Consider the following 72,089-nt stretch of genomic DNA (forward strand, 5'->3'; position numbering starts at 1 on the left):
TATTTATGTGGCCCACTTGCTATTTATGTTTCCCACTTGCTATTTATGTTTCCCGCTTGCTGTTTATGTTTCCCGCTTGCTATTTATGTGTCCCACTTGCTATTTATGCATCCCGTTTTGCTATTTATGTGTCCCACTTGCTATTTATGTGTCCCACTTGCTATTTATATTTCCCACTTGCTATTTATGTTTCCCACTTGCTATTTATGTTTTCCACTTGCTATTTATGTGTCCCACTTGCTATTTATGTTTCCCACTTGCTATTTATGTTTTCCACTTGCTATTTATGTTTCCAACTTGAAATTTATGTTTCCCACTTGCTTATTATGTTTCCCACTTGCTATTTATGTGTCCTGCTTGCTATTTATGTGTCCCACTTGCTATTTATGTGTCCCACTTGCTATTTATGTGTCCCGCTTGCTATTTATGTGTCCCACTTGCTATTTATGTGTCCCGCTTGCTATTTATGTGTCCCGCTTGCTATTTATGTGTCCCACTTGCTATTTATGTTTCCCACTTGCTATTTATGTTTCCCAATTGCTATTTATGTTTCCCGCTTGCTATGTATGGGTCCCGCTTGCTATTTATGTTTCCCACTTGCTATTTATGTGTCCCACTTGCAACTTTATGTTTCCCGCTTGCTATTTATGTTTCCCACTTGCTATTTATGTTTCCCGCTTGCTATTTATGTTTCCCGCTTGCTATTTATGTGTCCCACTAGCTATTTATGTATCCCGTTTTGCTATTTATGTGTCCCGCTTGCTATTTATGTGTCCCACTTGCTATTTATGTTTCCCACTTGCTATTTATGTTTCCCACTTGCTATTTATGTTTTCCACTTGCTATTTATGTGTCCCACTTGCTATTTATGTTTCCCACTTGCTATTTATGTTTTCCACTTGCTATTTATGTGTCCCACTTGCTGTTCATGTGTCCCACTTGCTATTTATGTTTCCCACTTGCTATTTATGTGTCCCACTTGCTATTTATGTGTCCCACTTGCTATTTATGTTTCCCACTTGCTATTTATGTGTCCCACTTGCTATTTATGTTTCCCACTTGCTATTTATGTTTCCCACTTGCTATCTATGTTTCCTGCTTGCTATTTATGTGTCCCGCTTGCTATTTATGTGTCCCACTTGCCATTTATGTGTCCCACTTGCTATTTATGTTTTCCACTTGCTATTTATGTGTCCCACTTGCTATTTATGTGTCCCACTTGCTATTTATGTGTCCTGCTTGCGATTTATGAGTCCCACTTGCTATTTAGGTGTCCCACTTGCTATTTATGTGTCCCGCTTGCTATTTATGTGTCCCACTTGCTATTTATGTGTCCCACTTGCTATTTATGTGTCCCGCTTGCTATTTATGTGTCCCACTTGCTATTTATGTGTCCCGCTTGCTATTTATGTGTCCCACTTGCTATTTATATTTCCCGCTTACTATTTAAGTGTCCCACTTGCTATTTATGTGTCCCACTTGCTATTCATTGTGTCCTGCTTGCTATTTATGTGTCCCACTTGCTATTTATGTATCTCAATTGCTATTTATGTATCGCGTTTTGCTATTTAGGTGTCCCACTTGCTATTTATGTCTCCCGTTTTGCTATTTATGTCCCCGCTTGCGATTTATGTGTCCCACTTGCTATTTATGTTTCCCACTTGCTATTTATGTTTTCCACTTGTTATTTATGTGTCCCACTTGCTATTTATGTTTCCCGCTTGCTATTTATGTGGCCCACTTGCTATTTATGTTTCCCGCTTGCTGTTTATGTTTCCCGCTTGCTATTTATGTGTCCCACTTGCTATTTATGCATCCCGTTTTGCTATTTATGTGTCCCACTTGCTATTTATGTGTCCCACTTGCTATTTATATTTCCCACTTGCTATTTATGTTTTCCACTTGCTATTTATGTGTCCCACTTGCTATTTATGTTTCCCACTTGCTATTTATGTGTCCCGCTTGCTATTTATGTGTCCCACTTGCCATTTATGTGTCCCACTTGCTATTTATGTTTTCCACTTGCTATTTATGTGTCCCACTTGCTATTTATGTGTCCCACTTGCTATTTATGTGTCCTGCTTGCGATTTATGTGTCCCACTTGCTATTTAGGTGTCCCACTTGCTATTTATGTGTCCCGCTTGCTATTTATGTGTCCCACTTGCTATTTATGTGTCCCACTTGCTATTTATGTGTCCCGCTTGCTATTTATGTGTCCCACTTGCTATTTATGTGTCCCGCTTGCTATTTATGTGTCCCGCTTGCTATTTATGTGTCCCACTTGCTATTTATGTTTCCCACTTGCTATTTATGTTTTCCACTTGCTATTTATGTGTCCCACTTGCTATTTATATTTCCCGCTTACTATTTAAGTGTCCCACTTGCTATTTATGTGTCCCACTTGCTATTCATTGTGTCCTGCTTGCTATTTATGTGTCCCACTTGCTATTTATGTATCTCAATTGCTATTTATGTATCGCGTTTTGCTATTTAGGTGTCCCACTTGCTATTTATGTCTCCCGTTTTGCTATTTATGTCCCCGCTTGCGATTTATGTGTCCCACTTGCTATTTATGTTTCCCACTTGCTATTTATGTTTTCCACTTGTTATTTATGTGTCCCACTTGCTATTTATGTTTCCCGCTTGCTATTTATGTGTCCCACTTGCTATTTATGTTTCCCGCTTGCTGTTTATGTTTCCCGCTTGCTATTTATGTGTCCCACTTGCTATTTATGCATCCCGTTTTGCTATTTATGTGTCCCACTTGCTATTTATGTGTCCCACTTGCTATCTATATTTCCCACTTGCTATTTATGTTTTCCACTTGCTATTTATGTGTCCCACTTGCTATTTATGTTTCCCACTTGCTATTTATGTTTTCCACTTGCTATTTATGTTTCCAACTTGATATTTATGTTTCCCACTTGCTTATTATGTTTCCCACTTGCTATTTATGTGTCCTGCTTGCTATTTATGTGTCCCACTTGCTATTTATGTTTCCCACTTGCAACTTATGTGTCCCGCTTGCTATTTATGTGTCCCGCTTGCGATTTATGTTTCCCACTTCTTATTTATGTGTCCCACTTGCTATTTATGTGTCCCACTTGCTATTTATGTGTCCCGCTTGCTATTTATGTGTCCCACTTGCTATTTATGTGTCCCGCTTGCTATTTATGTGTCCCACTTGCTATTTATGTTTCCCACTTGCTATTTATGTTTTCCACTTGCTATTTATGTGTCCCACTTGCTATTTATATTTCCCGCTTACTATTTAAGTGTCCCACTTGCTATTTATGTGTCCCACTTGCTATTCATTGTGTCCTGCTTGCTATTTATGTGTCCCACTTGCTATTTATGTATCTCACTTGCTATTTATGTATCGCGTTTTGCTATTTAGGTGTCCCACTTGCTATTTATGTCTCCCGTTTTGCTATTTATGTCCCCGCTTGCGATTTATGTGTCCCACTTGCTATTAATGTTTCCCACTTGCTATTTATGTTTTCCACTTGCTATTTATGTGTCCCACTTGCTATTTATGTTTCCCGCTTGCTATTTATGTGTCCCAATTGCTATTTATGTGTCCCACTTGCTATTTATGTGTCCCACTTGCTATTTATATTTCCCACTTGCTATTTATGTTTCCCACTTGCTATTTATGTTTTCCACTTGCTATTTATGTTTCCCACTTGCTATTTATGTTTCCCACTTGCTATTTATGTTTTCCACTTGCTATTTTTGTTTCCAACTTGATATTTATGTTTCCCACTTGCTTATTATGTTTCCCACTTGCTATTTATGTTTCCCACTTGCTATTTATGTGCCCCACTTGCTATTTATGTTTCCCACTTGCTATTTATGTTTCCCACTTGCTATTTATGTGTCCCACTTGCTATTTATGTTTCCCACTTGCTATTTATGTTTCCCACTTGCTATCTATGTTTCCTGCTTGCTATTTATGTGTCCCGCTTGCTATTTATGTGTTCCACTTGCTATTTATGTGTCCCGCTTGCTATTTATGTGTCCCACTTGCTATTTATGTGTCCCACTTGCTGTTTATGTGTCCCACTTGCTATTTATGTGTCCCACTTGCTATTTATGTTTCCCACTTGCTATTTATGTTTTCCACTTGCTATTTATGTGTCCCACTTGCTATTTATGTTTCCGGCTTACTATTTAAGTGTCCCACTGGCTATTTATGTGTCCCACTTGCTATTTATGTGTCCTGCTTGATATTTATGTGTCCCACTTGCTATTTATGTATCTCACTTGCTATTTATGGATCGCGTTTTGCTATTTAGGTGTCCCACTTGCTATTTATGTGTCCCGTTTTGATATTTATGTCCCCGCTTGCGATTTATGTGTCCCACTTGCTATTTATGTTTCCCACTTGCTATTTATGTTTTCCACTTGCTATTTATGTGTCCCACTTGCTATTTATGTTTCCCGCTTGCTATTTATGTGTCCCACTTGCTATTTATGTTTCCCACTTGCTATTTATGTTTCCCGCTTGCTGTTTATGTTTCCCGCTTGCTATTTATGTGTCCCACTTGCTCTTTATGTATCCCGTTTTGCTATTTATGTGTCCCACTTGCTATTTATGTGTCCCACTTGCTATTTATATTTCCCACTTGCTATTTATGTGTCCCACTTGCTATTTATGTGTCCCACTTGCTATTTATGTTTCCCACTTGCTATTTATGTTTTCCACTTGCTATTTATGTGTCCCACTTGCTATTTATGTGTCCCACTTGCTATTTATGTGTCCCACTTGCTATTTATGTTTTCCACTTGCTATTTATGTGTCCCACTTGCTATTTATGTGTCCCGCTTGCTATTTATGTGTCCCACTTGCTATTTATGTTTCCCACATGTTATTTATGTTTTCCACTTGCTATTTATGTGTCCCACTTGCTATGTATGTGTCCTGCTTGCTATTTATGTGTCCCGCTTGCTATTTATGTGTCCCACTTGCTATTTGTGTGTCCCACTTGCTATTTATGTGTCCCACTTGCTATTTATGTTTCCCGCTTGCTATTTATGTGTCCCACTTGCGGTTTATGTTTCCCACTTGCTATTTATGTTTTCCACTTGCAATGTATGTGTCCCACTTGCTATTTATGTTTCCCACTTGCTATTATGTGTCCCACTTGCTATTTATGTGTCCCACTTGCTATTTAGGTGTCCCACTTGCTATTTATGTGTCCCGCTTGCTATTTATGTGTCCCACTTGCTATCTATGTGTCCTGCTTGCAATTTATGTGTCCCACTTGCTATTTATGTTTTCCACTTGCTATTTATGTGTCCCACTTGCTATTTATGTTTCCCGCTTGCTATTTATGTGTCCCACTTGCTATTTATGTTTCCCACTTGCTATTTATGTTTCCCGCTTGCTGTTTATGTTTCCCGCTTGCTATTTATGTGTCCCACTTGCTATTTATGTATCCCGTTTTGCTATTTATGTGTCCCACTTGCTATTTATGTGTCCCACTTGCTATTTATATTTCCCACTTGCTATTTATGTGTCCCACTTGCTATTTATGTGTCCCACTTGCTATTTATGTTTCCCACTTGCTATTTATGTTTTCCACTTGCTATTTATGTGTCCCACTTGCTATTTATGTGTCCCACTTGCTATTTATGTGTCCCACTTGCTATTTATGTTTTCCACTTGCTATTTATGTGTCCCACTTGCTATTTATGTGTCCCGCTTGCTATTTATGTGTCCCACTTGCTATTTATGTTTCCCACATGTTATTTATGTTTTCCACTTGCTATTTATGTGTCCCACTTGCTATGTATGTGTCCTGCTTGCTATTTATGTGTCCCGCTTGCTATTTATGTGTCCCACTTGCTATTTATGTGTCCCACTTGCTATTTATGTGTCCCACTTGCTATTTATGTGTCCCGCTTGCTATTTATGTGTCCCACTTGCGGTTTATGTTTCCCACTTGCTATTTATGTTTTCCACTTGCAATGTATGTGTCCCACTTGCTATTTATGTTTCCCACTTGCTATTATGTGTCCCACTTGCTATTTATGTGTCCCACTTGCTATTTATGTGTCCCGCTTGCTATTTATGTGTCCCACTTGCTATCTATGTGTCCTGCTTGCAATTTATGTGTCCCACTTGCTATTTATGTGTCCTGCTTGCTATTTATGTTTCCCACTTGCTATTTATGTGTCCCACTTGCTATTTATGTGTCCCACTTGCTATTTATGTTTCCCACTTGCTATTTATGTTTCCCACTTGCTATTTATGTTTTCCACTTGCTATTTATGTGTCCCACTTGCTATTTATGTGTCCCGCTTGCTATTTATGTGTCCCACTTGCTATTTATGTTTCCCACATGTTATTTATGTTTTCCACTTGCTATTTATGTGTCCCACTTGCTATTTATGTGTCCTGCTTGCTATTTATGTGTCCCACTTGCTATTTATGTGTCCCACTTGCTATTTATGTGTCCCACTTGCTATTTATGTGTCCCACTTGCTATTTATGTGTCCCACTTGCTATTTATGTGTCCTGCTTGCTATTTATGTGTCCCACTTGCTATTTAGGTGTCCCACCTGCTATTTATGTGTCCTGCTTGCTATTTATGTGTCCCACTTGCTATTTATGTGTCCCACTTGCTATTTATGTGTCCCACTTGCTATTTATGTTTTCCACTTGCTATTTATGTGTCCCACTTGCTATTTATATTTCCCACTTGCTATTTATGTGTCCCGCTTGCTATTTATGTGTCCCACTTGCTATTTAGGTGTCCCACTTGCTATTTATGTGTCCCGCTTGCTATTTATGTGTCCCACTTGCTATTTATGTGTCCCACTTGCTATTTATGTTTTCCACTTGCTATTTATGTGTCCTGCTTGCTATTTATGTGTCCCACTTGCTATTTATGTGTCCTGCTTGCTATTTATGTGTCCCACTTGCTATTTATGTGTCCCACTTGCTATTTATGTTTCCCACTTGCTATTTATGTTTTCCACTTGCAATGTATGTGTCCCACTTGCTATTTGTGTTTCCCACTTGCTATTATGTGTCCCACTTGCTATTTATGTGTCCCACTTGCTATTTAGGTGTCCCACTTGCTATTTATGTGTCCCGCTTGCTACTTATGTGTCCCACTTGCTATTTATGTGTCCCACTTGCTATTTATGTTTTCCACTTGCTATTTATGTGTCCCCCTTGCTATTTATGTGTCCCACTTGCTATTTATGTGTCCCACTTGCTATTTATGTTTTCCACTTGCTATTTATGTGTCCCACTTGCTATTTAGGTGTCCCACTTGCTATTTATGCGTCCCGCTTGCTATTTATGTGTCCCACTTGCTATTTATGTGTCCCACTTGCTATTTATGTTTTCCACTTGCTATTTATGTGTCCTGCTTGCTATTTATGTGTCCCACTTGCTATTTAGGTGTCCCACTTGCTATTTATGTGTCCCGCTTGCTATTTATGTGTCCCACTTGCTATTTATGTGTCCCACTTGCTATTTATGTTTTCCACTTGCTATTTATGTGTCCTGCTTGCTATTTATGTGTCCCACTTGCTATTTATGTGTCCTGCTTGCTATTTATGTGTCCCACTTGCTATTTATGTGTCCCACTTGCTATTTATGTTTCCCACTTGCTATTTATGTTTTCCACTTGCAATGTATGTGTCCCACTTGCTATTTATGTTTCCCACTTGCTATTATGTGTCCCACTTGCTATTTATGTGTCCCACTTGCTATTTAGGTGTCCCACTTGCTATTTATGTGTCCCGCTTGCTATTTATGTGTCCCACTTGCTATTTATGTGTCCCACTTGCTATTTATGTGTCCCGCTTGCTATTTATGTGTCCCACTTGCTATTTATGTGTCCCACTTGCTATTTATGTGTCCTGCTTGCTATTTATGTGTCCCACTTGCTATTTATGTGTCCCACTTGCTATTTATGTGTCCCGCTTGCTATTTATGTGTCCCACTTGCTATTTATGTGTCCCACTTGCTATTTATGTTTTCCACTTGCTATTTATGTGTCCTGCTTGCTATTTATGTGTCCCACTTGCTATTTATGTGTCATGCTTGCTATTTATGTGTCCCACTTGCTATTTATGTGTCCCACTTGCTATTTATGTGTCCCACTTGCTATTTATGTTTCCCACTTTCTATTTATGTTTCCCGCTTGCTATTTATGTGTCCCACTTGCTACATCCTACATTTGAAAATGGAAAAGATGGAAACATTTATAGGCTGAATAGCCTGTCACTATTAGGGGGTTAGATAGGGTAGACAGTATGAACCTTTTCCCGCGTATGGAGTCGGGTATTAGAAGGGGGCATAGCTTTAAATTAAGGGGGGGTAGATATAGGACTGATGTTAGGGGTAGGTTCTTCACTCAGCGAGTCGTTAGTTCATGGAATGCCCTGCCAGTAACAGTGGTGGACTCTCCCTCTTTATGGGCATTTAAGAGGGCATTGGATAGGTATATGGAGGATAGTGGGTTAGTGTAGTTTAGGTGGGCTTGGATCGGCGCAACATCGAGGGCCCAAGGGCCTGTACTGCGCTGTATTCTTCTATGTTCTATGTTCTATCTTCCCGGGTGCGTCAGAGGCTGGGAGCTGATCTTATAGAGGTTTTTCAATCATGAGGGGCATGAATAGGGTAAATACACAAGTTCCTTCCGCTCAGGTGGGGCAGTGCAGAAATAAAGGGTATGGATCTGGTGTGTGAGGGTGAAAATTCGAAAGGCAGTGAGGGGCAACGGCTTCACGCCGAGGGTGGTGAGTGGCTGGAATATGTTGCCAGATGAGTTGTTAGGCGGCTGGTACAATTCCAGTACTTTTAAGGAATCTGGACGTGTATTTGAATAGCAAGGGTTTAGAGAGACATGGGTCAAGTGCTTGCAATCGCGGCAGGATCGGTTTAGGAGATCTGTTGGACATGGACGTGTTGGACTGAAGTCTGTGCTTTCCTTGCTGTCCATATCTAATGGCTCTATGATATTGCTGAGCACTTTGCTAACAGGGTGAGAGGGTTATATGATAACTCCAATGTTGATGCATGAGAGTTGAGCCAGCGAATTCATTCCCCTGGACGTCGTGTGAAAAGTATTGATAGAGATCCAGCAAAATAAAATGAACACATCTTTGATTTGATTTGAAACCTGAACTCTGTTTCTCGTCCGAGACTGTGCCCGCTCTGCTTCATACTGCATACATTTCATGTTTTGCATTTGGATTCTCCTTAACTCTGTTTGCCAAATCTCTCTCATGCCCCCTTTTTGCCCTCCTGATTTCCTTCTTAAGTGTACTCCTATTGCCTTTGTTCTCTTCCAAGGATTCATTCGATCTATCTTGTCTGTACCTGACATATGCTACCTTCGCTTTGTTGACCAAATCCACAATTTCTTTGCTCATCCAGCATTCCCTTCACCTACCAATCTTTCCTCCCAACCTGACAGGAATATGCTGTCTCTGGACTCTCGTTATCTCATTTCTGAAGGCTTCCCATTTTCCAGCCATTCTTTCACCTGTGAATATCTGCCCCAATCAGCTTTTGAAAGTGTGTGCGCAATATCATCATAATTAGCCTTCCTCTAGTTTAGAACTTCAACTTTTAGATCTGGTCTACCCTTTTCCACCACTATTTTAAAACTAATGATATTATGATTACTGGCCCCAAAGTGCTCCCCCACTGACAGCCAAGTCGCTTGCCCTGCCTTATTTCCCAACATCCGGTCAAGTTTTAAACCTTCTGTAATATGTGCATCCACATAGTTAATCGGAAAGTTTTCGAATACATACTTAATACTTTCCTCTCCATTTAAACCCTTAACAGTTTGGCAGTCCCAGTCAATGGTTGGAAATCCCCTACCATAACCATCCTATTATTCTTACAGATAACTGATAACTCCTAACAAATCTTTTTCCAAACTTACTTCTGTCTATCAGGGTCTCTGTGGTACTCAGTGCCATTATCTATATGTCAGCCTTACTTCACCAGTCTAATTTCCCATTCTGTCTATCTCCCTGACTCCTGTATGTATTTAGGAAGTTCCTGTCTCTATAGATCTCACAGTTGCTGAGTGTCTCGTCCATCGCGTCATTGAAGATGGTTTGTTATCCAGGGGGACAAACGTTAATGGAGGCCTGGAGCTTTCAATAAATCCTGCAGTGAGGTAAGATCACTCACTGTGAACAGAGCAGAGATCAATAGGAGGGCTCCAATCATCAGCTAACAAAGTGTGGCGTAGATACATTTCTGGAGGTGGAGCACAGTACGGACACACTCCAAGCTTAATCATCATCCCTAATTTAATGTATGTTGTAGTAAGACAGCAAAAGGAGAACACAGTCATCAATCCAGTCCTGTACTGTCGAGTGGGCATCAGTACAACACAGGTGAAAGCAGCTCTACCAAGAGACGGTGGCAATGCTTCCTGGGATCCTTGTCTTCTGTGTTCCCTCTCTGAAACAGTATCTGTGGCACATTTTGTCGACCAGTGTCTTCAATCATTCTAACTCCTATAACACTTACCAACGTTGTAACTTTCTCGTCTCGCTTATTTCTCCACATATTTGAAACGTACTCCAACCCAGACGATCATCCCTATCTCTGTAACATGTGATTGTCTCCATAGCATGCCTTATCTCGGTATCGTTCTCTTCCAGTAACTGGAGACGTGTAGCACAGAAACAGACTCTGCAATCCATCTCGTCAATGCGAACCAGGTTTCCTAAACGCATTTGCCTGCGTTTGGCCCATATCTCTTCAAACCTTCTCCACTCCATGTACCTGCTCAAGTGTCTCCCCCATGTTTTAATTGTACTTGTTTCTAACATTTCCTCTGGCAGTTAGTTCCATACATAGAAAATAGAGAATCGAATATTCAACCCTTCGGTCCTCGATGTTGCGTGAACCTGTCAAAATAATCTGAAGAACAATCTACCCGACACTATTCCATTTTAATCCATATGTCTGTCCAATGACCATTTAAATGTCCTGAAAACTGGCGTGTCGAGCACTGTTGCAGGCAGGGCATTCCACAACCCTACTACTCTCTGAGTAAATGAACTACCTCTGACATCTGTCTTATTTCTATCACGACCGAATTTAAAGCTATGTCCCATCGTGCGAGCCATCACCATCCGAGGAAAAACGCTCTCATCATCCACCCTATCTAAACCTCTGATCATCTCATATGTTTCACTTAAGACTCCACTCAACCTTCTTCTCTCTAATGACAACAGCTTCAAGTCCCTCAGCTTTCCTTCATATGACCTCCTCTCCATACCAGTAAACATCCCAGTAAATATCTTGTGAACCCTTTCCAAAGCATCCACATCCTTCCTATAATGTAGCAATTGGAACTATGTGCAATACTCCAACACCAGCCGCACCAGAGATTTGCGCAGATGCAGCATGACCTCATGGCTCCGAAACACAATTCCTCTATTAATAAAAGCTAAAACAACGTAGGGTGTCTTAATACCTTTATCAACCTGGATGGCAACTTTCTGTGCATGGACACCGACATCTCTCTGTCTATCTACACTACCAAGACACTTAACACTAGCTCAGTCTTCTGCATTCCTGTTACTCCTTCCAAAGTGAATCACCTCACAGTTTTCAACATTAAACTCCATTTGCCACCTGTCAGCCGAGCTCTGCAGCTTATCTATGTCCTCCTGGAACCAACAACATCCTTTGGCACTATCCACAACTCTCCCGACCTTCATGTCATTCGCACATTCACTGAACCATCCTTCTACACCTCATCCCAATTACTCGTAAAAATGACACACACCAGTGGCCCCAAATGAGATCCTTGTGGTCCAACACGAGTTAATGAACTCCAGGATGAACACTTCCATTCAGCCACAACTCTTAGTCTTCTTTCAGCTCGCCAAGTTCTGACCTGAACCGCTAAATCACCCTCAATCCCATGCCTCCATATTTTGTGCAATAGCCTACCGTAGGGAACTTTATAAAACGCCTTACTGAAATTCATGTTCATCACATCAACCGCTTTACCCTCACCCACCTGTTTCATCACCTTCTCAAACAATTCAGTAAGTTTTGTGAGGCACGATTTACCCTTCACAAAAGCGTGTTGACTATCCATGATTAACATATTCTTTTCTCAATCGTTATAAATCCTATCTCTTACAACCCTGTCCAACATTTTACGCACAACCAAAGTAAGGCTCATTGGCCTATAATTGCTAGAGTTGTCTCAACTCCCCTTCTTGAACAAGGGAGCAACATTTTCCATCCTCCAGCTTTCTGGCACTATTCCTGTAAACAATAACAAAATAAAGACCAAATTAAGGGGGGGTAGATATAGGACTGAAGTTAGGGGTAGGTTCTTCACTCAGCGAGTCGTAAGTTCATGGAATGCCCTGCCAGTAGCAGTGGTGGACTCTCCCTCTTTATGGGCATTTAAGCGGGCATTGGATAGGTATATGGAGGATAGTGGGTTAGTATAGGTTAGGTGGGCTTGGATCGGCGCAACATCGAGGGCCAAAGGGCCTGTACTGCGTTGTATTCTTCTATGTTCTATGTTCAAAACCAAAGGCTCTGCAATCTCCTCCTTGGCTTCCGAGAGAATCCTCGGATAAATCCCATCTGTGCCAGGGGTCTTATCTACTTTCACACGTTCGAGAATTGCTAACACCACCTCGTTGTGAACCCTACTCCAATCTAGTCTGGTAGCCCGTATCTCAATATTCTCCTCGATAACATTGTCGTTTTCCATCACCTATGCTGATAAAAATATTCACTTCGTGCTTAAACTATCTCCTCTGACTCCACACACACTTCCTACTACTATCCTTGATTGGACCTAATCTTACTAGAGCTGAAAATGTGTTGCTGGAACAGCGCAGCAGGTCAGGCAGCAACCAGGGAACAAGAGAATCGACGTTTCGGGCATAAGTCCTTCTGAAGATTCTCCTGTTCCCTAGATGCTGACCTGTTCCAGCAACACATTTTCAGCTCTGATCTCTAGCACCTGCAGACCTCACTTTCTCCCCTAATCTTACTAGAGCCATTCTTTTATTCCTGATAAACCTTCCGAGTTTTCCTTGATACTATCCGCCAATGGATTCTCGTGTCCACTCCTGGGATCTCCTCAGCACTCGATCTCGGTCTTTCCTAGTTAACCTGTACTTCTCAAGCACCGTAACTGAGGCATCATATCTCATCCTAACATAAACCTTCTTCTTCCTCTTGACAAGAGATTCAACTTCTTGAGTAAACCATGGTCCCTTCATTCGACAGCCTCATCCCTGCCTTACAGTCATATACTTATCAAAGACACGCAGTGGCTGTTCCTCGAATAGGCTTCGCATTTCAATTGTGCCATGCCTACAGTTTCCTCCCACATGCTATGCATCCTAAATCTTGCCAAATCACATCATAATAGCTTTTGTCCCAGCTATAACTCCTGCCCTGCGGTATATGCACGTCCGTTTCCAGCGCTAAAGTAAACATAACCAAATTGTGGGAACTGTCAGCAAAGTGCTCACCCACCTTCAAATCTAAAAACTGGCCGGGTTCATTCCCCAGTTCCAAATTCAATGTGTCCTCGACCCTTATTTACTTGTCGATATATTGTGTAAAGAATGATGAAATACAAACAGACTCGAACCGCAACGTACCCGCAACGGGACAGGCTGCAAGGTCGTTCAGTGAATAAATGGCCGTAAAATTTCAAGGGAAGGAAAGAGTCAAGTGTAGAGTGGTGCTGGAAAAGTACAGCAGTTAAGGCAGCATCTGAGGAGCAGGAAAATCGACGCTTTAGGCAAGAGCCTTTCATCAGGAATGGTGACGCCTGCTCATTGGATGCTGCCTGACCTGCTCTGCTTTCCCCGAATCACTCTAATCTTGACTCAAATCTCCAGCATCTGCAGTCCACACTTTCACCCTAGGGAAGGAAGAAGTTGCAGTGCCTCTTATATTTCCATCTGAATGGTATGTTATTGATTTCAAAACAGGGAAAGGATGGCCACTCAGTTGGACAATGTGGAGTCTGTTCCCATCAATGCTAGCGTTTTATTAGCAGTAGGTGCGTCCTCCATTGTGTGGGATACCATATCCGGAATGCAAGAGGCACGCCTGAAGACTTAGGATGTCCCACCTAAACAAGACCATATAGCTAACAGCAGCGTATCCCAACTGCATACTGGAACAGCCTCCTATCCATGATCGCAGTCATTACTGGAACTGGAAACCCAAGCAAATGAGTAGAAGAGGCCATGGGCGGCGGAGTGTACACAATGTTGCCAGGGCCAGGTTGGCAGGTTCTGCTGAGGCCATTAATGATTCATTTAACATTCCCCCAGTTGGCGCATGGAACTTCACCAAGCGGCAGTATTATGAACACAGCTATTTCAGTGCTGTCAAGCTAAAATTGAACAGCGGCCATGCGAGAAAAAATATTCACGTTCAGTGCTTTACACTTGAGACGTTTCTGTGTGTGTTTGTGTGAAAGGATTTGGAATATTGTTAATACTCAATTCGTTTCATACAATCGTGATTATTGTTTATTCATTTGTGGGACTTGGGAGTCGCTGGCTGTCCAGCATTGATAGCCCATCCCTAATTGCCCTCGAGAAGGTCGTGGTGAGCTGCCTTCTTGAATTGCTGCAGTCCACGTGCTGTGGATTGACCCACAATGCCAGTAGGGAGGGAATTTCAGGGTTTTGACCCAACGACTGTGAAGGAATGGCGATATATTTCCAAGTCAGGATGGTGAGTGGCTTGGAGGGGACTTGCAGATGGTGGTGTTCTCAAGTACCTGCTCCCCTTGTCTTTCCGGATGGAAGTGGTTCTGTGTTTGGAAGATGCTGTCTTGGAATCTTTGGTTAATTTCCGCAGTGCACCATGTAGAGTGTAATAACTGCTGCCACTGAGTGCTGGTGATGGAGGGACTGAATGTTTGTGGATGTGGTGCCAAACAGGCGGGCAGCTTTGTGTTTAGCTTGTTCAGGATTGTCAGAGTTGCACCTATCCAGGTAAGAAATTGAGGGTTTAGTTAAGAAAACCAAGGAAGCATATGTAAGGTATAGACGGGATAGATCGAGTGCATCCTAAAAAGAGTATAATGGCAGGAGGAGTATATTTAAGAGATAGCTTTCGCAAATAGAATTAAGGAGAATCCAAAAGGTTTTTACAAATACATTAAGAACAAAAGGGGAAGTCGGGAGAGAATAGGACCCCTCAGAGATCGACAAAGCGGCCTTTGTGTGGAGCTGCAGAAAATGGGGAGATGCCAAACGAGTATTTTGCATCAGTATTTACTGTGGAAAAGGATATAGAAGATATAGATTGTAGGGAAATAGATGGTGATACCTTGCAAAATGTGCATATTACAGAGAAGGAAGTGCTGGATGTCTTGAAACGCATAAAGATGCAGGGAATCCTGAGGGACAGGATGTGCATGTATTTCAAAAGGCAAGGACTTATTCGGGATTGTCAACGTGACTTGGTGCGTGGGAAATCATGTCTCACAAACCTGACTGAGCTTTTTTGAAGAAATAATAAAGAGGATTGATGAGGACAGAGCGGTGCCGGTGATCTATATGGACTTCAGTAAGACATTCAGCAAAGCTCCCCAGAGGAGACTGGTCAGCAAGGTTAGATCTTAAATACAGGGTGAACCAACCATTTGGATACAGAACTGGCTCAAAGGCAGAAGACAGAACGTGATGGTGGATGGTGTTTTTCAGACTGGAGGCCTGTGACCAGTGGAGTGCCACAAGGATTGGTGCTGGGACCTATACTTTTTGTCAGTTATATAAATGATTTGGAACCGAGCTTAAGAGTTACAGTTAGTAAGCTTGCAGATGACACCAAAATTGGAGGTGCAGTGGACAGCGAAGAAGGTTACCTCAGATTACAACAGGATCTTTACCAGTTCGACCAATGGGCTGAGAAGTGGCAGATGGAGTTGAATTCAAATAAATGCAAGGTGCTGCATTTTGGGAAAGCAAATCTTAGCAGGATTTAGGCAGTTAATGGGAAGGTCCTAGGGAGTGTTGCTGAACAAAGAGACCTTGGAGCGCAGGTTCATCTTAATTCCCTTTTGGATTTCGTGGGGACTCATAGAGTCATCGAGATGTACAGTACGGAAATAGTCCCTTGGGTCCAACTCATCCATTCCGACCATATATCCCAACCCAGTCTATTCCCATCTGCCAGCACACGGCCCATATCTCTCCAACCCTTCCTATTCATATACCTATCCAAATGTCTTTTAAATGTTGCAATTGTACTAGCCGTCACCACTTCCTCTGGCAGCTCACTCCATACATATACCACCCTCTGAGTGAAAATGTTGCCTCTTAGGTCTCTTTTATATCTTTCCCCTCCCGCCCTAAATCTATGCCCTCTCGTTCTGGACTCCCCCATCCCAGGGAAAATACATTGTCTATTTATCCTATCCAAGCCACTCATGATTTTATAAACCTCTATAAGGTCACCCTTCAGTCTCTGATGCTCCAGGGAAAATAGCCCTAGCCGTTTCAACCTCTCCCGATGGGTGAAATCCTTCAATCCTGGCAATATCCTTGTAAATGTTTTCTGAACACTTCCAAGATTCGCAACATCTTTTCTGATAGGAAGGAGACCAGAATGCGCGCAATATTCCAAAAGTGGCCTAATCAATGTCCCGTACAGCTGCACCATGATCTCCCAACTCCTGTACTCAGTACTCTGACCAATAAAGGAAAGCATACAAAACGTCTTCTTCACTATCCTATCTGCCTGCGACTCCGCTTTCAAGGAGCTATGAACCTGCACTTCAAGGTCTTTTAGTTCAGTAACACTCCCTAGGACCTTACCATAAGTCCTGCTAAAATTTGCTTTCCCGAAGTGCAGCACCTCACATTTATCTAAATTAAACTCCATCTGTCACTTCTCAGCTCATTGTCCCATCTGAAAAAGATCCCATTATAATCTGGAGTAACCTTCGCTGTCCACTTCATCTCCAATTTTGGTGTCATCTGTAAACGGACCAACTATACTTCTTATTCTCACATCCAAATCATTTACATAAATGATGAAATGTAATGGACCTAGCAACGATCTTTTTGGCACTCCACTGGTCACAGACCTCCAGTCTGAAAAACAACCCTCCACTCCCACCCTCTGTCTTCTACCTTTGAGTCAGTTCTGTATCCAAATGGTGAGTAGCCACAGTATTCCATGAAATCTAACCTTGCTGATCTTTGAGGGGCCCTATACTCTCCCTAGTTACCCTGTTGTCCTTAACGTATTTGTCAAAGCCATTTGGATTTTCCTTAACTCAGTTTGCCAAAGCCATCTCCTGTCCCCTTTTTTACCCGCCTGATTTCTCACTTAAGTACACACTAACTGCCTTTATACTCTTCTAAGTATTCACTCGATCTATCCTGTCTATAGCTGACATGTGCTTCCTTTTTTTTATTGACAACCTCTACTTCTGCTCTACTCCATGGAGGAAATGTTTTCTCTGCACCTGCTCTTATCAAAACCTTTCATAATTTTTGACCCCTCAGCCTGTTTTTCTTTTCAAGAAAGAAGTGAACGGCACAACTCCTCCAAAAAATATACACACCTATGAATTTGTGTTTCACTCTTTTAAATCTCTCTTCATCCTCTCCACTGCTTGTGTGTCCATTCTATAACGTGGCAGCAGGAACTGCAGGCAATACTTTTAATTATAGTCGAAACCAGTTTTAATAGGTATTTAGCAAGATATCCCTACTTTCAAATCTCTCCATTTATACATAAAGCTTAGAGCTTTGTTTGTGTTTTGATGGTCTTCGTTTTCCTTTTGCAATTTTTTTAGTGACTGATGTAATTGTATGAGATCTCTTTATCTGTCTCTCCCACTTAGACGTGCAAATTCGAATAAGTGACCTGCTACACTATTCCTACCAAGATACATCACGTTACATTAATCTGTATCGAACTTCGTTTGCCAATTATTTCACCACACTGTAAATTTATTAATGACATTCTGTAAATTTTTGCCGACCTCAGATCTGACTTGTTTACCACATTCCCAGCAATTTGATGTCATTGAATTGCTAAATACTTTTATTTTGTAACAATTAGAGACAGTATTTAATTTGCAGTTATACTTTATTGTGCTTTGGGGATTTTTTTGGTTAAGTACTCAGTGAAGTGCAGTAATTCACATGATAACTGTAACAACTAAATGTAAAATGACCGGTTGATAAACGTTATTACAAATACAGAAATAATTTATAGGTTCTATTAACATCAAGCTCTAGAAATTGAAAAGTCACCCATCCGCGATTTCAAACTAACTGATATTAAAACAATGATATCATTCATGTAAAATGCAGCATGATTTATGAAGGACTCCCTCCCGGTTTCTACATCTTCACGGCCACATTCAGTAATATAATAAGAGGCTTAATAAGCTGCTTGTTTTCCCTGGAGCATCTGAGGGCGAGGAGTATAACATTTTGAGTGGCGTAGAATATAGTGGATAGACAGGATTTCTTTCCTGGATTGAGGGAGTCCAGAACTAGAGGGTGTAGGTTTAGGGTGAGAGAGGAAAAAAAATGAAAAGGCCTTAATGGGCAACTTTTTAGTGCAGAGGATGTTGCATGTATGGAATGAGCTGCCAGAGGAAGTGGTGAAGGTTGGTACAACCTTCATATATTATATATCGTATCATATCACTTTTCTCCCTCCTGATTTCTCTTTTTAAAAATGTCCCTACAACTCTTATATTCTTCAAGAAATTCACTTGATCTCATTTGTCTATATCTAATATACAACTCATTTTTATTCTTAACCAGAACATGAGCATCTTTATTTCTCCATTGTTTCCTCGTGTTTCCAGCCTTACCTTCACTCTAACAGGAACGCAATGCCGCTGAAGTTTCGTTATCTCACTTATGAAAGCCTCGCACTTGTTCGCTCTCCCTTTACCTGCAAACAGTTTACTCTAATTAACTCTTGGTAGTTTTTGTTTCATACTATCAAAGTTTCCCCTAATCCACTGAGAAACGTTAATTTTTACACAAGACCTATCATTTCCATAAGTATTTTGGAACTAATTGAATTATAGTCACTGGCCCCAAACTGCTCCGCTACAAACACTTCAATCACATGCCCTGCTTTATATCATAAGACAAGATGCTCAGGTCTTGTCTGGGCTGCTGTACCTTCAGAGTATTTTCTACTTGCTTTTTTGATGAAATCAAACTCATTCCATTCGCTGTTTTGTAGTAGCCAAACATTTGTTACCAGAGGTTTGCTTTTTCAGGATGTAAGTTGCCTTTTCATCGACATCCTCGGAGTTCAATGTTTGGTGTACTTGTTGATACAACCTCTGCCTCGGTCCAATAGACGCAATTAAAGAAGAGACATGAATAACAATTTAAGGTCATTTATTGCGATGTTGGAAGAACAAGATAGAACTTCAAATTTTTACAGATGTTGCAGGGAAGGACATCAAATGGAAAGTAGCAGAAGTTCCAGTAACGACCTCCTTGTGTCAGATATATCTCAGTCTCGTGAAGGTATGACGTGCTTCTTTATTTTGTGATGAACTCAGAAGAACATATAAGAGTAAAAGTGTAAATCCAAAGGTGAGCAGAAGGAGAGGATCATCGGTGTATGTGTGCTCAAATCAGGGAATGTACCATGACATGTCGACAGAAGAACAAATAAATACCAACTTCATAAAGAGTGCTGCAGACAACAAGTACAAAGGAATTCTGTTAAACTGAAATAAAACAGTCTGTTGTCTCACATGGAATATTGCATCCAGTTTCAGGTGCTACGTTTTTGAAAAACAATGCAAAGTCATGAGAGAGGGTGCATGACTGATTCGCAACAGTGTTCCTGGGATGATCCATCTCATCGACTTTGAGAAATTAGGACTGTTCTCTGCTGAACAGGAATTTTTAATTTGATTGAACCCTTAAATCCCTGATACATTTTGGTAGATTCGCTTAGAGAGAAACTGTTCCCGCTGAAGAAGAATTCAGAGCATTCAGGCACTTTCTAAATATAATTGGCAATCGAAATATCACAAAACAAGATAAAGTGAAACTTACTTGAATGCAGCGAATGCTTTAGATAATTTCTACTCCTGTAAAATGTGCAGCGGACTCAGGATTAATTATGACATTCAAGGTGCATTCGCATTTTGCCTGGCGTGATGCTTTGAAACAGCAGTTGTGATAGATCTGTGGATAAGCACATCGACCTGGACCCAATATGCCGACCACTGCAGCGGACAGCTGGAACTGACAACCGGAAGCGGCAGATTCAAACCACTATAAATGCCGGAGGAAACATCACAGAAGCGCTTCACAGGAGGCTCCCAAGCACTGAGGATGTCACCTAGACAGGGGACGAAACGTCTGCAACACAAATTCCCAGCTCGGCGAACAGAACCACAACATATGCGACTAATGTTCGAACGTTTTAGGGAGAGCCTCTGTGTGTGCCGATTTTCTTCAAATGACCAATTCATTTCAAATTTGAGAAGGTAAATGTCTGTATTTAAGTTGATCATTTGTCCCTTGCAGAGGTATAAATTTCATGTTTAACGATGAAATGATAAATTAAAATACATGGAAAAGCTTCGTTTTGTGGATTTCTTATCAGGTCTCGAGTAGTCACAGATCGTTGGGTGTTCTAGATATCAGATTTGGCAGAGACAAATCTAAATTGATGGATTATTTGAAAAATCTACAATTGTTTTCATAAGGGATTCATACTACATATATAGCTTCCCGAACTAAAAAAACTATGATCAGTAGAGACGTCTTCAGAGTCTCTAGACCAGATCGGATCCAGACTCTGCAAACAGTTTCAATGATTGGTGCTGAATTCCGACTGTACATCTGATTTCTGCCTTGCCTGATCGAAATCGAGCTGTGATTTATAATTTTTGAGGGTTTCTGTTCAGTAATATTCCTGTATAAAACATATCACAGCCTCACTTAATGTGATTTGAGAGGTGTGGTGTGTCAAATAGATCCTAGAATTTATGCTCCATGAGTCGTATGTGTGAGAAAAACTTTAGTTGAGAGAATCCAGCCCTGGTTTGTTCATGTGTTGTGCCTGCATATGTGACTGAACGTTGACATTTTTGGCTGATGAACGTTTAGTTGGACATTTGGGGTGTCGAGTTATGCATTACTAACCCAGGCTGTCCTGACATTGGGAGTACTTTTAGTTTTAGTTTTTAAACAGATTCAACTTTCTAATTCCATTGCCTGCCTCTTATACGTTTCTGTGGAGCAATGTTCCTGATTTTTATTATCACATGACCCGTGGGTGTGACGATTTGTGCTTAAGAGGAAACGGTGTCTCATCATTCTGCCTCTGGAGAATTCTATAAGACAGACAGTGCGAAAGATGCATTTATATTAGTGGTCCACTTGGTGGCGCAGCATTAACCTTATGACTGGATGAAACACAACTGGACAGATCAAGTGAAAAGTGTTTGCTGGGAAGGGAATGGGACGTGGATCCTTGGGAAAATATATTTTTACTTATTGGACTTGAAGAAAGAATCAAGCAAACTCAAAGTTAGTGCATTTCATTCAAGATTTATTAACCATTTCAGAAGCATTTTTATCGAAAAGCTTATGTTAAAGTTAATAGAAGTGAATATATTGACTGGATGCTACATTGAGACGAGATTGCATGCACTGTGACCCGTGAATTTTATGTACATCTGTAACATTCGCCAGAAAGAGAATACAAGGGCTCAACATATAAGGGAGGCAACCATTCTGAATAAGGAACAAGTAAAAAAAAACAAGTTGAATTGGGAAGCTATAAATTATTCCAACTATAATAATCTCAAAGATATCAAAGTGAAAGTGAAAGGCCATCAATATTTATTACAGTTACACACTGACAAACTTAAGTGAACTCACTGTTCGAGTCAGCAACAGGACAGATTGTGGATTGGGAATTCAGAAGCCTTGATAAATAGATGAGGAAAATCTACGGTGTCCACAACTCATTCACTTAACCTGGAAAAGAGAGATAAAGTCATGATGCAGATGTTTATGATCAGATGCATTCAGGTTCTCAGTTGTATTCAGTGGCACACTTTGATATTTCACAAGACATCTTTGGCTCCTTGCTGTGTGAAATATTTGATTACTCTCACCTTCACCAGAGTGACGGCAGCACTGTAGAAAATACTCAGGAAGAACAGGGTGATGAATGTGGAAGCAGTTGTCCAGATGTTGCCATTATCATCCTCATAGTCTTCAATCCAAGTGCGATCTATTGAATCTATGAATATAAAGCCGAGAGAACGTATTCAGATTGTTTCTTGATCCTGACTGATCTATCTGCACCTAAGTATTGTAATTAGAGACCGTTGCATCTTCTTCAGGCAGTCAGGTGTTTCTCAGGTTTGACTCTATCTGCATGTAGTAATGCATTACTGACTCTCAGCAAGAAATTACTAATACTAACTGTACATTTTTCCTTACTGTCCGTGCCAGAAAACTTTGAATTACTTTGCCTTTTAATCTATCATTGAAGAATATTATCATTTGAGGAATACTTACTGAGAACAAATATTTTAATTTTATCGTTATACTTTAAATATGGGCTGTGATCGCAGTTTAGTTCAAAGTTTTGTCCATCACTGGATAAAGGTTCAAATATGGTTCTCATCTTCATGATATATTGGTGACCAATTGCTTGGCAAATCATGATTATAAATTTCATCCACAGTAAAAACATTGCTTCATATTTTTGTTTGTAGGATCTGCATATTTAGGATTAAGTTTTTGTCCATGTCTCTCTTAATTTATTTTTTCTACTGTTTGATGTGTATAACTTTCCTTGTGTTTGTGGGCGTGTCTCTTACTTTGCACTTGCCCATTTTGGAGTGTGTGCATGAATAAACATACTCATATTCTTCACTGCTGATGTGCTCACGTGTATTTTGTATGTAAATCTTGTTCCCTTCACAATGTGTAAGCATCATCATGCTAAAATGGCACTTCGTTGACGCCTATGTTAATCTTTTAATGTCCTTGTGCGTGTTTAGTTTTCGTTAGTGCCATCCTACCAAGAGACAGGAGGATCTGTCTATTTCAGGTCCTACCTACATTAGGTTATTTTCATTTTTGTGCTCAATAAATGTGAGCATGCAACGTCATGTTTGGTGGATGTTTATCTTTGCGTGATGATCTCTGTTTGTGTGGCAATCTATCCTAAACCACTGTCTGATGTGCTTGTTTGTGTTATTATGTGTGGATGTTTGCTGGCGCTTGTGCCATTCTCCTTGTTTAATAAACGCCCCATTACTTGCGCGTCTGCATGTGAGACTCTGAATTTATGTGTGTGTGTGACCATGTATAAGTGCTGATCAAAGTGGTTTAAAAATAAATTAAGCTGCCTCTGCAATCATATGTTTGTGATTATGAAAATTAAAAAATAATAATATTAATGTCTAACTCTGTGCTCATATGTGTCTGTGTGAGTTTACATGTGGGAGGACATTTTTCAGATGTTGTATCTGTGTGCGTACGAATGTATGTCTGTCAGCATTATGCTGCATGAATAGAAATGCAGTCATGTCCATTTGTGTATTAATTTGCGTCTATGCTTTTCGTAATTATGTGTGGATATCCTTGTTCACTTGTGCACGTGCTATTCTTTCTGTGTATGTGCGTTTTTGTGGGAGCTTAGATGAGTGTTCAAGTACCATTTGCATGTGTGGCTCTGTGTATGTAAGAGTGTGTGACAGTTCATCTGTGTGCACGTTTATGTTGTGCATAAGCATGTGCTTTTAGGTGAGAGCCTGTGTATGTGTTTTTATGTGTGTATTTGTGAGCATTTCTCTGAAACTGTTTCAGTTGTTATACTAGACTGTAATTTGAATTATTGTTCCAGTTTTTATGGATTGTCAACATTTATATCTGACTCTGATGTTGTCAGGAACATTTCTGATCGTCGTGGAGAGATAAATGCTTTAGAACATAGAACAATACTGCGCAGAACAGGCCCTTCGGCCCTCGATGTGAGCAACTCTTTTGTTACAGCGAAAGAATTTCTGTCTCTGAGACCAGAGACCTGATCTCAAATCCCCACTACTCCAGATATGCAGAATTGCATTTCTGAACATGCTGATTACAAAATATCTACAAATGTTCTGTACGTGAAGCAAAATTATGTCAGATGTTCGAATACCAGAATTTATCCCCATGTGCTCCAGAAAACTGAGACAAAACTATGGATGACAAACTGGGATAATGTAAATACCAGTTTTGGATTAAGGGGAGTCAATGTTAACAAACGATTAATAGGGTCAATCGAATTCGGCAGACAAAATGGTATTATTTTATATGGAAACATGGAATCTTCGGACAGTAAATAAGAAGCTGGCTGTTACTGTCAGCAACTGGGTTACATTTCAGAGGACTTCTGTCTTGAAAACTCTGCAGAGTGAGTAAGAGTACAGACCATTAATAATTCCCCTCTCCCCCTACCTCGGCTCAACAACAATAACCTTCCTTTCGGGTCTCTTTGGTGTGGAAATAAAGATGCATTCTGTCAACCACTGCACTGGTACAAGATCCCTCGTTCCACAGAAACAAGGATTATATTCAACTTACTCTGCACTGTTTGCGATTGGCATTTTCCAATCAAAACTAATTCCAAATGTCTCTTAAGATTGCGTTCGCAATTGTTGCATTGTGGCAGTTTAAAGCCGACATGAATTTTGTGAGAATGTGCAATCGGGGAATCAGGAAAACAAAGTTCAAAGTTCGTGGTCTTTACTTGAGAGAAATTGGGCATTTTCAGATTTCGTTTTAATGGAATTTAAGATGGTTAAGGTACTTTGCAGAATCTGGCATTGAGTGAGCTTTACTCTGCCTCCGATCCTAAGTTTACCTGAGCAGGGGACATTAACTGCACAAGACACGAGTCCTAGACCTGTTAATAATCCAACTTAACTTTACAGGTGGAATATAAGTAAAAGTGGGAAACACAATTAATTAAACGGTTGTATATTTAAATCACAATTTGAGGAAAAAGCTTTATTACTTTTGTTGAATTATTAAAAGCAACTTTGAGTTTTTTATTGACATGAATTAATAGTGTCCATCAGTGCAAGTGAAATGTTCACAAAACTTGGTTTACCGCTGGATTTATCGACTGTTCTGTTGATGATCTTCAATGGAATCGCTTCATGTCCCACCACACAGGAGTAAGAAGCACCGCTGGCCCACTCCTCTGCTGTAATGGATAACAGGCTGTACATGAAGAAGGAGGTGTTCTCGCTCTCCGCCATCACCTCGGTGTTCTTGTAGTTACTGGGATTCACTGGCTTGTCATTGTTTGTCCACTTGATGAAGATCTCTCGGGGGTAGAAGCCTCTCACTAAACAGGTGAGGGAGAGAAACCTCTGAGCGGAAACGTCTTCTGTTGGTGGCAGTAGGATAGACACTGAAGGCTCCAGTAGCTTTTCTCCTGAAGAATATTTGAAACAAATATAAATTAACTATAAAAATCCAGAATCAATATTGCAATTTCACTACATATTAAAATATGCCAGTTTTGTTTTTAAATTTGGGCTTTATACACTCTCATTTTCTAAACCAGCAGAATGATATCCATTCTGTTCATTAAGAGTAAAGAGTTTAATTCGAAAGTCGACACCATGTTTCTAAGACATCCTGTCCATTTGTCATTGCTGATGTTAAAAACACAAACCAGGTTTCTTCCCACTTCATTTGACTTATGATCATAAAAGATCAACCTTTGGTCCATTCTGTTCTCGATCAGATATTTAGCTATCCTGCTATCAGACACATCTTTCATGCTCCCAACGTTATTTGGAGCCAATCTAAGCATGCCATGTATGTAACTAGATCTAGATTACACATGGAATACTTTGTTCTTTCATCTCACCGCTCACCATTTCCCTTGCGGATGGAGTCTCTCAGAGGAGTCGGTAGATACGGATGGTTCACCACACATTCAAAACTAACGTGACTCAGCCAGGTTTGAGTAGAAATGCTCAATTTGCTGATCACGCTGTCGGGATCTTCTCCAGGCTGGTTAGCAATCTCTGATTTCAGAGTCTTCTTTTCTTGTATCCAGGTGACATTGACTCCAGAAGGAAGATTGGACACAACACAGGTTAATGTCACCGTCGCCTCCAGTAAGACCTGTTCTACTGGCGGTGGTAGGATTTTAACTGTGTAATCGTGGCACTCATTACCTCCTATGAAACAAAAATCAAATCAATGAAAAATGCCTCTTTAGAATCAAAACACCGAGCCTTCAGGCTACTCCCACATGAAGTGAAGAAACCACCTTTGACATGGCAGTTTCCAACTATTGCTAAAATGATGGTTCCTGTTGTTTATATATTTTGATTTGTGAAAACATTTGTTATTATCTATAACATACCCCGTGTAATCATTCATAAAGAACACTGGATTTGTAACAAGTGAAACCTTTGAAAAAGTAAAATCAAAGATACCATGGCGTAACACACGGAATTACCTTCCTTCCAGACTTCTTCTCTCACTTACGACCATCCATTGATACTTGTGACAAGAGTAATCTGAATATAACGACTTCATTTCTATGTTCATGAAACTTACTTGCAAATGCTGCTGGGCATTCTGGATGCCACATTATATCCCCAATTTTGGACAAACTGTAAACAATCATAATTATTGTCTTTGTTCTCATGCATTTGCAGAGGATATAAGGTGTTACGGGGCAGTGATCAGTCACAGAAATTCTATTCAATATGTTTAACGTTATTGAAAATAATTGACATTATTGGTGTGAGATCATTCTCTAAAACATACCACGAGATATTATTACACCTATCAAATTTGGAGTAGATCTAAAAACAAAACAGTGAATTTCTTAGTAGAACAAAGACTAAACAAATACGTGTCTTAAATTATTCTACCAACTTGATGGAAATTTGCACGAGTATTATTCAGACTTCCACTGCTCACTGCATGAACATTTCCATCCTCACCCTGGGCTCTATCAGCCTGACTCAAATTCCTAGATCGTTCATCCCTACTGTCGCCTTACCACTAAAATGTATTCTCCTGCCACATCCACTAATTGCAGAGAGTATCTTAAAGAGGCTTAATTAGGTCATGTTTATCCAGATTAATCAAATGTGATACAAACTTGGTCTGCGATCTGGTCCCATGAATGAAGTTGAAGAGCTCAGTACCAGATAAAATCTATGACGTACAATGCCCAAGGACAACAGGTCATTCCTGTGCTGGAAATGAAGCACTGAACACATTTTTATCTACTTTGAAAAAAGGGTCGCTGCACATTTCAATCACGTCATTTTGAGACCACAAGATAGTAAGATAAAGGTGCAGAATGAGGCAGTTCGGCCAATCGAGTCTGCCCTGCCATTCGATCATAGCTGGTATGTTCTTCTACCCCATTCTCCAGCCTTCTCCATGTACTAACCGATCTATCGCCACCTTAAATACAGTCACTGACTTGGCCTCCATAACCCTCTGCAGCAATGAATTCCACACATGCACCCCCCTCTAGCTGAAGAAATTCTTCCCCATCTCAGTGCCAAATGGTGCACCCTATGACTCCGAGGATATGCCACCATGTCCTACTCTAGCCTACTGGCCAAAACATTTACTCAACTTTCACCCAATCTCGGCCTCTCAGCATGTTCTATGTTTCAAAGAAATACTTCTCTGACCCTGCTGCCCGGCCCCCACAAGACACGGACCCCTCCCCCATCCCCAACCCCTTTATCCTTAAGCAAGTCACCAGGTATGGATTCGGCACTCTGCCGCTCCAAATGTGGTCTGCCAACAAACTACTTTAAAAAAAGACGGTTAATCCAGCTCACTGTCTATATGTCTTGAATATAGAGGGAAACATGCTTTTCTGATTTGACATAATGTTGAATTATGAGCAACGCCAATGTAACACTCAAACTGAAATACATGACACGTTTGTGAATGGGAAGCTGTACACCTTAGTGCTGTTCACTAAATTTGATAAATGTGTGTATCTGATTAACATCGGAGTTCAAAATGATTTCTAGTTCTCTCGTATGTATGTCTTACCCTGGGGTGTGGTGATGTTTTGACTTTGAGTGTTCTCTCCATGAGTGACCTGGCAGGTATACACTGCGCTGTTGAACCATTCACCATAAGGGACTGTCAGCCGACTCATCACCGAGAAGTTCCCATCCGCCTCACACACAGGAGATGTGAAGACAACAGAATCCACGGATTGGCCATTTTTCAACCATGTCACGGAGATTTCCTTCGGATGGAAATCCATGATTGAACACACGATGGTTGCAAACCTGCTGCTTGCGATTTCTTCACTGGGACTCACGGTGAGAAGAAGAGTTGGCTGGAGAAGTGGACCTTTATGGAAAACATTGCATAAATTATCTGACAAATTTGATAACAAATACATTCACTTCTATTATAACAAAGTTTATTATGGCTAATTGATACTAACCTTGATATTACAAGTATCATAATTATGCAGAGTGTTATAGAAGCTGAGATCAACACATTACAATTAGCAGGACGATGTGATAATGACAATGTAATGCTAAAACTACAGGTCACAGCAAGGAAGTCAAGAAGGCACAGAAATGATAGGCCAGTTAAATCAGAGGGTGAGGTAGTAAGGTTGGATGGTATTCATTTCAATGAAAGGAGTATGATAAACAAGGCAGATGAGGAAACGGCATAAAGGAGGAAGTGTTGATATCATGGAGACATGTTGAGAGAGGGGCAGGCGTGGCAGTTCAATATTCCAAATATAATGCCTTCAAGCGAGACAGGGAAAGATGTAGAAGGGCGGTAAAGATTGTTGATGTTCACCAGTGTGAGGGAATATGTGGGTATCGAAAACATGGTGAAGTGTTGTGATGTTTTTTTTCAGGAATTAGGATAGATGATGTGATGTGCTGCCTTGCTGGATGAAAAATAGTTATATTTCCAGGGCAAATAAAATGTATGCCAGGTAAAGGATGAAATAGTGGGTCGCTGGCAATAATTTATAATTCCTGGCCACAGGGGATATGGCAAAACTGCCAGTGTGGTATTGTTATGCAGGACGGATGAAGGGAAAAACAATGAAACCACAGGCTCGGCTCAATCTAGATTCAGTAGTAGGGAAGACATTGTAACTATGGAGAGGGGAATTAACCTTCATCTGGAAGAGTAATCAACAATTCTCAGCACGAATTTATTGTGAGGAAGTCATGTCTGACCAATTTGATGGTAGTTTTCGCAGAAATAAGTCGATGTCCAGATAATCGTAAAGATCAGAGCCAGGTGTGATCAAGTCAATTTGACGAATTGAATCCTGAGGTAGCTGAGTGGCGGAGTGCAGAGGATAATGGCCGTAGGATGTTTGTGTGGCTGGAAGTATATGTCTAGCGGTGTTCTGCAGGATTCAGTGTTGATTTATTGTTGTCTCTATTATGTAAAAGTGATTTAGAATATACTGCAGGAGATTTGGCTAGTAAGTTCACAGATGAAGCGAAAATTGCCGTGTTGGCAGGTAGTGACCATGATAGCTTTAGATTGCAGCAAGATACAGAAGGGTTGGCCACTTGTGCTGAGAAATGGCAAATTGAAATCATTATGGATAACTGTAAGGTGATGCACTTGGTCAGAAGAAACTAAGAGGTATTATGTTTTGAATGGTGGAACCCTGAAAAGGATTGCATGCCCATCGATCCCTTATAGTAATGTGGCAGGGGGATAAAAAGGCTAAGAATGTGTGAAGGATATTTGCTTTTATGAGCCAAGACATTTACATTAGGTGTTGGGAGATGATACTGGAAATTAATGAAATACTGGTTAAGCCAGACATGAAGCATCGTGCGTAATATAGGACTCCATGTTATGGAAGGAATGTGATTAGACAGAAGGCAGCATTGTTGAGATATTCCAGGATTTTTCCTGGGCTGGAAGTTTTTAATTATGAAATGTGATTCACCAAACTGGGATTTTCCTTGGAGCAGAGAAGATTGAGAGAGAAGATGATTGTGATGTTTGGAATTATGGTAGACATACACAGAGTAAACAGAACAAAACCTTTTCCCTTAATGGATGGAGCAATGTCTCAAGGGCATAGGGTTAAGGTAAGGACAGGAGGATATCGGGGAGAACAAAATCACACAGAGGGTGTGAATCTGTAGCTCAGTGCCAGTAAGTCATGTCGAAGCTTAGCCCCGCATAATATGTGAGAAATATTTAGATGCATATAAGAAATGCCAAGTCACACAAAGCAATGGATCAATTGCGGACATATTGAACTGGAATAGTGAGGGAACTGTTATTGATTGGCTTGGACTGGATGGGCCGAATGACCTTTTCCTGTGCTGTATATCTCTATGGCTATGTCAAATGTATTATAACTAATGCCCTATTCATGTTAACCACAGATGTACTGTTCACCTCAGTTCCCACAAGACTTACATGGCATTCCAGTGCTCTGCTTTGACCCGCTGTGTTGAACCTCACAGGAGATTTTGCTGCAATCCGCTTCCGACTCAGGCAGGGTTAACTGGCTGCTCAGGGTGTAAGTTCCCTTCTTGTTTCTCACGGATGGATAAGTCTTCAATGCAGTCGTGATTGGCTGCCCACCTTTCTTCCAGGTCACCTTGGTAACGTCAGGGGAATAGTCCATGGCCAAACAACCAAAGATCACTGAACCGTCGGCGTTGTGTTGCTGACAGGAGGAGATAAGTCCATAAAGTGTGGGGGTAGATACAGTCTCTAGGATAGAATGAACAATTGAGCAAGTTACTTTCGGTTAATACGACCTTATTGGTTACCCAAATGTTTCCTCAGCTGTAAATGTATGCCAGTGTGTTCCTGCTAAAATCGACAGCATACCTTGAGTTTATTTTTGTTTCCAATCAGTCGTTGATCATGATCTATTGGTTCCCTCTTCAGAAACATGCCCTCGACCTTGACCATTACTATATAACTTAGAAATAAGAACGCCCTGATCCCACGAAAAGTAACTGTTAGAAAATCTCCCCAACTAACACTTTCATTGGATTGCAGGTGACAAGCACAGTCGTTTCACAAAATGCAAACCAAGAAAACGTGGAAGTTGGAATTGGAAATAAAAACCGAAGTTGCTGGAGAAACCCAACAACTGGCAGCATCAGTGGAGAGAAACCAGAGTGAACGTTTCGAGTCCAGTATCCCTTCCTCGCTTATCAATGTCAGTCAGAATCTCCTCTCTGTGAAGAAGGCAGTTGCAGGGCACTGGGACTGAGAGAATGTCTGTCACAGCTGATATCATGCCAATTATCTGGAAGCTCAATGATCGACTTGACAATTATCTGAATTCTGGAGGCCGCTGAAACTTAGAGGACCATTAATGTTCAGAGACTTTGGAGTGTGACAGCTAGCTGAACTGAGCATTTATGTGAATATGATTCGAGAGATGAGCAAGTACTCTTTTACTTCAATAACTATTAAACTTACAAGCAGTTCATGGTAAACCTCTAATCTCTCAGACTAACCACCGCTCTGACTCTCTCTCTCAACCTCAATTTCCACTCACATTGACAACCCCTACACTGTTACACTTTCATTCACCCTCGGAACACATGACCTTCATCGCAAGAGATAACACACATTCAAGGCAATCCATATTCTGGACGAGAATGTAATCTCGATTCTTTTCACTCAATTCCACTCCTGCTACACTGCACCTGGTCCTTGGTGAATCTAGTCCTGAAATCAGACTTTTCACAACCCCTGACAGGATGCCACTCCACCAGATATGACCTCAGACCTTCACCACTGACCTCTCATTTTACCCAAGTCAACCTGTGCATATTGCATCCTAGCTCCGTTCCCATCTGCCCTTCGCTACACTCCGACCTTTACATTTTGACATCATATCCGCTTGTCACATCAGTACAGCCCAGCACTCTGCTAAGCCGATCAACTAAACTTCCCGATACCCTGCCCACCTCTCACCTAACCAGCCCGGCAGCCTGCCCACCTCTTAACTAACCAGTCTGACGTCTTGCCAATGTCTGAACTAACCAGTCTGACACCCTGTTTACCACTCAACTAACCAACATGACTCCCTCCCCACCTCACAACTGACCAGCCCTGCACCCTGTTGACCTCTCAACAAATTGGCCTGGCACCCTGCCCACCTCCAACTAACCAGCCCCGCACCCTCCTCAGCTCTCAACTAACCAGCCCTGCAGCCTGCTGGCCACTCAATTAACCATCTTGGCACCAGGGAGACACCCTACATTGCTGCTCAAACGACCCCTCACCTACTAAGCACAATGTAACCAAGTTATTTCCTTGTGACCATTATGATTTGCTTTGATGCCACCCTGCCAGACTAGGTGCATGCAAGTTTACCCAGCAGCCACCCAACACCTCACGGCCTATCAGCTCAAAATCTACCACATCACCAACCTACCTCCTCACGAGATCACCAGCTTCCAACTTTCAGCCTACTCCACCATAAAGTCAGAGATTTAGAGAGTCATACAACACAGAAACAGGCCGTTCGGCCCAGCTCGTCCATGACAACCAGGGTTCCCAAATTAAACAAATTCTCTTAGCCGGCATTTGTCCCATATCTATCCAGATCTATTCAGTTCCTGTACCTGTCCAAATGTCTTGGAAATTTTGTAACTGGATCTGCATTTGCCACTTCCTCCGACAGTTCATTCCAATGTCAGGTACAGTTGCAACACAAACTCCCAACCTTTATACTCAATGCTCTGTGCAATGAGAACACATTTTGCAAACACATTCTTCAACACGCCAGCTACTTGAGACACCACTTTTAACAATATATGTATCTGATCTCTCAGGTCCCTATATTCGACAAAGCTGCCCATTGCCATATCATTAACTCTGTACGAATCTATGTATCTGTATCCCCAGGTGCTTCTGTTCGATATCACGACCCAATGCACTCCCATTCACTTTAAGTTGTTTCCTGATTTCTGTTCCCAAAATGCAATGAGTCATATTCAGTTGAAACTGAACTCTATCTGCCCCTCCTCTGCCCATTTGCCCAGCTGATCATGATCTCGTTGTACTTTTAGATAACTTTTATTGTCAATTATAGACCCAATTTTGCTGTTATGTGAAAACTTAACAACCATGCCCCATTCAATTTTTTCACAATTTTCAACCAATATTGTACACGGTTCAACTTTTTTTCCCCACATACATATTGTTTCCTTCAACCCTTGAAAAAGCTATCACCTTCTTGAAATCATTTGATGTTTTGACCTCAAACCCTTTCTGTGACAGAGAAATCCAAAGGTTCATTCTTTAGTTGAACAGTACACAAAAGGGTTCAATCTTATCGCGTATGGGTAAGACTGTTGACTGTTCCTCCAAACATTACTACATTTTGACTGGCAGTTCTTTCATTGCCCCTTTACTCTTTCTGTATCACAGCCATGGAACTCACTTCCTGACAGAGCGGTGAAAATGTTAATACCACACAAATGTCAGAAAGTCAAGGAGGCCAAAGTCGACTGATCTCTCAAGGAGATGTAAAATGCCTAACATTTCCACGCCTATCTACAGATGCAAATAACTACTAGAAAAAATGAAGATTATTCTGGCGCTTGCATGTCCACACAAAGATGACGTGCTTAATAGTTTCATTTTGTGTCGTTTGATTGTATTTCCAGTGAACTACTTCTTAATCATTTAATGGGCAAGGAACTTTCCTCATTTTTAGCACGGCAAGCATACATTATATTTCCCTGGAATAAAGAAAAATAATGTTAAATTAAAGGGATCTGACGACTGGAATGATTGAGTTGGAAATTGTCAGGAACTTAAAACTTATTTTCACGAGCAATTAATTACAGCCTCATTGTGTCACATTGCATACTCACACAAATATCTTTCAGAAATGGTGTCTCTCTTTGTTATGTGCAGTTGAATCATTAAATCTGGGATAGTTATTGCTTGTTAATCAGATGTGTTAAAGAGTTTTAGTCAAAGGTTAGCTCGCAGATGTACCATGTTTTAAGTGGGGCTGAGTGCTTTATTCCTGATCATGTATTCCTATTATTGTGTCATTCATTCAGCTAGCAAAGGTGCTGGACACTTTTCAATACGATATATCAACAAATTAATTGTTAAAAACATTCTTTAAAAATTCGTGTTGATTATTTGGAACAGGAACATTGATATTCTCTATTTGAGTGGTCAGAATAACTCCCACCCAAGTACACTCCAAAGATGCGAAGGTCAGGTGAATTGGCCATGCTAAATTGCACGTGGTGTTCAGGGATATCTAATTTAGATGTATTTGTTAGCGTTAAATGTACGGTCTATAGGGTAGGGAAATGGGTCTGGGTGGGTTACTCTTCAAAGGGTAGGTATGGACTTGTTGGAGCAAATGGCCTGTTTCAACACTATAGAGATTCTATAATTCCATACAGCAGCCATTGCCCTCTGGAACAGGTTGTTACTTCATCATACAGTTTCTTCTGAAATTATGGCTCTACATGAGATCACTCACTTTCAACGATGACGTGGTATTAAATATTTTTGACAATTCACAATTTGGTAAAATATATTTTCTCTCTGAACAACTTGTTTCATATAAAGTACATTTTATATGAAACAACAAACTTTGAATGCTTGAAATCCGAAATAAAAACAGAATTCTCTGAAGAAATGCGGCAGGTCTGGCAGCTCCTGTGTAGAGAAAGGAAGCTTATCATTTCAAATGCAGTGATCCTTCTTCAGCAAATTGTTTTCATATTCTCCCGCACGAGAAATTATACCTATTGATTTAGACAGTGATTAAGTTTACCTGACTTCTGTTGGAAAAGCATTATAAGAAGGTGTACTGGATGATCTGAGATATCCGTTGAAGACTGGTTGAAAAGCTAACACCAAAGTGTTGGATTCAACCAAAATCCCACCGGGGAGAAAGTGAGGTCTGCAGATGCTGGAGATCAAAGTTGAAACTTTATTGCTGGAACAGCACAGCAGGTCAGGCAGCATCCAGGGAACAGGAGATTCGACGTTTCGGGCACAGGCCCTTCTTCAGGAATGAGCAGAGAGTGTTCAGCAGGAGAAGATAAAAGGTAGGGAGGAGGGACTTGGAGGAGGGGAGTTGGAAATGTGATAGGTGGAAAGAGGTCAAGGTGAGGGTGATAGGTCGGAGTAGGGTGGAGGCGGAGAGGTCAAGAAGAAGACTGCAGGTCAGGAAGGCGGTGCCGGGCTGGAAGGATCCGGCTGAGACAAGGTGGGGGGAGGGGGGATGAAGAAACTGGTGAAGTCCAAGTTCATCCCCTGCGGTTGGAGGGTTCCCAGTCGGAAGATAAGACGCTCCTCCTCCGACCGTCGGGTTGTTGTGGTTTGGCGGTGGATGAGTCCAATGACCTGCATATCCTCGGTGGAGTGGGAGGGGGAGTTGAAATGCTGTGCCACAGGTTGGTTGGGTTGGTTCGTCCGGGTGGCCCAGAGGTGCTCCCTGAATCGCTCCGCAAGTAGGCGGCCTGTCTCCCCAATATAGAGGAGGCCACACCGGCTGCAGCGGATGCAGTAGATGATGTGGGTGGAGGTGCAGGTGAATCTGTGGCGGATATGGAAGTTTCCCTTGGGGCCTTGGAGAGAAGTGAGGGGGGAGGTGTGGGCGCAAGTGTTGCACCTCCTGCGGTTGCAAGGGAAGGTGCCGGGAGTGGTGGTTGGGTCGGTGGGGGGTGTGGATCTGACAAGGGAGTCGCGGAGGGAGTGGTCTCTACGGAAAGCTGATAGGGGAGGGGAGGGAAATATATCCTTGGTGCTGGGGTCTGTTTGGAGGTGGCGGAAGTGACGGCGGATGATGCGCTGTACATGGAGATTGGTGGGGTGGTAGGTGAGGACCAGTGGGGTTCTGTCCTGGTGGCGGTTGGAGGGGCGGGGCTCAAGGGCGGAGGAGCGGGAAGTGGAGGAGATGCGGTGGAGGGCACCGTCGACCACGTCGGGGGGGAAAATCCCACCGGACTGAACAGTAATGGTTTGATACAAACGAAAACTGCTCCAACTTAATGTCATCAAATATGCTTTGGGAATAATTAATTGTGGGTTAGTTATAAATGGTATTGATAGAACAGCAAGTCAAGATCCCGGATTTCTTTGAGGAATTACACTATTAACCCAGCTAACAATTCCCAAAAGCCAGGGAACAAATATTGAGTTGAAACAGGCTGCAAATCGCCAAACCTCTGTCTAATACCTGAGGCCCAAGTCTGGACAGCGATTAAATCGATTTCACAGGCCTCTGTGAGTGGACTTCCAACAGAACTCAAAGAACTCAATGTTTTTCCCCCCAATTAACCGGATAAGACATGGTATTACATTCCTCTCCAACACATTGTAAATGTACACAATTCACATGTCTCAGAGTCAGAGACACTACCACTACATTATACCAGATCTGAACACAATCTCCGACAACACAGACCACCGGTTTGAGAGTGCACAAATTTGTTAATAATTAACCAAGGATTTCAGCAACCAGGGATTGTTACAAAATGCTTACACGATGAAAGTAGCATTTCAACAATTATCCAAGAATGCTTTGATAGCAATTCCGAATTGTTCAAGCTCTATGGGAACTGTAGAGGAATAAAACTAGGATTTGCTCTGCCATAAATTTACTGTCACTGGATTTCAACTGAGAACTCCCTTCCCCTTCATCCTATGTATGTTGCTGCACCAGATGGTCTGCTTAGGTTGAAATAGATTAGAAGCTTTTGAAGTGTAACATCACCTTTGCCAGTAACATTACATGCTGACAATAAGTTCTTAATAATTTGATTCTACATTGTGCTACTAAATGCGTCACTGACAAGAGAGGCGCAAAGAAAATATGCAGCATATTTCCCTCTGTCTCACTGAATGATATATCCTTCATTGCTAACACCTGACTTCAGGGGTCTTACAATTTGTTACTGAAGTGTTTATTCTGATTGTAACAATTCAGTCAGGTCTCTCAATTCTGTGGTGCCTAATTTCTGGCAGACAAAAGTGGTTTTGAAGCGCCGCATGTAATTCAAATGTCTGAGATTCAGGTGTCCGAACGGGTCGATTTACAACTGGTCAGGAACAGCTGACAACTCGGTCGAGTAACACGGGAACACACTGTACAACAGTTTTGATCTGAGCAGATATATCTGCTCAATTCGTCACATCAAATGTATTCACTGTAATTTAACTTTCATAATAGGGACGAGCCAGAGAGAAAGCATCAATGCTTCTCAGAACGTTTTCACAGTGAAGTAAGATTACCTACTGATTTAATAAACTTAATCGATTGTAAATAAGAAAATTATTGAGGTGTACCATTTCACCAATTGAAGCACAGTTCGGGCGGAAATAGAATATTCTCCAAATTATTTCTGCATATTCTTAAAATATTTCTTGAACTCTGGAAATTTTGCACGCACTACTCAAAACCAATACTGCATTCCATTCTGTAAATGCATGTCTGTTGGATACATTAGGGCAAGTATTTACTCTCAGATGTGCTTGGCAATGGCAAGTTATTTCCTTGATACCTCTTTCTAAAAAGTGATTTTTTTAAAAAGCAAATGTATGAATTGAAAACAGTTTCTGTCTGCATTCCCCGCTTTAACTGATGTCGAAATAAATGATCATCAAAACTTAACTAATGTGAGCAATCTCATTCAGATTGCTACATTCAAAAAATCGCGTCAGTATATTAATTGAAATGAATCTTACTCTATTCTCAGTGTCTAAATAAACAATGTGCTCTACTGCCCTCCAGTTCCTGTCTTCTCTAAATTTGTGAATTCTGCAACTGTCGGAAAGCATGGACAGACACATTAAGGGGGCGGCACGGTGGCTCAGTGGTTCTCACAGTGCCAGAGGATCCTGGTTCAACTCCCGCCTCGGGCATCTGTCTGCATGGAGTTTGCACATTCTCCCCGTGTCTGGGTGGCATTCCTATGGATGCTCTGGTTTCCTCCCACAGTCCAAAGATGTACAGGTCAGGCGATGTGTATAAGCTGAATTGTCCATTGTGTTAGGGGTAAATGTCGGGGAACGTGTCTGGGTGGTTGCTCAACGTAGATTTGGACTTGTTGGGCCGAAGTGAATCTTTAAAATCTCCGATTTTGCATCATTTATTCCCATGGTGAGTTGATGATGGATTATTTTAGTTGATTCGATATCTAGACTTGGTGACATAATCGACTATAGCAGCTGTTTCCTAATGAATGACTCTTCAGTTGATATGTTGTTGCAAAATGTATCTACTTACTTAAAACACACGGATTGGGAACATCTAAAGCATGGCATGGATTAAATCACTCAGTTAATATTACATTTTTTAATCCTGTAAATCTAATTTAATCAGATGTATAAGAATTAATTATTTCAAATTAAACTGAAAAACTGATCAATTCAGTGAAATCAATTTGTTCTGCATCGAAATATTTGGAGCAGAATTTCTTAATCGTCTTTTCCAACGATCTCTTCCAGCCAGGAAACTTGTGTGTCGGGTACAGCGGAATTGAAAGGTAATTCTTGATTAATGATATCACAGTAATGGCATTTTTGCTCAATCGCAAGAAAAATTAGAACATAATATTTTTGAAATTCTATTTATATTTCTTGTGACTTGTCAACTGTTTCAAGACAGACTTTGTGATTTAAGTAGAAAATTGAGTTCTGAGTTTCGAATTTAAGGTTTGGATTAGACCAGTCCCAATTGTTACTTTCAAATAAAACTCGCACCCTAACGGATCTGGTTTCCCTTCATTTCCAAATTCTTTGCGATTTGCCTTTCACTTAATATTAGGTTTAATGAAAGTTCAACTGCAAAGCTGATTGCATTGAATGAGGAAACTGGAGCAGTTCACTATCAACAACCATGCAAACATTTCTAAAGCAATGTAGAAATCAAAAACAGCTTCAACAATATATTAGCTTAATTTTACCTCAGCACATTCTCTCATCAACTGAACAACGATTACCAAATCACAACACTGAGGATCAATGATGTGTTTGCAGCAAAACTGTCTCTTTGCAAACATTTTCAACAGAACCAAGAACATAATCTCACAACAAATATCCCAAATTGGAAACCATCAAAACTGCTCACCATCACACAAGCGAATAATTAAATCAAATAGAAATAAAAAGTCATAACAGTTGCCTTGGTTCTGAGATAACTTATTGAACAAAGCTTAAAGCTTTAACATTTTCGGCAACAAGTCAATTTGTTATCAACCTATATAGTATTTCTGATCATGTCAATCTTGTGCAGTGCACAGTAGAGCAGCTGAAGGCATCTATTGATTAATCGCCTTAAGGTCAAAATAAAATTAGTTCAATGGACAAACATTATAATTGAATGTTATGATAAGTTAGTCTCAATCATGAAATCTGATGAATTCGGTAGCTTAAGATTTTAGTCCCAAATTTTATTTTGAATGAGGCTACTCAAAACAGACTTTAACTCGTTTAAAATGAGAACTGAGATTGTGTATATATAAAAAGCTCTAAAAAGTCGTCGTTTTTTTTTCATTTCTCACACTTCCGTGTTTCTGCCTTAAGTTGGTCTTCAGATAGTTACAAACGGATGTAGTGTTTTCAATCAATCAGAAAAAATATTGCCTCGCGTTTAACAAATGCAGAAACGATTCAGTACAAACAAAGAACTTCACAGATATTCGTAATTGAGAGTCATCCAGAGAGACAATCTCTTTTGCTGATAGAAAACACCGATTACTGAGAGCATGAAAGCGCAGTTCAATTCCACAAGATGGAACAACTCAATTCAACAGAATCAAATAAAGCAAAGTCAGAACTCAATCAACTTTTCAACAGAAGCAAATAAAACACATTCAGCATCCAGTCAAAAGAATGAAATGCAGCACCGCTAGAAGATTCCATGACAGTATCCAACGTGCTTGTCATCAACAAAATTAACAACTCAAATGACAAAATGCAATCATGGTAAGAGCATTGTGCACCCAGGGAATATATTCAATAAATTAACATATTTTCATCCTGTTTAGTGATATTTCCAACACCTTTAAGTTCTTGCCATTTGTTGTCGATAATAAAACTCACAGATAGTGGGTGGCATTAAACTTTGCTTATACCTGACTGATTGAGAGACTTTAGGTGTTTCAAGTAGGTCAGCCACACAGAATGCCCATCTGATTTTAAAAAATATATACACTGAGTATCTGAATCCGCCACCACTACTTCAGTCATTTTCTGAGACTGAATGTAAGTCTATTGTCAGTTTTAACAATAATCAAACTGAACCAAACCAAGCTCAGCACAGGATCTAAGTTTCATTTAATTCAGGAATTATTCACATGAATGGAACGTTAGCAAAAAATAAAGTCACTGAGAAAGTTCACATTCTTACCTGAAGTCACCGTCACCATGGTCCCTTGGCCCCAGTAACCAAGATAATCACAGCGTTACATTCTCTGGACTGGGTCACATAATAACTGACTTTGCATAAAAACAAACAAAAACCTGCATTATTCTAAATATTCAGAACCACTGTCAAAATGAAGTCGCGATAAATCTTCATCTCATTATAATTGTACAGTGGATACTGATCATTCTTATTAAATTACTATAATGTTTTATACTTCACAGAGTAACACAGAGCTGATTCTCAAAACCACCAACTGCTACAATAATAATCACCACTTTTGCGTATTAAATTTACAATTTAAACAATGATAATTGCACAATAGCCCAGAGAACTAATACTGAAATGCGAGTTTAGGTAGTCTGTACAGGTAAACATTGACTCGTTTCAAACAATGGGTGATGGACGGGTTTTTGTATTGATTATAATTGCAGTGTCACCCCAGTATGTCACTGTGAGACACATTGTGTCAAATACTACAGCGGGCTGCAAACTGAAAAATGTAGATACTTAATTTCATCAACTCCTGGAAAGAAGTGATTCAGACTCCTCTAAAAATGATTTCGTGGAGTATTTTAGCTTTTCCTATTCACTGTATTTTAAAAGGTCGGAATATTTTTACAAGTTTAGCGTGCATTTAATGTGGCCATCAACATGAGGAAAATAGAATATTTTTATACATTTGTCCAAACGAGTCACTCCTGGATGGGATTTAAATTAAGTCTCACATTATTTTCCCTGTCCTTCAATGGTAATTATCGCCAGCTTGAAATGGACCCTTGTCAGTGGTTTTTGTATGAGCATGTCACTGTGCACATCACTGTGACCCACTGTAGTATCACAGCGATTTACACCTGTACATTTTCTGTAATACACTCTGGGTCTCAATTTTCATATGAAATAGACATTTAGTGCTGATAGTGTTTAGAATTAACGGCATGGTTTACAGAACACGATTAGCAGACATTTCCCGAACTGTCAGATACATTAAAACTAACATTATGTCCAATCATTTAATTGGTGGAAGAGTAAGCAGTACATACGACATGCCAAAAACATTGTCCCATGATATCACCCAGTTTGTAAATTTCAATGGTATGTTTCCTCTATGATAGGGTTGTAAAAGGCAGCCCGAGGTGGGCTTCAGATCACAGTTGGTTGAACTGAATTTAAAACGGGTACTGACCTTCAGTTTACGATGAAATTGGCAAAATGTCCCCTTGAGCTGTTTTTTGAACGGGTCCAGCCCTGGTTCCTCTCGCTGTGGTATCTTGCACAGTAATAGATGGCGGTGTCTTCGATCTTCAGGCTCTTCATCTCCAACGCGAAGATGTTGTTTGAAGTGTCTTTGGACGCAGTAAATCGATTCTTAATCGCTGGGGCATAGTTACTGCTGGATGAACTTTTGTATTCAAGCAGCCACTCCAGCCCCTGTCCGGGAACCTGTCGGACCCAGCTCATCCAATCATTGCCAAGATCGAAACCGCTGGTTTTACAGGTCAGTCTCAGGGTGGCTCCGGGATGGCCACTTTGTGCCTCTGGTTGAGTTAAAACAATCTCCGACTGGACACCTTTAAAAATGAAAAAAAAAGAACCCATGAGAATTAATGCTGATACAATGATGCCTGAATCTTTTACATTTCTGAGGCAGACTAACATTGAGACAGTAACAAAGAGAGACATGAACAAAAAACACTCACATGATAAGAACGTCAGTAACAAACTGAGAAAAATTGTTGACTTAATCATTCTGATAACTTGTGGAAATCGGTTCTGTCAAGAGCTTTCTAAACAAACCAGATCCAGGAGTGTTGAACTAAAGCACAGTGACCCGGATTTATATGGTCATCGGAAGGGGCAGGTTTACAGGTTCCGCCTGTTGGTTTCCTGCTGGAGGCTGAGACTGGATCCTCGTATCACCTTGCACAGCCCTTACAGATAGGTTCATATTTACACGAGATTATTCTTAAACATGGAAATATACACACCTTAGGATATTGTTTTGCTGATTAGCCTGCTGGGAAGTGTTTTTCGAATGGGGAAAGTGAAATTTAACAGCTTGAAGTATTTTTCAGATGAAGTTTTCAGATATTTTATTTAAAACAACAAAACGAATTCAATTGGAAGTTGGCTCTCTGTATTTTAACAAGCATTCACGAGTAAATAAAACTAAAACCAAAGTTCGAAGATATTATCAGCCAAATAATTAACTGGCCATACTTTTTTCTGGACACTCCAACTCTCCGAATAACTTGTAAATCATTCCAGAAGTTTCTAAATTCACTTTATACAACTGAATATAGAGGGTGTTCAAAGTGACTATGTATAGAATATTCAATTGGAAATTAACTCCTTTTAATTCTACATTCAACCACAAGCAGTAAAAGCTAAAACGAAGTTCAATACCATTGTCAGACAATACAATTACTGACTTTATTTCTGCAACCACTCAAGTTTCTCTCAAATTACAAAATAAGATATCATTTGTATTTGGCGTTTCTAAATTCAGTTCAGGCAAGTTAATATCCAGCATGTCTAAAATGGTTATGTTAAGAATGTGTGTGTATGTCACTAAACTGTTTGGACACGGAGATTAGAAGAGCCTCACCATATTACAGAATCTCTCTCCTTGTATCTTTTTTTAACATGCACCGACCACAAGATAGATATTTGAAAATGTATTGTGAAGGAAAGATGTGTGCCCGAGAAATAAAAAGTGGATTGACAGTGATACGTAACACTCAGGTCAACCTTTGAAAGAGAATCTAATAAAGTGGATCAGGCTGGTGAGAAGTTTGAAAATATTTCTCAACATCTAAACCATTGCAGGTAACTGTTTGGGTACATCAGGAGTGTCTGGAAAGTTACAGAGTATTACATCAATAATTGCCCCGGATGCAGGTCATAAACAGCACATTTCTCCGCGCATTGGTAACTGTGACACGGGACTTTCAACGAGTAGAAATCAGCGAAAACTATGCATTCCACTGCACCGGTGCTCACTATGTATAAATGGCCCACTCGGTTTTAATGAGATGCATTAATCAGAGAATGGTGCAACTGGTTATGCGAGTTCAAGCCAATTCAAGTTTGTCAACTTACTTTGAGAAAATGACAAATGTTAGTGCCATGTGGGAGTTTGGGTCCATTAACGTCATATTCAAGAACATTAAAAATCCTCAATACAAACGGTTTACTAACTAGGCTGATGTTCAGCCGGAGTTAATATAAATGTCTGTCGTGCAGTCAATTTCCTGTTTTCTGATTGTCACACAGTGAATGCTGTGTTGAGTGGCCATCCTTGTTAAAGAAGAAATGCCAAGTGAAGTGTGTCCATTTTGGGTAAACGGGAAAATACAGTTTGTTTGGTTAGATTTTGTTTTAGTTGATTCATACTGCCTTTAATCTACCAGATACAGTAGTTGGCAGCAATTAAGCCGACTGCAGAAATGGTTCTCGAGCTTCCAGTTTCATTTACCGGAAGCATCTGGAGTCTCTGCAGTTGATCAAAGATATTTTGTCTCACTGTTGACCACTTGTCAGAAAGCCAACGTCAAACTATAACCAGTGCCTCGGCATAAATAAATCTACTCAGCAGCAATGCTACAGGAAATATTAATTTTCAGCTGTGCAACTTGGAGAACGGGTCCCTTCTCTCATTAAAACAAATATTCACAGAGTCTCAGTCACAACCGAAAAATCAACTTTTCACTGGAGGATCACTCCAGCACTCTATGAAATTGAGAAAAAAACAGATAGATAGCTGTTCATGGAGTCATGGAGAGAAATCACTTAGAAACAGACCCTTCGGTCCAAACAGTCCATGGGCAACCATAATCCCAAATTAAACTAATCCCACCTGTATTGGCCCATATCCTCCCAAACAGCTCGTATTCATGGACTTAACTAAAAGTTTTTTAAAAGTTACAACAGTATTCGTATCCAACTCTTCTTCTGGAAGATAATTCCTCACACGAACCATTTTCTGTGTAAAAGTTGCCGCTGATATCATTTTAAAACTTTTCTCCTCTCACCTTAAAAAAATGTTCTCTTCTCTTGAAATCCCCCACCCTAGGGAAGAGACATTTGCCATTTTCCTAACCACTCATGACTTTTACAAACTTGTACAAGGTCACCTCTCGAACTCTTACGCTCCAGTGAAAGAAGTTCCAACCACCTGGATTTCCAACGGTGGATCTGTGCCTCACATTTTCCCGTGTGTTTAAATTAGAGATCCTCCTGCATCCCCAATATATTACATTCCTTGATATTATTTCAAAGAATTGAAAGGGACTTGTCCTTCCTGTATTGTTCAATTTTATTTTGCTCCAAACATCATCACAAAATCAGTTGTCCATGTCATTGCTGATTCAAGGGAGATCTCTGTGCGCACAATGTCTACTGAGATAACTACATTACCATCCTGAATGTACTTCACAAGTGCACCTCTTGTTCACAAACGCAATTAGACACCAGGGAACAGTGAATGCCCTCTCTGCACGCCGCCACACCTTCCCCTTTGCCCTTTGTGAAAACCGCATTGTCAGTATTAAGTAAAATAAATATATTTTGTTTTAACTTTCTTAATTCATGTTGCTGATCTTGGCTAAAAAAAGGGATGTTGTTGTCAGCATTTCTGGGGGATAATGTGTGCATTAATTTTCATGTTAACTTAAATTTAATAAGTAAGTCAAGATCAGTTAGAATAACTCGAGAAACGACGATGAGAAACGGGTCATTAGGATTCTCAGGGCTGCACTAACTGTTTGAATACTGATATAGTTCTGCCTACAGTTTTCCCAGAAGCCAGTATTTAATAGCATTAGATATCATATCTGTGTGGACAATGGATTTGACCTTACACAATGATCCCGACTGTAATGGCTCCGCATTGCCGTTTGCACTATTTCCAACATATTTTGACGTGAATACAAGTACTTTCCACAGTTGCTGGTGAAGTGATAGTTTACACAATATCAGTTAACGTTAATGAAACAAAACAGAAGAACAATGACAATTGAAACAAAAATTACGACATCCATGCAGACATACTCGTGGGCACACACACTCATCTGATCACTTCATTACTATCAGAATGGAAGTATTTTCGAATGAGTCTCGGAGGATGCTGCTGAGACTGGAAGAAAGCAGTAATAACGAAATTCGGATTCAGCTGGAGCTGTTCATTTGGAGCAGAGGAGGTTGAGGGATATTTTTCTTAAGAAACACTCAAATGTTATGCATGGATAAAATAGATGGGAAAAGCCTCCTTCGCTTGGCTGGGGAGGGGGGGAGGCGGTGGCGAGTTCGATAACTAAGGTGCTTAGACACAAGTGATAGACAGCAAACTCACGGGGAAGATTCGGGAAATTCACAACCTGAAAGGATAGTCGATGCAGGAAAACTCAAATCATTAAAAATGAGCTTAGCGATATACTTCATGTGCTATGACCTGTAGAGTTAGAGATAATATACTATGAAGTGGGTGTAGGTTGGGAGCTTCTGTATTTACGTGGCACAGGCCTGATGGGCAAAGTGATCCCTCTCTGTCATTAAACATTTCTATTACTCTAAATCCACCCTTCCTAATTCGAAGGCTGTAATACATATGATTTATACGGGAAATGTTTCAAACTTTCATTTCAATGATATCCCAAATCAATAAACTCCACCCGACACTCTGTCTAGTAATGTGGAAATTAATGGTCCAGTTAATGATCCCAAATGCTGCCTGGCATAACATCCCTTTATTCAAATAATGATTTGGGGATGCCGGTGTTGGACTGGGGTTAGAAAGTGAAAAATTACACCACACCAGGTTATAGTTCAACAGGTTTATTTGGAGGCACTATCTTTTGGAGCGCTGCTCCTTCATCAGATCGTTGTGGAGTACAAGATTGTAAGACACAGAATTTGCAGCAAAAGTTTACAATGTGAATGTAACTTTAAGAATGTTCTGCGATTTACATATGAAAGAACTGAAACCAACATGTTCATTCTAAAAGATGAGAAAATTAAGACAATCCAGTTAAATATTTAATTTACGTTTCTCATCTTTTAGAATGAACATGTTGGTTTCAGTTCTTTCATATGTAAATCATAGGACATTCTTACAGTTACATTCTCAAGTGAACTTTAACAATTAGTCGCATATCGGCCCAGATAATGCATTTAAGTTGTGAGGTGTCCTCTGTGAGACTGTCTGTGGCACAATGTTCAGGCTGATTCTGATCTAGAAAAAGGATTTACAGAATCTAACAGAGATTCGTGCAGTTTTTGAGAAAAATAAAATGTAATTCTGTAAGTACAAATTCACCCGACAAATTTCTTTGTGTGTGTTTGTGTGTGTGGGTGTGTATGGGGGGAGGTTATGAGCGTTCGTGTGAGCGTATGTGTATGTGTGTGATTGTGAGAGGCTGCACGTCTGACCATGTGAGTGTGTGTGTATGAGAGAGAGATCTTGTGCATGAGAGGACCCACATGAGTGTATTTGTAGGATTGTGTGTGTGTATGTAGGAGCGTGTGTCTAGGAATGTGTGTGGTGTGTCTGTGTCTGTGCATGCATCTGTATGTATGCGCATGTCTTTATCTGGGTTTACGTCTGTTTGTGTGTGTGTGTGTGTGTGTGTGTGTGTGTGAATGGGAGAGGTGATGAGAGAGTGTGTGTGTGTGTGTGTGTGTGTGTGTGTGTGTGTGTGTGTGTGTGTGTGTGTGTGTGTGTGTGTGTGTGTGTGTGTGTGTGTGTGTGTGTGTGTAGTGCAGTGTGTAGTGTGACATGAACCCACAGACCCGTTTGAGGCCATCCACACAGGTACCGAACTTGACTATAAGCATCTGCTTGGCCACTTTGCTTTGGTGCCCATCCTGGAGTTCACCTTGGAGGGCAATCACACGAAGATCCAAGGTCGAATGTCCTGGACCACTGAAGGGTTCACTGTCCGGAAGGGAACACTCCTGTCTGTTAATTGTTGTGTGGTGTCCATTCATATGTTGCAGTAGCTTCTGCTCATTCCCACCAAAGTACTATGCCGCATAGCATCCTTGCCTACAGTGTATGAGATAGACAACGTTGGATGAGTCACATGCGTGCCTGCCATGTCCACACACAAAGAGAGAAAACCAGATACATACCCAGACACAGACACACACACAGGCACACACACACAGATACAGATGCACACATACACTCCTACAGACCACCAAACATTCCTACAGATACACAATTTGAGGAAAGACATTCTGGCTATTGAGGGAGTGCAGCGTAGGTTCACGAGGTCAATTCCCAGAATAGCGGGACTATATTACGCTGAAAGATTGGAGCGACTGGGCTTTTCTCCGCTTGTGTTTAGAAGGGGATCTGATTGAGATGTATAAGATCACTAAAGGATTGGACACTCTGGAGGCAGGAAGCATGTTTCCGCTGAGTCACGAACCAGAGGTCACAGTTTAAAAATAAGGGGTAGGCCAGTTAGAACAGAGTTGAGGAGAAACGTCTTCACCCAGAGAGTGGTGTGTGTGGAATGCTCTGCCCCAGAAGGGAGTGGAGGCCAAGTCTCTGGATACTTTCAAGAAAGAGTTGAATAGAGCTCGTAAGGATAGTGGAACCAAGGGTTATGGGGATAAGGCAAGAACAGGATACTGATTGAGGATGATCAGCCATGATCATAATGAATGGTTATGCTGGCTCGAAGGGCAGAATGGCCTACTCCTCCACCTATTGTCTATTGCCTGTTGTCTATTACTCACACGGGCTCTCTCATAACACAAGCTCTCTCTCGTACGGTCACATGTACACTCCCACATTCACATGCATCCACTCACAGACTTTTACCCCTTCCACTCACACTCATACTTACACACATATGCACACTCTCTCACACTCTCCACCCCTCCGTGACACACACACACACACACACACAAACACAAAGAAGTTTGTGAGTTGAATTTGTACTTGCAGAATTAGATTTTATTTTGCTCAAAAATTGCCTGAATCCATGTAAGATTCTGTAAATCAGTTATTTTTTAAGATGAGAATCAGATTTTTTTTAAAGATTAGAATAACTCTCATGGACAGTCTCGCACAGGGCCCGTCACACCTTAACCGCATTATCTGGGCCGACATGATACCAATTGTTAAAGTTCACTTGAGAATGTAACTGTGAAAAGTTTGGCGATTTACATATGAAAGAATTGAAAGCAATATGATCATTCTAAAAGATTAGAGATTTAGCAAACAATCCAGGTATTTTTCATGACATAATTTCAATTATATCACACTGTAAAATTTTGCTATAAATTCTGTGTCTTGCGATCTTATACTCCACAACCATCTGATAAAGGAGCTGCGCTCCGAAAACTAGTGCTACCAAATAAGACTTGTTGGACTATAACCTGGAGCTGTGTGATTTTTAAGTTTATTCAACTAAGGTCAATAAGTTAAATTAACAAACTGAAAAGCACACTCCATACATTTAGGCAGATCAGACAGTTTCATGTCTCAGTAGACACAACTTAAAATTCAGAACATTGTAATGAAGAAAGATGAGCCCTCATAACACCGGAAATTATTTTGTTTGATAAAACAATCCATCGTAGACATGCTTAGAGTAATTCCTGCGAACCAACTTGTTTAATTTTTTTGCCGGGTAACACACGAGATGTTACTTTAATCCGATTGATGTGAACCATTTACACGTTTAAAGTTATTTGAAAACGTTCTTTACAACTGACATGCCAGCAAAGTCTAGAAATTATGGATCAAAATGGGCAGTTGTTTTTTTTCGACTCAAGGAAGATCCATAAGGATGGTTTGCTGGTGGAAGTGTTTGGACCTGTGACTGCTTTCATTTATAGTTTTGACTAAGCTCTTGGCAAACAATGAACCGCTTCTCAAGTTGCTCTCACACGAACCTACCAACCATTGGGATCCAGGAAGACGGTAATAGAAAATTTAGTAAGGACCGAACGAGGTTTGCAGATGGGACGATGAGGTGACAATGACATTTAGCACAGGGATTTTTGACGTAATGAATTTAGCAAGGAAGGACACAGAAACACAAATTCATGTCTCTGTTTGCATTTCCATACACTATAAATTACTTTTCTATTATATTCTAAAATACTGGTGTCTTTGTCTGTTTGTAGTTAATACACCATGTCTTCTCCTGGGCTAAGATAGTTCATTTATTTATTGAATACAAGACTCTATCTAAATTACGCTGGACTTTCTCTCAGTAATGACCCAACTCGTGTCAGCTTATATCACTGGATGTGCTTTTTCAGCAATTCAATCTCTCCTTGATTTGGAGATGCTGGTGTTGGACTGTGATTTACAAAGTTAAAAATCACACAATAGGTTCATTTGGAAGCACTAGCTTTCGGAGACCTGCTCCTTCATTGGGTGGTTTTAGAGTATAAGACCATAAGACACAGAATTTATCGCAAAAGTTTGCAGTGTGACCTAACTGAAATTATATTTTGAAAAAGACATGGATTGTTTGTTAAGTCTCTCATATTTTAGAATGAACATGGTGTCACTTTCGTTTTGGATGCATGGTGGCACAGTGGTTAGCACTGCTGCCTTACAATATAAGAGACCCGAGTTCAATCCCTGTCGCTGTGGACTGGGACTACTGTTCACTAGAGTCATCAAGTCATAGAGTTATGCAGTTCTAAACCAGACTTTTCGGTTCAACTCATTCATGCTGAACAGTTATCTGAACCTAATTCGCCCCATATGCCAGCATTTACCCCATATCTCTCTGAAATCTTCGTACTCATGTAACCACCCAGATTCTTTTTAAATGTTGCAATTGGACCAGCCTCCACTATTTCCTCTGGCAGCTCAATCCATGCACGTACCACCCTCTGCGTCAAACCTTGTTCCCTTAGGACCCTTCTATGTCTTACCCCTCTCACCTTAAATCTATGCCCAGTAGTTCGGGACTCCCAAACACCAGGGAAAATCCCTTGTCTATTTATCGTAACCATGTTCATCATTCTTTTACAAACTTCTATAAGATCACCCCTAGGCTTCCAACTCTTCGGGGAAAACAGCCCCAGAAAATGTATCCCCACTCCCCAGAATCTGTGTGTCTCCCTACACCCCACATCCCCCTCCTCACTTCACGGAGTCTGCATGTCTTCTCATTCCCACACCCAAGGGTCTGCGTGTCTCCCTTCCCCCCACACCACAGTCCCACTCCCACAGTCAGGGTGACTCCCTCCCCCCATGTCCCCATTCCCAGTCCCCAGAGTTCGAGTTTCTCCCACACCGCACACCCCATTCCCACTCCCCAGAGTCTGTGCATCTCCCTCCCACCACACCTTCATCCCCACTCCCAGAGTCTATTGTCACAACCCACCCTACATCTCCATCCCCACTCCCAGAGTCTGTGTGTCTCTCACCCCCATCTTTACTCCCAGAGTCCATGTGACTCCCTCCCCTACACCCCAATCCCCACTCCACAGAATCTGTGCGTCTCTTCACCCATGCTCATCCACACTTCCACAGTCTGTGTATATCCCTCCCGCAACATCTCCATCCCCCTCGCAGAGTCTATGTGTCTCCCTCTCCCTCACACACCCATCCCCACTCCGCAGTCTGTGTGTCTCCCTCCTGCAACACCTCCATCCCCACTCCCAAAGTCTGTACTTCTCCCCACTCCCACACTCTCATCCCCACAACCTGAGACTGTGTGTCTACCTCCCTTTACATCCCCATCCCCGCTGCCACAGACTGTGTCGCCCTCCCCTTACACCTCCATCCCCACTCTCAGAGTCTCTGTGTTTATCTCCCCTCACACCCCCATCTCCACTCCCAAGGTCTGTGAGTCTCCCTCCCTCCATATCCCCATCGCCACTCCTAGCGTCTGTGTGTCTCCCTGCTCCCCAATGCCCCATCCCCACTCCCCAGGTTTCTCTGTCCCCCTCCACCCCCATACCCCCATCCCCACTCCCAGAGTCTGTGTGCTCCCCTTTACCCCACAACCCCATCCCCACTCCCAGAGTCTGTGTGCTCCCCTTTGCCCCACAACCCCATCCCCACTCCGCAGAGTCTGCTTAACACCCTCCCCACACACCTCAATCCTGACTCCCAAAGACTGTGTCTCCCTCTCACCCCACACTGCCATTTGCACTCCCGGAGTCTGTGTGTCTCCCTGGCCCCCACATCTCCATCCCCACTCCCTAGAGTTTGTCGTCTCCCTCTACACCTCCCCACACTGCTGGGGAGATGATGGCTGCAGAATATAGAATCTAAAACTGATTTTAAAAAACTTTATATCATAAGAAAAAGTAACAAAAAGTGCAAGATCAGAATTATTAAAAGGTACAGTCGAAGTGTTCCAGATTTTGAGAATTGAATGATCTTGTTAGATGGTTTGGAGATTCGTCCAACAACGTCCTGGAATCGGACTGTTAAACCGAGTTCGACAGGTTGATTTGTAAATGTTACTTCAACGTAATTGCCCATGAACCTGTTACCAGATATAGGCCACATTGGCAGATGTTTCCTCAGACTGTTTCCCCGGGTTTTTATTTTCTGATCAGAAGTGAAATGTGTGGCACACAGAAACAGGAAGTTTTGTGTCAGCTGAGAATGACACACGGGGCAACAATTCCCTGTTATCAATGCAAGCAGTCTTCCTGCCTGTGAGGGTGAACGCACACTGACAGCATCAAAACCAAATAGGCAGATTACAGTTGGTTTCAATATTGTATTCAATTCCATTCCCAGGTTCCAGAATGAAACATAAAGCACCCAAGATAATTTTAGCTAAAGTACATTAACTGCCAGCCGAGAGTTATCACTGGGCGAAACATGCCAAAGGACAATTATTAGTTGCATTTGCAATTCTCTGTTTAAACACGGAAACCTTTCGCAAACTTCGGCGATATCTCAGGTCAAAGGCAAGGAGAGTTTGCATCAATGCACAGGTATTTCTACCTTGTACCTATCTTCAGTCATATTTTGCTGCTCTCTTTTTGTTTCATTCATGTAAGATATCAAGAAGCAATATAAGATATTAGTTAGTGAATAACAGGTATTTCTAAGAGAAAGAGGAGAGATTAAGCGCTTCTGGTGTGACGCCACGAGATTTGATTAAATAATGACCCGAGGCAGTAGCGATCTTGTTGCGAATTTTCTCTTTGTTCTGAGGTCACAAACAGTGGGCTAAGACTAGTATTATTTAATTAAATAAGGACAACTATGAAGGTATAAAAACAGAACTAATTAAAATGAGTTGGTAAATCATTCAAAGGAATAATTAATAACGGTGTGCTAATTATTAACGCCAAAAACGAGATTCCTGGATAGAATGTTGTTTCCCTGGAACTCGGGTCAGGGATGTCACCGATCGGTTGCAGAGCATTCTGAAAGTGGAGCGTGAACAGCCAGCTATCGTGGTGCATATAGGCACCAATGATATAAGTAAAAATTGTGATGAGGTCCTGAAAGCAGAACTCAGGGAGACAAGAGAGAAGTTAAAGATGAGGACCTCGAAGGTAGTGATCTCAGGATTGCTACAAACCCCACGTAATGGTCAGGATAGAAATGAAAGAATAGGCAGGATGAACACGTGGCTTGAGAGATGGCGATGGAGGGAGAGGTTCCGATTTGTCGGACATTGGGGCCAGATCTCGGAAAGGTAGGACTATTACAAATTCAGGTCTACACCTGAACCAGCCAGAAACTGATGTCCTTTGGGGAGCTTTTGTTACTGCTGGTGAGGAGGCTTTAAACTAATGTGGCAGGGGCTGGGAACAACAAGAGAAGACGAGTAGACAGTGAGGGGGAAACTGCAGACTGTAAGGATCATGAAGCTACCATTACCAAGGGGCAGAGTAGGCAGAGAGCAAATGAACGCAAGAGAACTGGCAGTCTGAAGGGCACACACTTTAATGCAAGGAGTATAGTGAGTAAGGCAGAAGAACGTAGGGCTTGGATTGGTGCCTGGGAGTATGACGTTATTACGATCACCGAGAATTGGTTGAAGGAAGGGCATGATTGTCTACTAAATGTTCCAGGATATAGATGATTGAGACAGGACAGGGAGGGAAGTAAAAATTGCGGGGTGGGGGTGGGGGGGGAGTTGCTTTACTGGCTAGGGATGATATCATGTTTGTGCTAAAGGAGGACTTGAGCAGTGAGGCATTATGTGTAGAGCTGAGGAATAAGAAGGGTGCAGTTCAATTTTGGGGGATGAAATGCAGGCTCCCCAACAGTGACCGTCAGGTAGAAGAACAAATAGGTAAACAGATCATGGAAAAATGTAGAGACAACAGGTTGATGGTGAAGGGAGATTTTAATTGTCCCAACATTGACTGGGATACACTTATTGGCAGAGGTCTGGATGGGCCACAATTTGAAGGAGCGTCCAGTAAAGGTTTCTAGAGCAGTATGTCAATAGTCCAATGCGGGTAGAGGCCATATTGGACCTGATGTTGGGGAAAGATCCAGGCCAGGTGGTAGCCGTTCCAGTGGGGGATTTCTCTGGGAACAGTGACCACAATTCTGTAAGTTCTAAAGTACTGGTAGACAAAGATGAGAGTTGCCCTCAGAGAAGAGTACTAAACTTGGCCAATGCCAATTATATCAAAACTCGGCACGGGCTGTGAAATGTGGATTGGGAGTCGATATTTGAAGGGAAGTCCACATTTGACATGTGGGAGGCTTTCAAAGATAAGTTGAAGATAGTGCAGGACAGGCATGTCCCTTTGAAAACAAGGGATAGGTAACGCAAGATTCGTGAACCTTGGATGACAGGAGTAATTGTGCGACTAGCCAAGAGAAAAAAGGAAGTGTACATAAAGTTCAGGCAACTAAGAACGGAATGGGCCTTGGTGGAATATCAGGAGAGTAGAACCAATCTTAAATGAGGAATGAAGTGGGCTAAAAGGGGTCATGAAATAACTTTAGTGAACAGAATTAAGGAAAATCCCAAGGTATTTCATTCATATATTAGAAACAAAAGGGTAACTATAGAAAGTTTTGGTCCTCTAAAGGATAAGGAAGGAAGGTTGTGTGTTGAACCTGAGAAAATGGGTGAGAGTCTCAATGATTACTGTGCATCAGTGTTCACTGAGGAGACGGACATGTTAAATGTTGAGGTTAGAGATAGAAGCTTATTTACTCTGGATCACATTGACATTAGGGGGGAAGATGCGTTGGGTAGCCTAAATGGTGTTAAGGTGGATAAAGCACCAGGAGAGGAGGGATCTATCCCAGGTTGTTGAGGGAAGCGAGAGAATAGCTGGGGCCCTGACAGATATCTTGGTAGCATCCTTAAACACAGGTGAGGTGCTGGTGGACTGGAGGGTTGCTCATGTTGTTTCCCCTGCACAAGAAGGGTTGTAGGGATATTCCAGACCAGTGAGCTTGATGTCAGTCCTGGGAAAATTGCTATGAATGTACTGAGGGATGAAATCCATTTATCTTTGGAAAGGAATGGGATTATCAGTGATAGACAATGTGGTTTTGTGTGGGGGAGATTGTGCCTTACCAATTTAATAGAGTTGTTGAGGAAGTGACCAAATTGATAGATGAAGGAAAGGCTGTAGATGTCATATACATGGACTTTAGTAAGGAGTTTGATCAGTTTTCCAATGGTAAACTAATGGTGAAAGTGAAGTCAAATGGTGTGCAGGGTGTTCTAGTTAGGTGGATAAAGAACCGGTTGAGCAACAGGAGACAGGGAGCAATAATTGAAGGAAGCTTCTCGAAATGGAGAAAGTTGGTCAGTGGTGTTCCACAGGGATCAGTGCTGGGGACATTGTTGTTTGTGATATACAAAATGATCTGGAAGAGGGCATTGCTGTTCCGATCAATAAGTTTGCAAATGACTGGAAGATTGGTGGAATAGCAGAAAGCATAGGGGTCTGTCAAAGAATACAGAAGAATACAGTTAGACTGGAGAGTTGGGTGGAGATGTGACAGTTGGAGTTTAATCCAGGCAAATGTGAGGTGATGCATTTTGGGAAGTCTAATTCTAGAACAAACTATACTGAAAACGGAAGAGTCTTGGGGAAAATTGATGATCAGGGAGATTTGGGAGTTAGGTTGTACCCTGAAGCTGTCTGCACATTTGGATAGAATTGTCAAGAAGGCATATAATTTGCTTGTCTTCATCGGATGGGGCATTGAGTATAAAAGCTGGTAGGTCTTATTAAAATTGTACAAAACCTTGGTTCGGCCGTGTTTAGAATGCAGTGTACAGTTCTAGTCGCCACATTACCAAAAGGATGTGGACACTTTGTAGAGGGTGCAGAGAAGATTTACGAGGATGTTGCCTGGTGGAATAGGTTGAAGTTGTTTTCATTAGAGAACAGAAGATCGGAGGGAGGGGGGTGCGGTACCTGACTGTGGTCTACAAAATCGTGGAAAGTGCACTCACGGTGGATAGAGATCAGCTTTTTCCCAGGGTGAGGGATTCAATAACGAGAGTTGACGCATTCAAGGTGAGAGGTGAAAAGGTTAAGGGGGATACACGCGGGAAGTCCTTTACACCGAATGTGTTCGGTGCCTGGAAGGCGTTGCCAGCAGAGATAGTAAAGGCAGACACGGTCGATTCATTTACAGTGGGTCTGAACAGATACATGAGTAGGACACAGATTCTTAGGAATTGAGTAATAGGTTTAGATAGTGAATTTGGATCAGCACAGGCTTGGAGGGCGGAAGGGCCTGTTCCTGGGCTGTTAATTTACTTTGTTAATTGTTCTTCCTTGTGTAGTAATGGACATTAAAGTAGATATTTCAGAATATGCCGCAGAGATCATTTCTGCAGCGTAAGAAAACAAAACCCAAAGAAAACAATCACAATCCATGTTTCAAAATAAAATACCGGCACTAAACTGAGCATAAATCTATATTATTGCACACTGATAGGGGCTAGTCCAGAAGATTTGACAGATATAGGAAAGTGGAAGAATATAAGTTTAATAAAGAAACAAGTATCAGACTAAAAGTTAGGGTGAGCTAGTTAGATTAAATAGACAGAGATATTACTGACATGTTTTAAAATATAATTAACAATATGGACGTTGGTGTTGTGGACATTGAGTCAGTGAAACTAGCAACAAAAAGGAAATGATCAATTCATTGTATAGGTACATTGCGACAGTCCTCCACATCAGAAATAGGTGGAAAATCAGGAAAACCAAAGAAGGTTGAGATAAAATTAAAATTACAATCGCCAGTGAAGCGTTCCTGATAAAATAGTTGTAGCCCAGATAGGGGTTCAACTTCGTGCTCGGAATATTAACAGAAAAGTGACTCGCAAAATGTTTCATGCATTAGTTTTTAGTTTCCAAAATCAGGGAATGTTCTATGAGATTGGAAAATTGTCAATTGAAATCCTTCATTAAAAGGGGGAGATACAGAAAGCAGAAGCTACTTGACAGTTAAGTCAGCTTCTTGCATAAGGAGTAAGATAGAAACTATTATCAGGAACGGTCAAGTTAATCAGATGGAATCAATGTGACTTTGTATTGGAAAAATCATGCCTGCAGTTCATTGCAGATTTCTGACGAATTTCAGCGTGTGCAGTTGATAAAGGAGTAGCAGTTCATGTAATGTATTTAGATACAGGAGTCATTGAAACATAAAAATATTGACCAGGAGTAGGATATACACATCACCGAGCTTGTCCTGTGATTCAATACAATCAGGGCTAATAAAAGTCCAATGAACTTTCACAGCACTCCCTCTATGGTGATAATAGCTTTCCAGACATAAGGAAAACTTAATTGCACACCGTTCACCAATTATGGTCTACCCAAACTGCTATGCAACTAAAGCAAAGCTTCATTGCTCCAGTGTTCAAATTATCTTGTAGTAAGGGCTAACATTCCATCAATCTTCCAAATGTGCATTGAGTAAAGGGTCACATCAAACATTTTTCTGGTGGATAATTAAGCAACTCATCGGAGGGGTAGGCTCCACAGATATTTCTATCGTCCCTGATGGAGAGCACAACATATCAGTTAAGGCTGAAGCATTCACAGCAATCTATCGTCAGAAGTGCCAATTGTACGATCCATCTCAGCTTCGTCCAATTATCAGCAATATTACAGATACATGTTTTCAGCCAATTCGCTTCTCTCCCCGTGATAACAAGATACTCTGGGGAGCACTGTTTACTCAAACATTATGTAGCCGACAAAAATACTGATGGCTTGAGCGAGGCAAACACTTCCAGTGTAGCTGCAACACTGGCAAAAATCCGACAGTGTGTGAAATAGTTGAAAAGTGTGGTGCTGGAAAAGCGCAGCAGGTCATGCAGCATCCGAGGAGCAGGAGAATCGACGTTTCGGACATAAGCCCTTCTTCAGGAATCAGGACTCCTGAAAAGGGCTTATGCCCAAAATGTCGATTCTTCTGCTCCTCGGATGCTGCCTCGCCTGCTGCACTTTTCCAGCACCACACTTTTCAACTCTGGTCTCCAGCATCTGCCGTCCTCACTTTCTCCCAGTGTGGGAAATAGCCAGGCACGTCCTGAGCACAGAAAACAGGACAATCCAAACTGACAAATTTCTGCTCCCATGCTCAGTCATGAGATGGGTGTGTGAAAATGCCATCAACAGAGCAATCAAGCAGCACTGGCTCAGCAATAACCTGCTCAGTGACATGAAATGTGGGTTTCACAAGCTCCACTCAGCTCCTGACCGAATTCCACACTTGTTTTAAGCATTGACAAAGAACTGAGTTCCTGAAGTGTGGGCAGAGCGACAGCACTTGACGTAAAGGTCACATTCGCCCGAGATTGATATTACAGGGCCCGACGAGAACTGGAATCAGTGAGTATCAGGTGACAAACTCTGTACTGCCTAGAGTCGCACCTCGTACATTGAAAGATGGATCTGATTGTTGGAGGTCAATCGTCTCTGCTCAAGGATATCTCCATTAGAGTTCCTGAAGGAAGTATCCTTGGCCAAAGCATCTTCAGCTGTGTCATCAATCATCTTCCTTTCATCATAAGACCAGAATTGAAATCTGCGCAGATGATAGCACTTTTTATGACACCTCGTACATGGAAGCAGTCCACATTCAAATGTAACAATATAAGGACAATATCCGGAATTGGACTGACGAGTGGCATTGACATAACTTCCAGACAATAAGAGATAATCTAGCAGAACGCCTTGACATTCAATGGTGTTACCATCATTGAACCCTCCCCCCCACCCCCCCACCCCCCAACCCCATCCCTACTATCAACATGCTAGGTTTTATCGTTAACTAGAAACTGAACTCGACATTCCATATAAGCACAACGGTTAGAAGAGGAGGCCAGAGGCTAGGAATTCTGTGGCAACTAATTCATCCTCCTGACCCCCAAAGCTAATTGACTCTCGAAAAGGCAGAAGTTTGGAGTGTGATGGCACAACTCCCCACTTGACTGGATGGGTGCAGCTTCAGCTACACTCAAGAAGCTTGACATCATCCAGGACAAAGCATCCCACCTCAGTAGTAGCCTTCTCACAAGCACACATTGCTTCCAAATCTGATACTCAGTACAATCAGTATTCAGTATATAAAAAATACACTGCAGTAATTGACCAACATCCTAAGACAGTACCTTCCCATGACCACTTCCATCTCGAAGGACAAGAGCAGCAGATATATGAGAACAGCAATACTTGTAAGCTCATCTCTAAACCACTCAGCATCCTGACATGGAAATATTTCATCGATCCTTCACTGTGACTGGATCAAAACTCCAGGAATTCCCTTCTTAAGAACATTTTGGACCGCAGCATTTCAGAAAGGCAGATTATTTTGATCTTCTGAAGGACACCTACTGATGGGTAATAGCGCTCACTGTGTCGCGTAGGTCAGTTACAAAAAAGATCCTTGAAGTGAACATATCAGTTCAATAAAGTGGTTAAGCAGGCATTATGAATACTTGATAAGCAATCGAAAGATCTAGATTCAGAGTTCAATCTCTACCATGGTAGCTTCAATTCATTGAAGGATATGAAATGAAAATTCTGGTGTAATGAACGATGATCATGGACCTTCCAAAGTTCTCAAGCAAGTTCCATGGCTCATACTGTCCTTCAGGTGACGCCTGCCCTTCCGACCTGATCTTCCCACCCGATTCAACAATAAGGTGCTTGTTCCTTGCATGTGACGAACGTGACTCAGAATCTAAACATTTGTATTAAAGCTTCTTCAGAAAGATGCACCATAATTAGTCTAGCAAGATAGCAGACTTTCGAAAAGATAGCTGATGACAACATTGGGATATGTGACTAACATTTTCATATTTCAACCAAGAACTCAACACGTGCAAATTATGGGGGAGCATGGAAATCTGAAAGGAAAATAGAACAGAAATTTGGGAATTATGTACCAGGTGAATCAGGTTCTGCAGCCAGAGCATCAGATACAGATTTTAGATTGATTATTGGATGCAAAGTCTCCTGTGATGCTGCCAGCATTTCATTCCAATATTTATTCGTGATATAAAGTGTCAGATTTATTGCATTTCTGTTTGTGAGAACTTTCTCACTGCATTCCCAACATTAGGATCAGAGTGGTAATATCACTGGAAGAGTATTTCAAACTCCAGTTGGACTTTGAGTGGACAGTAGGTGGAATACACCATTTGCCAAGGGGAAATTTGAATTCAAAGTAATCCTGGAATCAGGGAAAAAAGTGGTGACAAGGTAACCACAGTCAATGGAAAAATACTAAAACAGCTGGTTTACTAATCACCATTAGAAAATCCGTCTATCGCCTTGACCTCATCAGCCAACATCATGGATGGTCCTGTGGTTCAGTTGTTAGCACAGCTGCCTCACAGCGCCAGGGAGCTGGGTTCGGTCTGCACACCCCGCCACCCCACCCCCGTCTGTTTGGAGTTTGCACATTCTCCCTGTGTCTGCGTGGGTTTCCTCCCACAATCCAAATTGGCCATGCCAACTTGCCCACAGTGTTACGTGCCCTAGTCAGGGATAAGAAAGGGTAGGGAGATGGGTTTCTCTTCGGAGGGGCGGCCTGGACTTGTTGGGCCAAAGGCCCTCCTTCCACACTGTAGAGAATCTAATCATCAGAATCCGCACCCACTGTCAGGTAATTGATGATTTCTGAAGTGGCACAGTGTGTAATTAGGGAGAGGGTCCCATCGATGACTGAGCCAGCAACATCAACATGTTATGAAAGATTAAAAGAAAATATAAGCGTGACTAAACCTCGCAACAACAACATCGATTAGTTGAAATTGCTGTGGCGGTTCTTGATTTCATTTCAACTATTTTATATGAATATTCTAAAACGCACTTTGAGCTATGTTGTATTGTTGGAAATTTTACTGTATAAAAGGACGACAATATAAATCAATGTTCAAAGTGGATCCATTTGGAGAGAAATGTTTCATTGCATGAACTTCCAGAATTCAAATATTAAGCTAAATTCAAATGTTAAATTATGTTCATCTTCCAGATATAAATAATATCTGTAGCAATCGATAGTCATGAAATTTGCATTCACTTCTGCAAACTGTCAACATTCTTCAAATAAACTTGGTTTGATTTGAAACTTATCATTTGAAACTCCGTTCATCTGGCTTTACTGTCATCAACTCTGCTTTGAAACCAGTGAAACGTTTATGTAAATAAACACAGAAATAGAACTCTCAGAATAGATGACAGAACAACAAAACCCCAGGTTATATTTCCCCACAAGCACAGCACACAAATAATGTCAAATATGCAAATAAAACAACGGATTTTTAAAAAGTATTATTCATTTGTAGGACCTAGGCATCTCTTGGCTGGCTGGCATTGATCCCTAATTGCCCTCGAGAAGGTAATGGTCGGCTGCCTTCTTGAATCGCTGTTGTGGATTGACCCATTATGCCGGTAAGCAGGGAATTTCCATACTAATTGATGTTAGTCCCTTTAAATATACAAGTTGTCTGATTCTAAAAATCACAGTGATATCAATTTCCAAGTTTAGTCCAAAAAAAACTACAATTTCGAGATTGATTGGTACAGCTAACGTTTCTTTCTCTGTCTCTCTTTCGCTTTTCCACTCCTGCCTTCCCCCATTTTTTATATCTGATGCCGTGTTTTGCATTTCCACAATCAGACAATGTTTTCTTAAATAACATGAAGTCAACGCCTTACCAATATATTGGCTCATGGAGTCATAGCGATGTCCAGCGTGGAAACAGACCCTTTTGTCAGACTCGTCCATGCAGACCAAATATCCCAACCCAATCTAATCCCAGCTGCCAGCACCCGACCCATATCCCTCCAAACCCTTCCTATAAATCTCTGTTGATGCCTTTTAAATGTTGCAATTGTACTTGCCTCCACCACTTCCTGTGGCAGCTCATTCCATAAACGTACCACCCTCTGTGTGAAAATGTTGTCCCTGAGGTCTCTTTTACATCTTTCCCCGCACACCCTCAACCTACGCCATCTAGTTCTGGACTCACCCACCCAGGGAAAAGACTTTCTCTATTTATCTTATCTATGCCCCTCATGATTTTATAAAACTCGATGATGTCACCCCTCAGCCTCTGACGCTCCAGGGAGAACAGCCATAACCTATTCAATCTCTCCCTGTAGCACAAATCCTCTAATTCTAGCAACATTCTTGTAAATCCTTTTTGAACCTTTTTCAAGTTTCACAATATCCTTCCCAAAGGACAGAGACCAGAATTGCATTAAATATTCCAACAGTGACCCGAATCAATGTCCTGTACAGCTGCAACGTGACCTCCCAACTCCTGTACTCAATACTCTTACCAATAAAGGAAAGTATACCAATCGCCTTCTTCACAATCCTATCGATTTGCGACTCTGCTTTCATGGAGCTATGAAAATGCACTCCAAGGTCTCTTTGTTCAGCAACGCTCTCTAAGAACTTACCATTAAGTGTATAAGACCTGCTATGATTTGTTTTCCCAAAATGCAGCACTTCGCATTTATCTGAATTAAAATCCATCTGCCACTTCTCAACCTATTGGCCCATCTGATCAAGATCCCATTGAAATCTGAGATAAGCGTCTTCATTGTCCACTACAAATCCAATATTGGTGTCATTTGCAAACTTACTAACTATACCTCTTATGTTCGCATCCAATTCATTTATATCAATGATGAAAAGTAGTGGACCCAACACCGATCCTTGTGGCACTCCACTGGTCAGAGGCCTACAGTCTGAAAAACAACCCTCTACCACCACCGTCTGTCTTCTACCTTTGAGCCAGTTCTGTATCCATATGGTCAGTTCTGCCTCTATTCTGTGAGATCTCCCCTTGCTAACCAATCTCCCTTGGGGAACCTTGTTGAACGCCTTACTGAATCCCATGTAGATCATATCCACTGCTCTCATCTCATCAATCCTCTTGGTAACTTCTTCAAAAAACTCAATCAAGTTTGTGAGACATGACTTCCCACGCACGAAGCGATGTTGACGATCCCGAATCAGTCCTTACCTTTCCAAATACATGTACATCCTGTCACTCATAATTCCCTCCAAAACCCTTCCCACCACAAACGTCACGCGCACTGGTCTATAGTTCCCTGGCTTGTCCTTACCGTTTCTTAAACAGTGGATCCACGTCAGCCAACCTCCAGTCTCCCAGCACCTCAACTATGACTCTTGGTTACACAAGTACCTCAGCAACGGGACCAGCAATCACTTCCTTAGCGTCCCATAGAGTTCTAACCTACACATGATCAGGTCCTGGGGATTTATCCACTTTTATGTGTTTCAAGGTCAATTATGAGGAATCGGAAGCGGGCAATTTTGTCAATGGAGTTTTGTCTTCCAGTCAATGACGTTGTGGTTGGATTGATAATCCTCACCTCCACTTTTCAACCTTTTCCCAATCAGCACTGATTCCATTAAAGATTCAAAATCTGCCCAGTTACATTTGAAAGTACCCAATGGCCCAACCTCGGTGTCCTGTAGTAAAGAATTCTACAGATTCACTTCATTTTGGGAGAAGAATTTCTCTTCTGCCTTAAACCTGTGACCTTTAAGCCAGAGATTACACTCCCTGGTCCTGAAATCTCCCAAAAGTGGAAACAACATTTCTGCATTTGAAGCACCATGTTTCCTGAAATTTCAGAATGTCACCACTGAATAATCTATGTTCCAATTGGTACAAGCTCAAACTACTCAATCTCTGTTCTCAAGACAGTCCCTCAGTTGCCAGTATTCAGCTGTGATATGACGAGAGCTTCTTCTAAGTTTTAACAAAACTTACAGTCATATAGTTATACAGCACGGAAGCAGATCCTTCGTTCCAACTCATCTGTGCTGAACTAATATCCCAATTTGACCGAGTATCATATGGCAAACAGGTGACCCATATTTCTCTAAATGTTTCATTCTCGTACACACATCCAGCTGCCTTTTAAATTTTAAACTTATACTCGCCTCCACCACTTCCTTTAGCAGATTTTTCTGTGTATACACCACCATCTATGTGAAAACGTTACCCTTCAGGACCTTTTCCAACGTTTCTCCTCTCGCCATAATCCTCTGTCTTATACTTTTGGACTCCCCAACACTCTGAAAAAGACCCTGGCTATTCATCATAACAATGCCCCTCATGATTTCTGGATCTTGTTCAGACCAACCCTCAGCCCCCTTTCCTCGTGCTGCAGGAAAAAGAAAAGCCCCAGACTATTCAGGGTTACCTTATAGATTAAACACTGAGAGCTTGTTTCTGGGAATGCACTGCGAGTCAGGCAGCATCCGAGGAGCAGGATATTCGACGTTTCGGGCAAAAGCCCTTCATCAGGAATGGAGGCAGGGAACCTCCAGGTGGGTAAGTGGAGCTCAGTCCATGGGATGATCATTCATGGTATTGTTGAACCCCATCGTAGGGTCAGATGGCTGAATCCTTCTCACATTTCTTACGTTCTGGTATTGTTATGTTTTTACAGACCTCCAATCCAAAAGACAACACTCCACGACCACTAAATAAAAATCAAAACAACTGCAGATGTCGTGTATCTGAAACAAAAGAAAACGGAAATTGTGGAAAATCTCAGAGGCTCTGGCAGCATCTGTGGAGAGAAAGCTCAACTCTCCATGATGTCCTGGTTTTCCTTTAGAGCCAACTTACGTAATGCCACCACATTAGCCAATCTCCAATCTTCCAGCACCTCATCCATGATTATCAATGATACAAATATCTCAGCAAGGGGCTCAGGAATCTCCTCCTAAGCTTCCCACTAAGTTCTGGGAAATACCTGATCAGATCTCAGGGATTTCAGAGATTTCTCTCTGTTTTTGGTTTCTAGATATGCAGTGCCTCCTCTACTCTGAGATGAACTCTTTTTAAGGCATCGCCATGTATTTCCCAATTTCCTTAGTTTCCATACACCTATTAATGCAAAATATTTGCTCAGTGTCTCATCCATCTCTTGTGGTCTCACACATAGACAGCTATGTTGGTCTTTAAGCGGCTGCATTGTCTCCTTGATTATTTTTGTACCCTTACTGCATTAATGGAATCGTTTGGGATTTTTGTTAACTCTATTTGACAAAGTGACTTCATGCCCATTTTTGACCCTCGTGATTTCCGACTGCCCTTATATCCTTTTCCGGATTCACTCGATCCCAGCTGTTTACACCTGATATATATATCTCCTATTTCATTACCAGAGTCTCGATTTCTCTTGTCATACTGCTTTCCCTGCACCGACGAGATTTGCCCTTCACACAAACAGGAACATACCATCACTGAACTCTCATGATCTCATGTTTAAGTGCTTCCCAATTCCCAACCGTCCCTTTTCCAGCGAATAGCCCGCTATCTCCACCCCAACCAGATTTTCAAAGTTCCTGTCAGACACCGTCAAACCTGGCCTCACTCCACTTTGAAACATTCATTTTTTAATCAATTCTACCCTTTTTCATAACGGTTTTCAAACTAATGCGATTACGATTACTTGCTCCGACGTCTGCCCCCCAGGACATCTCAGTCAATTATCCTGCTCCGTATCGCAACAGATGTTCAAGCATTCCACAACCTCTAGTAGGTGCTTCCATATATTGAATACGAAATTTTCCTTGCATAAACCTCATCAATTACTCCCCATCCAAGACCTTAACACTATGACAGTCCCAAAATATGTTTGAAAAGTTAAAAATCGCCGACCATAATCCGATTGTGCTTAGACATAGCTGAGACCTCCTTACATATTCACTTGCGAATTTCCAATTGACTATTGAGAGGACTATATTACACTCCCAGTAAGGTGATCACCCCTTTCTCAAAATTAGGTTCCATCCATGTAACGTCACTGGGCAGTCTCCCAGGAATTTCCTCGCAACATCCAGCCATAATGTGCTTCTGAACCAGAAGTACCATTCCTCCTCCTCTCTTGTTTCCCCCCTCACCCCGACTGTTCTTTATATAGCATCTGCACCCCTGAAGATTAAGTGGCCAGTCCTGTTCATCCCTGAGCCACCTTTCTGTAATGGTTATGATATCCCCATCCCACATTCCCATCCATTTCCAAGGTTCACCTGCCCCATCTATCAGGCATCTTGCACTCAAGTAAATGCTGCTTTTCAGTCTTACCTCATTTATGCCAAACTGTTGCCTGCCTTGACTCTTAGAATGGTTCACCGTGTCTATTTTACGATCCTCAACCTTTTCCTTTTTCTCACTATTGTGTTGAGTCTCACCATCACCCTTACCAGGTTGAAGCCTTCAGGGTACCACGAGGAAGATTTCCTGCAAGTGTATTGGTCCCTTTCCAATTCAAGTGAAACCTGTCCCTCTTATACATGTCATTTCTGTTGGTGAAGAGACCTCAATGATCGGAAAATGAGAATCCTAGCCCCTGCGACAGCTCCTCAGCCACGCATTTATCTGCTCGGTCTTTCTTTTTGTTCCAACTCTCAATATCCCATTAGTTTTTAAACAAAGCCCAGCATTATGTTTGCCTTTGTTGCAGTTAAAATTAAAAGCTAGCTTCTCGTCATTCTGTGATGACGATTCCCAAATCTGTTCTGTAGATTTCAGAATTCAATCTCTATGTAAATAATATTCAGTTGCTCTACCGTTCCTGCTAAAATTCATACCTTCATTTATTATGGCATTTCTCATTTACTTCACCACGTTATATTAATATGCAAAGTTTCTTGTTCCCTCTCTTTTCCAATCTATAGCCCTCTGCAAACTGTTTTGCTTCATACCCACTAATTACCTCCTCTACAACTTTTTTGTCATTTGCCAACTTATCTGCAGTACATTCACTTCCCTCATCTAAGTCGTTAAAATATTTTGTAAATATTTGTGTCCCCTGAAACTGATTTATGTGGTATCCACCAACTACAGATTGACATCCTGTAAAGTTAAATGTGTAATCAAGCACTCTTACGATTGTGATTTCCACAATCTTCTCTCCGTGGCAACACAATACCTCCGAAACCACAGGCTGTTATCTTGTTAAATAATCTTACGTGTGGAACCTTATCAAATGTCTTCAGAAAACAAAAAAAATCACTATTTCCTTCTTATTCTCAAAGAATTCTAATACATTTATCAAACGAGATTTCCCTTTTGTAAATCCATTCTCAGTCCTCTTGATTATGTCATGTACTTCTAAATGCTCGGGTGTTACGTGCTTTATTAAAGACGACGCAATTTTTCCAATAAATTATGTTAATTTGCCAATAATGGCCTCAGTCAGACTTTTTTGTGTCCATACTTTTTTTGAGTAAAGGTGTTACCTTGTCACTTTGCCAATCCAGTAATACTTTTCTGAAACCTAATGATTATTGGAAAGTTACAACTATTGCATCCAACACATTTTTTTTCTTATTTATTTTTCTATCTTGGATTGCACCTCATTCGTTCCACTGCATTTTGCGGGAAATACTCCTGCAAATTTCTCTGACGTTTTCTTTGTAGTGAAAGTCATTGTGTTGCATTGCTCGCCGTTTCTTTTGCCCTTCATTATTTCGTAATTATAGAATGTTCTTTGCCTGCGACTTTCACCGCAGTAGCAGACTATTTATTCATCTTTTCTGTCATTTTGTGGTTCCCAGTCACGAATTCCCAGCTTCATTCAATATGGGCCTATATTCACGTTGGCTTTTCTCTTAAGTTCTTTCTATTTAAGGATGCTCTTGCTGTCCACTTTAATATCAGCTGTAGTTTCGCTTTCGATGTTTACCTTCTCCCTCCTTATTAATCTTTACATAGAACATAGGACGTTACAGTGCAGTACAGGCTCTTGGGCCCTCGATGTTGCGCCGCCCTGTCATACTAATCTGAAGCCCATCCCACCTGCACTATTCCTTGTACGTCCATTTGCCTGTCCAATTTGCTGGCTTATTGATATTTCTGTAAACATTACGAATGTCCTGCTCACCGAAAATATTTCCCACATTTTATGTTTTCCTTTTAATTCAATTTGCTGCTATTTCCAACTTTTCTCCGTAAACATAATACACTCGTCCCCTTCCTAGATTTTATCTTTCTCACTTGAATTATGTCATTAATGTGAGCATTGAACTGATTTTCTGAATGGATTGCCATTGTTCTTCACAGGGTTTTGCTGCTAAACCCGTTTTCTGGTCCACTCCAGCAAGCTCTTCCCTCATCCGTTTACAATTTACACTTATATAAGCTGAGCACATTTGTTTTGGATGTCAGATCCTCCCTCTCCAAAATAATGCTCAAACATTGCTGTTCCGAGGCAATCTTTCAATCTGTCACCATGCATAAAATCTGACTCATTGCACATTACCAGATTCAGTACATCAAGATTCCAGGTTGAACCACGACATACTGTTTCAGGAATCTATCTGAATTCTTCTTTGTGACTACCTTTGCTGATAGAGTCATAGGAATGTACAGCACAGAAACAGACACTTCGGTCCAACCCATCCATGCCGATCAGATATCCCAACCCAATCTAGTCCTACCTGCCAGTACCTGACCCATCCCCCTCCAAACGCTTCCTATTCATATGCCTATCCAGATATCCTTTAAATATTGCAATTGTACCAGCCTCCACCACTTCCTCTGGCAGCTAATTCCAAACACGTACCACCCTCTGCATGAAAAAAGTTTCCCCTTCGTTGTCCTTTATATCTTTCCCCTCTCACCATAAACTTATGCCTTCCAGTTCTGGACTCCCCCACCCCAGAGAAAAGACTTTGTTTATTTAACCTATCTATACCCCTCATGATTTTGGAAACCTCGATAAGGTCACCCCTTAGCCTCCGATGCTCCAAGGGAAACTGCCCCAGCCTATTCAACCTCTCAAATCCTCCAACCCTGGCAGCATACTTGTAAATCTTTTCTAACCCCTTTCAAGTTTCACAGCATCATTCCGATGGAAAGGAGACCAGAATTGCACACAATATTCCAACAGTGGCCTAACCAATGCCCTGTACAGCCGCAACATGACCTCCCAACTCTTGCATTCAATACTCTGACCAATAAAGGAAAACATACCAAACGCCTTCTTCACTATCCTATCTACCTGCGACTCCATCTACAAGGAGCAATGAACCAGCACTCCAAGTCTCCTTGTTCAGCAACACTCGCTAGGACCTTACTATGAAGTGTAAAAGTCTTTCTGTCTGTCTGTCAATTGATGTGAAGATTAATTTGCCTATGATTAATACACTGCCTTTCTTTCCATGCTTCATTATCTTCTGATCTCTGTCATGCTTTCTTCATGATTCCATGATTCTAACATTTATTCCAGCAAAGTTGTCTTTCCCATGGTATTTCTGACCTTAACCCACATGGATTCTATATCGACTAATGATAAAGCCTATGAGTCAGTAATACTTAAGCATGCCTGCTTAACGTCATGTCTTTCAAAAACATCTAATACCGCTTTGTGCAATGGTTGTGACGTGACTAAGAAAACCGGCAATTAAGTCTCAATTGTACCAGCAGTGTGTCACAACAGGCCTGAATATGTTGATAGGAGAAGCGACTATCAGTCCTCACTGCCATCTGCTGGAGAAGCACTGACATTACACTGATGGTGAAAACGTCAACAATACGCGTCTGATATCAATCTATTGAGAAAGCAAGTGCACGCTTATTCTAGCTCATCACCTTAAACTGGCAGCTGTAGCATTATGAAACAACTCATTGAAAGCGGATAAGACTAATTAGCATCAAATCAAGGTCAACATTTGAGCGAAATGTCTCCATTCCTTGTCGTGTAGGTATGTTCATCTCTTTTAAGGATACCAGCTGTGTCACATGCACACCCCCAAACTGCAGGAGTGATGTTGGGAATGGCAGTAAACAGGAAATTAGAGATGCATGTGATAAGGGTATTTTGGTGATCATGCATGATGTTAACTGCACATCGACTGGACTGATCAATGTAGTTACAATGGTGGAGAGGAGGAATTTCTGGATTGTATGTGGGATGGTTTCCTTGACCAATACGTGCGGAAACCAACTAGAAAGAAGGCCATCTTACACTGGATGCTGTGTAATGGGAAGTTAATCATTGCTAATCTAACTGGAGCAGATCCCTTGGGGACGAGCAACCAGGACACGCTAGAACTTTTTAATCAAAATGGGGAGTGAGATCGTTGATGCGGAGACTCGGTTGCTGAAACTTTAAATTTACATTTAAAGGGTAGGAGATTTAGGGGGTATCTTATAGAAATGTAAACGACCATGAGAGGCATGCACTCAGTAGTTTCCCAGCGTTGGGTATGCCAGGACTGGAAGGAATCAGTCTAAGGTTAGGATGGTAATAATACAAGGGAACCTGAGGGCCAACTTTTATACACTAAGACTGTTAAGCATATGGAATGAGCTGCCAGTGGAAGTGGTTGAGGGAGAAACATTAACCATATTTAAAAGGTATTTGGACAAATACATGCGCAGGAATGGTTCAGATGAATAAAGGGTCAAGTTCAGGGAAATAAGATTATCGTGGTAGGATAATTTGTTTGGCATGGATCTGTTTGGGCCAAAGCCCTGTCTCTGTGATGTGCAACTCTAACCCTCTCGGACACAAATCAGATACCAGAAATGTTGGAGAATGCAAATTTTACTGAGTGGGAGAACTGAGGCTGATCAATATTAGTAAAGAAATGTTGCTTTGAAAATTGCGGGGATGGACGGTGGATCAACCCCCAGAGCCTGATAATCGACATCCAAGCGTACTTCACAAAGTGGTTCCAGCAGTAGAGAATGCATTCACTGTCAGGATTGTAAACATTCCTGCAGACTGGAGAGCAGCTGCTATCACTCGAATATTCAAAATTGGAGACATTGTCTTTGTTTTCTCTGTAATCCTGTAATTTCCTGCAGTAGTTCGGAGTTCTACTGAGCCTCTCTTCGGAAGGAGTGTGTCCCCATGGTGCATCGTGCAATAAACTGATTAATGCTCGAGGCCTGCCTGCAGTGATTTTCTACAGCAGCGCGTGTGTTTAATTATGTAACTGCATGTACATTTCTGCCTCTATTGCCATGTAAGCACATCATATTGCCTTGAAACCACTTTGGTTGTCAGAGGTCACCAGCATGCTCTGGTCGTTGGAAGATCCTCAAGTGAATTTCAGGTAATGTGCTTTCATGCAATGTAGCTTTACTGCTTGATGAAGAGATGGTATATTAGCCTTCATTGTGAGAGGTTGAGTCCCGGAGCAGGGATGTGTTGTCGCTTTGGTCAGGCCACACCTAGAATATTGTGTGCAGTTTTGGTCTCCTTTTCTGAGGAATGTGTTATGTATCCTGTCTAGTCCTGTTTATATTTTATAAGTCTCTATAAGACTCCCTCCTCATCCGTCTGAACACTGGAGGTAACATTCCTAACGCAGTTAATCTCTCCTCATACGCCAGCCCCACCATCCCCGGAAACAGCCTGGTAAACCTTCACTGCACTCCCTCAAGAGCAAGACCATATTATTCTTAATCATTCTTGAAGCGGATCCTTTGCCTTACTGTAGAAATCTCACCATGCAAAAAGTAAATTCACAAGTCATATGCAGCCATTCCGTACTCATGTCCAGACACATTTGTTTGATGATTTAGGGACTCTGCATTTGAGAGAATTTGTCATGTCACCTCCAAACCTCAGCATAGCAACTGGGGTACTCTGGTCCACATCTCAATTAAACCCAACATGTCTTTCACTCCTCCCTCTTCACCTTCCAGGATCGTATAATTCCTTGCAAGCACATCTGTGCCTCTCGGTTGTCCGGATTGAAATAAAGAGAATTGTTATGACAAGTTCTGCTGTTGGAATTGCTGAGGGAAACTCAGCAGGTGCGGCAGGACCTGAGGGAGGAAACGGAATTCTCATAAAGTTCTGTAGAAATTCTGAAACGGTGTCTCTGATTCTCTCTCCACAGATGCTGCCAGACCGGATGATCTTTTTCCTGCAGTTTCTGCTTTTGCTTTTAGCTGAATGTCTATTCCATTGACCAGAATGATACACCCAGACACACCTTGTACCGATATTTAAATCTTTCAAAAGCTTAGGTAATTGAATTCAAACAAATGCAGAACGATGCACTTCCCTCAGCTCCACAGACAGAGAAACTCAGAAAAGCAGCGGCGTTATATGGTTCTATAGGTATAGCTGAGTGATTGCACCGCTGACCGGGAGCTCCGGTTTCTCTTTGCGTTTTCGAATCCTGCTGCCTATGGCTGAAGGCAGCGCAAGAGGGAGTTT

The 72,089-nt window shown here is 41.3% G+C and overlaps 1 long non-coding RNA gene and 1 pseudogene across 2 annotated transcripts; one reads left to right on the forward strand and one right to left on the reverse strand.

Moving 5' to 3' along the window:
• Nucleotides 1-21,657: 21,657 nt before the first annotated feature.
• On the reverse strand, nt 21,658-42,233 carry LOC148134614 (Ig heavy chain C region, membrane-bound form-like; annotated as a pseudogene). Its single transcript, XR_015755799.1, has 9 exons — nt 42,134-42,233; nt 41,696-42,004; nt 40,419-40,487; nt 30,473-30,772; nt 28,088-28,396; nt 25,921-26,229; nt 25,143-25,472; nt 22,147-22,274; nt 21,658-22,006 (listed from the first exon to the last, which is right to left on the reverse strand). The product of XR_015755799.1 is annotated as an Ig heavy chain C region, membrane-bound form-like (transcript).
• Nucleotides 42,234-52,302: 10,069 nt separating this feature from the next.
• Nucleotides 52,303-64,814, forward strand: LOC148134615 (uncharacterized). Its single transcript, XR_015755812.1, has 3 exons — nt 52,303-52,370; nt 61,193-61,298; nt 64,347-64,814. It is a non-coding gene; the product is annotated as an uncharacterized LOC148134615 (long non-coding RNA).
• The last annotated feature ends 7,275 nt before the right edge of the window (nt 64,815-72,089 follow it).

Source organism: Chiloscyllium plagiosum, unplaced genomic scaffold (genome assembly GCF_037043375.1).
Source record: "Chiloscyllium plagiosum isolate Xiang-an unplaced genomic scaffold, Cpla_swu_hap1 HiC_scaffold_53Y, whole genome shotgun sequence".
NCBI classification, from domain to species: Eukaryota; Metazoa; Chordata; class Chondrichthyes; order Orectolobiformes; family Hemiscylliidae; genus Chiloscyllium; species Chiloscyllium plagiosum.